Source organism: Nicotiana tomentosiformis, chromosome 11 (assembly GCF_000390325.3).
Source record: "Nicotiana tomentosiformis chromosome 11, ASM39032v3, whole genome shotgun sequence".
In the NCBI taxonomy this organism is placed as follows: Eukaryota; Viridiplantae; Streptophyta; class Magnoliopsida; order Solanales; family Solanaceae; genus Nicotiana; species Nicotiana tomentosiformis.
Window position 1 is genome coordinate 10,278,221 of NC_090822.1, and position 72,089 is coordinate 10,350,309.

General features: G+C 35.1%; 6 protein-coding genes across 13 annotated transcripts in view; 4 read left to right on the forward strand and 2 right to left on the reverse strand.

Annotated features, from left to right (window-relative positions):
* Nucleotides 1–4,402: 4,402 nt before the first annotated feature.
* On the forward strand, nt 4,403–4,855 carry LOC138901036 (uncharacterized mitochondrial protein AtMg00820-like). Its single transcript, XM_070188763.1, has one exon. It carries the CDS (start codon nt 4,403–4,405, stop codon nt 4,853–4,855), a length of 453 nt encoding a protein of 150 aa, XP_070044864.1.
* A 28,596-nt stretch (nt 4,856–33,451) lies between these two features.
* LOC108949205 (uncharacterized mitochondrial protein AtMg00820-like) lies at nt 33,452–33,763 on the forward strand. Its single transcript, XM_018779013.1, has one exon. It carries the CDS (start codon nt 33,452–33,454, stop codon nt 33,761–33,763), a length of 312 nt encoding a protein of 103 aa, XP_018634529.1.
* A 12-nt stretch (nt 33,764–33,775) lies between these two features.
* LOC138901037 (uncharacterized mitochondrial protein AtMg00810-like) lies at nt 33,776–34,921 on the forward strand. Its single transcript, XM_070188764.1, has one exon. The coding sequence runs from the start codon at nt 33,776–33,778 to the stop codon at nt 34,919–34,921; it is 1,146 nt and encodes a 381-aa protein (XP_070044865.1).
* Nucleotides 34,922–39,958: 5,037 nt separating this feature from the next.
* Nucleotides 39,959–40,865, reverse strand: LOC104092235 (uncharacterized). Its single transcript, XM_009597767.2, has 2 exons — nt 40,732–40,865; nt 39,959–40,559 (listed from the first exon to the last, which is right to left on the reverse strand). The coding sequence occupies exons 1-2, from the start codon at nt 40,863–40,865 to the stop codon at nt 39,959–39,961; spliced, it is 735 nt and encodes a 244-aa protein (XP_009596062.2).
* Nucleotides 40,866–44,844: 3,979 nt separating this feature from the next.
* On the forward strand, nt 44,845–46,615 carry LOC104092234 (CBL-interacting serine/threonine-protein kinase 6-like). Its single transcript, XM_009597765.4, has one exon. The coding sequence runs from the start codon at nt 45,190–45,192 to the stop codon at nt 46,486–46,488; it is 1,299 nt and encodes a 432-aa protein (XP_009596060.1). The 5' UTR covers nt 44,845–45,189; the 3' UTR covers nt 46,489–46,615.
* Nucleotides 46,616–58,184: 11,569 nt separating this feature from the next.
* LOC104092230 (uncharacterized) overlaps nt 58,185–72,089 on the reverse strand; it is a 16,038-nt gene continuing 2,133 nt past the window's right edge. For 2 of the 8 annotated variants that reach the window (XR_011412029.1, XR_011412028.1), the window contains 5 exons: nt 69,676–69,790; nt 64,995–67,970; nt 59,153–59,279; nt 58,700–59,085; nt 58,185–58,618 (listed from right to left, as the gene is read on the reverse strand). Coding sequence is in view for 6 of the 8 variants with exons in the window: in XM_070188314.1 (XP_070044415.1) it covers nt 69,737–69,790 (54 nt within the window). In the remaining 2 variants the exon portion in view is untranslated. Of the gene's footprint in view, nt 58,619–58,699; nt 59,086–59,152; nt 59,280–64,195; nt 67,971–69,675; nt 69,791–72,089 lie in introns of those variants that run through there. The other 6 variants (XM_070188316.1, XM_070188315.1, XM_070188314.1 and 3 more) reach the window with 6 other exon arrangements.

Sequence of the window (72,089 nt, forward strand, 5' to 3'; positions counted from 1 at the left end):
CGCGTAGTTCGGTCATTTTGACGCGCAGAAAAATATGATTTGTTATGAAATGATTCTCTCTTTGTTTTTGAAATTTCGACAGAGTAACGAGATTTTTGAATACTGGAATTATCAAAACCAGGTGTTTTTCTGTCTTACCTCACTCTTGGTTTTTCTCTTGTTTTTTTTTTTTTTTTTTTTTTTTTTACTCACGAAGCCGGTCAACATACAAGCCAAACAAATTAATGCACAAGTAGCACGTAAAGAATGCATCAGAATGATCTTTTAATTTTGGGTACACCTGTCCTAGACGGACCCAACCCCTGTGTTGAGTCCCCTAAGTCAAATGCACGTGATGCAGGCAAACGTACCTACTAGGGATCCGGCATGAGGCTGTGTTATTCTAAGTTTAAATCCTGGGTGTATTGTTCTAGACCTGGCTTACCCGAGCGGACAACTCGAGCCGAGGGGGGCAACGTACCGGTAACCAAAAGGCCATCCGGCTTTGTAACTGATCCGATCCTCGTTCTAAATTAGGGTATGACACTAACAGAAAAGAAGTCACGCCAGCGTGCACTTCCTAGAAGATTTAGAAGACTCAGAGAGAAGAAGGATTTTGTGACAGTTTATATACAGTCCACGGCAATATCAAAGCGGTAAAGAGCGACAATTAGCACATTAGACTCAAACAATAAATATCAGACAATCATGAAAGCCAAGCATAACAGTTATCTAAGCTCGAATTCTGATCCCTGAACCAGAGATTCTGGGTTCGATCCCCAGCAGAGTCGCCAGAGCTGTCACACCTCCTTTTTCCGAACGGGGATAGGGGAGTTTTTCCAATTAAAGTGACAATATTCGAAATGGAATTATTTATTAAATCAGAGTCGCCACTTGGGATAATTTATGGTGTCCCAAGTCACCGGTTTATTTTAAATCCCAAATCGAGGAAATTTGACTCTATTAATGGTCCGCGAACACAGAAGATCGGGTAAGAAATTCTGTTAACCCGGGAGAAGGTGTGAGGTACTCCCGAATTCCGTAGTTTTAGCACGGTCGCTCAACTATCAATAATCGGCCTAATTATCTGATTAATACATGTTTATAACCTATTGTGCATTTTAGCTTTTTAACCGCTTTTAATTATTTATGGAATTATTTCTGGAACAAGTCACGATGTCGTACACTTGTCATTCTGGCATACATCGCAAATCGCGCCACATGAAATACACCCGCGATTTACGACATACTTATTTTCATTATTGTTTGAAGTTATGGTCGGGTCACATGAAATGCACACCCGAATTGGGGATTACGTATCATGACTATGCCACGGAAACCGTACCCATAGTCACTACAATTTATTTAATCGCACCTAAAAAAAACTACGATGTTCAAGATTGATTACCTACATTGTGAGATTAATGTATGATAATTGTAAATTAATAACTACTTTATGGACATCGTAATTTGATTTCAGTTCTGGTTCATAAACAAACAAGTGGGCTAAAAAAACATTGGGCCTAGAAGGTCGATTATTTCCTAACTTCCCTTTCAATTCATGATACGAACAATGTAACTCAATCGAAATTACAAACGGCCTTCCTAATTGTGTTCGCCAGATGCTAGTTAGCCGAAATCCAGATTTCCGAGCTAAAGTGGCATTCAATTGGAAATCTCGCATTATACAAACAGCTAACCCAACTTAACATTAGTCAGGTTCATGAATATGTTTTAACATGTAGAAGAACAACATAAGCTATCAACGAAATTTAAAGGAGCATAAATTAAAACAACAGAATCTTCTCTTTTCAACATTCGTGGCCCCAAGCAAAATAGAAATAAATCACCATGAAGTTAAACAAGTTTAAATCTTCTAATAGACAAACTACTCAGAAAAGGATTCAATCATGCAAAGGCGACAATGAGTCAAAGTTTCATGGAGAGAACAGAGGAATTAATTCCTGTTTACCAATACAGAGACAGGTTCTCAAATGAATACCTGATTGCACAAACCAATTCTAAAAAAAACAAATGAAAGCGAGATAAGAGAACGTTAAAGCTCAGTAAAACAGCAATAGCAACGACAGCAGTCCATGGCTCCAAAAAAAATAGCTCAATCGACTTAGAGGTTTCCGGGATTATGAAAAAAAAAACATGGAGTATGGGAAACAGTACAATTTTAAAACAATTTCAACTTCATTCAACTAAACAATGATAAGATAAGAACCTACCTAGACTGGAAAGAAGAATACTCAACAGAAATCCACTAAGTAAAGGTTTGGATTGGAGAAGGCAACATTTCTTCACAATTTGTTCTAAACAATTCAAAGTTCTATTCCACATAACAGTGAATCTATTGTTTTAACCCCAAGATATGCAGCTTAATTCAAAAGATAGAGCTGAGCTGACAAAGAAACAATTTCAAAGAAATTTCAGCACTCATTTCACAATGAAGCTAACAAGAATCGACAAAAAATACTCATGAAGACCATAAGGCGTAAATCACTAATTAGATACTCCCTCAACATCCATACCACTAATCTGGTTTGTTCAAACATACCAAAACTAACAAAAGAAAATCAGTAGGATTCACAAGAAAATTGCATTATAAAATAATCACACCTAAACCAACTTGCAGACATTCTTCATTTTTTGACAAAATCTCAACTAGCAACACATTACGAACAATACCATAACACGATAGGAAAGAGCAAAGAGATGAACCTGGACGCGTGTAAAGATTTCAATCAATGCTGAAAGTGAATACAATGAGGTGCGACAACAAAGATTGAGCAAAACGACAGCTATGACTCGAACAAAAACCCGGACTGAAATTTGCTCGGCGCGAATGGAGCCGCAAATGGACCTCAAATAGCAAGCAATGAACAGCTCGAACAACCTTGACTCAGCTTCCGGCCACAGATAATCTTTATTTTTTTAAAATCAGAAAACCAAAAGAAAAGCTGAAATACTAAGAAAACTAAACTGATGATTTTTTTTTGTTTTCTGGAATTCGAGAAGGAAATTGACAACTAAACTAAATTTTTTAGTATTCTTGTTTAGAAACTCCAAGAACAGAAGTCCTAGCGAAGAAACTTAAGCCGAAGAAAAAGTTTTACTCTCCAAAACCCTAGAACTTTTCTTCTCTCCCATTTTGGACTGAAAGATTGTCCTAGAATATTTACCCGGAAATTTTGTCTCTGATCCTTTTTTTCTCTTCCTCCCTTTCTTCCCTAAGACCTTAGATATATATAGCCCTGCCCTCCTTCCAAATCCAAAACCCCCAAACTCTTTGTGTGGACGATATTTCGGGACAAATGGAGGGCATGGATTGATTGTCAATCGATCCATGGCTCCCATTAATCTAAAAATCGCCCCAAAGAGAATCTAGACGCGAAATATCCGGAAGGAATAATCTTGTTGTCAGAGTTAGTTAGGCTATGTGGCATGAGGAGAGAGGAGGGAGCACGTGAGGTGCGCGGGTTTGATTTTTCCGGTGGGTTTCCGGTATAGCAGCAGCGAGAGAAGGTGGAGGGGGCGTCGTTTGGTTAGGATAGAGATAGGGTTAGGGTTTCTTGATATTAGGCTTATATATTTAGGTGAGGGTAAATAATAACCATCGGATGAGTTAGAAGTGAAGGGCCGAGATTGAATGGGGAAATAAGGGCTGGTCGGCCGGTTTGGGACGGGTCATGGGTTCAGACGTTGAGGCATTGGGCTGGGCGAGCTGGATAATTCGGGGGAATTGTTTGGGCCAGAAATTGTTTTTGGCCCAAATTCAGAACCAAACAGATTTTTTCTTTCTTTTCTTTTCTTTTTTCTTGATTTTAAATCCTAATAAAAATTAATTAATTAAAAACCTAAATTAAGTGCTAAATCAATCTAATTTGTAGAAATAAACCTAGTTATCTATTTTACCATAATTAATAAATTTAGACTAATAAAAGAAGAATTACTAATTTGCAATTTAAAGCTAAAAGTGTAAAAACGACTCATATTTTTTGTGATTTTCGTTTAATAATGCAATTAAATCATGCAATTAAATCCTAAATGCAACTAGACCTAAAATGTTATGCACGAAATACTTTAGATATTTTGGTATTTTTCTTATAATTTTAGCATGTTAAATATGCAACTAAATGCAAGCAACTTTTAACCAAAATTCCTACAAATTCTATAAAACTAAAAACAATTAAGAAAAGTCTATTTGTGAATTTCTATAGGAATATTTTAGTCGGGCAAAAATCACATGCTCACACACTCACCTTTAGAGTCACCTTCAACATCCAGTTTTAATAACCACTCACCACCAGTTTTGAATGATCATTCACCTCAAATTGATAATCAGAACACTCGTGTACTTAGAAGAACACAAAGAGAAATCAAAACACCCGCATACTTAAATGATTGCATTCGTACTATGCCTAAACTACATTCCAATAGTTGTATACCATCTCTTAATGCATTACTTTCAAACCATCAATTTGTCTCTCCGGAAGCTTTAATCTATGGTAGCCAGTCTTTGATGCAAAGTGTCTGTCATGGTAATGAACCTTCTTCATATGAAGAGGCTGCTATTAATCTTGCTTGGCAAGTAGCCATGACAAAAGAATTTGAGGCATTACATGTCAATCACACATGGGACTTGGTCCCATTGCCAGCAGGAAAGAAAGTTATAGGTTGTAGGTGGGTGTATAAAGTAAAGCATAAAGCCGATGGAAGTATTGAGAGGTTTAAAGATCGTTTGGTGGTAAAAGGAAACACACAACAAGAAGGAATAGATTACACAAAAATATTCTCACCAGTGGTAAAGATGACCACTATAGGAGGACTTATAGCAGTAGCTGTGAAAAGAGGGTGGGACATATTTTAACTAGATGTGAATAATGCCTTCCTTCATGGAGATTTGAATGAGAAAGTATTTATGGAGATCCCACCTGGGTTAATGGTGCATGAATCAGGGCTGGTTTGTAAGCTAAACAAATATTTATATGGCCTGAAACAAGCCAACAGGCAATGGTATGCCAAATTAACAGAAGCACTTTGCACCAGAGGTTATGAGCATTCTATGCATGATTACTCATTGTTCTACAGAAAGAATGGAACATCTTTGGTATATGTAGCAGTGTATGTTGATGATGTGATACTCACTAGAACGGATCCAGAAGAAATAGAGCTTTTGAAGAAGTTCTTACATGATAGTTTCAAGATTAAGGATCTGGGAAGACTACACTATTTCCTTGGACTGAAAATTCTCTACAAGAATGATTGAGTCATTATTTCCCAAAGAAAGTTTGTCATTGATCTCCTAAAAGAATATGACTGTCTCAGTTGCATCCCCTTATCATCACCTCTTAATCCAAGTGTGAAACTCAAAGCAAAGGAAGGAGCTCCCCTGTCAGATCCTAGCTGCTACAAAAAATTGGTTGGGAAACTGAATTTCTTAACCAACACAAGATTGAATATAGATTTCAGTGTTCAACATCTAAGCCAGTTCATGCAAGATCCAAGAGAACCACATCTAAAGGCAGCCTATCATCTGTTGAGCTACTTGAAGACTGATCCTAGCCTAGGAATTTTCTTTTCCAAAGATAATGACTACATGTTGAAAGCATACTGTGACTCTGACTGGGCATCCTGCCCAAATTCTAGAAAATCAGTCACTGGTTACATTTTCCTGCTGGGAAATAGCCCTATCAGCTGTAAATCAAAGAAGTAGGAAATCATTTCCTTATCATCAGCAAAAGCAGAATATAGGTCCATCAGGAAAGTAGTTCGTGAGTTAGTGTGGTTGCAAAGGTTACTTGAGGAGCTCACAGTCCCATTCTCCAGTCTCATTGTAGTGTTTTACGATAGTCAGTCAGCACTTCACATAGCAAGGAACCCAGTATTCACGAACGAGCAAAGCACATTGAAATCGACTTTCATTTTGTTCGAAACAAACTCCAAGAGGGCCTCATTTCTCTACATCACATTGGGACTAGCCATCAGCTTGTAGACATTCTCACTAAGGCCCTCACAGGGATTAAACATTCCATCATTCTTAGCAAGTTGGCAGTGATACCCTCACTTCCAACTTAGGGGGGGGAGGGGGGATATTGAGATGTATTACACTATTTATAGCTTTAGCAGTTGTACTATTCAGTTAGCTTTGTTAGTTGAGTCGGTTATATTTCCATTAGTTAGTTAGTCGGTTAGTTCTGATTTTCTTTTGATTGTGTAGCTGTATATATACAACATTACAGAGTCAATACAATTGAGACTTTCACTTCTAAGTTCTCTTCTTCTCTACTCTCGCACATGCCCCTAATTTGGGACTTCTTCTCCAAGTCTCCATTTCCACCATTGGAGCACACCTCGAGCTCAATTGCTTCATTACGTCACTGATTTTAATAAATATTTTATTTATCCTCCTTTTAGCAGCACTGATTTTAATAAATATTTTATTTATCCTCCTTTTAGCAGCGAAATTTATCTTAAATGTAATCTTTTTCTTCGAAAATTTGCTAGTTTTAGATCCTATTAGCAGGGGCAAAGCTAGGTGGGCTGAAGGGGTTTCAGCCGAACTCCATTCGCCTAAAATTATACTGTAATATATAACGTTAATTTATTTTTATATGTATATATATTAGATGTTGAATCTCTTTAGTTTCTTCGCATATTTATTTTTTTTATTTTTTGAATTTCTTTAATGAAAATTTTGCTTCCACCCCTGCTTAGCTACTAGTGATTTATCTTGACCCGCTCCCATTGGTCCGAACCTTCCACGAGAGAGACGTCACACATCATCTAATAAATTAAAATGTTAGAGTCCTAAATTTTGATGATATCTCACAGATAGGCTCTTCATCTCGTCATAATCATGTCTCTCTACTGTGTTGTCGTTCTTGAGGCAATGGTTTGGAAAATGGACCCTAATAATTAACGAGTTAACCATATTCTTTTTTGGTTTTTAGCCTTCGAACTGATAGGTTTAATGAATCTGTTCAATTTGTTTGTATTCTTTTGTGACAAGTGACAACAAGTGCATCCTATATTCCTCTGCTTTGCGGTGTTCACGTGAAATTAGGCTGTGAATGATTGATATGGGGATTTATACATTTTGACATTTGGTAGTATATATTACAAATATTCCCAAACAAAATTAAAAATAGTTAAGAGGTGTACAATATATGTATAATTCATATATATATATATATATATATATATATATATTTGTGTATAATAAATATATGATTTATGTACACCGACTATAATTAATATAAAATTTATGAAATTTTAGTGAAATTTTACATATATATTATGCTCCGCACTTGTCGAAATAGTAAGTTCGGATGAACCCCGTTGCCGAGTTGAACACGAGCTGTGATGAAGTCACATAGCTCCGGTGTCAACTGACATCCTTTTGTCAGGAAATTACATTGTTTAGATATGTAAGAATTATTTTTGTGTATATATTATGTATTGCATCTCCTTAATTTTTTCGTGTATTTACTTCTTTTTATTTTGACACATTTTAATGAATATCTTGGTTCCGCTAAGAATAAGGCATAACAAATGAAGGATCCGCGACGCATAGTTAAGTAATGCATAATTTTTATTTTTAATTTTTTCGCATTTAATTTTCATGCATGGCTTAGCTACTGGGGAAGAATTGAATTTTGGGGGGGGGGGGGGGGGGGGGGTTTGAACTTATCATTAGATCAAGTTGTAGAAATTTCATTGTGCATATTGTCCTGGCAACTCAAGAATTTCCATGCCCATGTGAAGATGTAGTAGTTTCACTGGCTTCTTTTTGTCATCTTTCTTTCAAATAATTGAAACCTTGGAGTTACTTGGCTACGTATCACAATTTAGTGGCAAAGATTCCTCCAATAAGGGTGTACCTATATTGCTCGGATACTTTAAAAATATTGTTAGGTATATGTCGGATTCTCCAAAAATAGTATATCGCTGGGGGATCTAACACGGGTGCAACAACATTTTGAAAAATCCACATAACATAAGGAAGACACACCTTTCTTTAAGTGGTATCACATGACACAATTTCATCGATTTTTTTTAAATATATATATATATATATATATATATATATATATATATATATATATATATAGATAATAAGCAAAATAAATATATCGGGGTATAAATATAAAAAAATGACATCACTTACTATAATATTTTATTTATTTATTTATTTAAATGTAGACATTGCTTATGAAAACTCATGCGGACTGAGTATTCTTCAATTTAACTCTTTTCATTGTGCTTTATATTTGGCTTTAAACAAAATAATGATTCCATTAATGATTAACCTATATACATTAAGAAAAAAAATGTTACTAGGATCTTTTGCCGCGCCAACATATATTACGACACAAGAGTCGGAGTCAGGATTTAAAGTTTATGGGTTCAGAATTATATTCATTTTAAGTTGCTGGGCTGATAAGGTGGGTTGCTCTGATGGTAAGCACCCTCCACTTCCAACCAAGAGGTAAGGTCGGGAGTTCTTGGAGGTAAGGATGCCGAGAGTCATTTGGAAACAGCCTCTCTACCCCAGGGTAGGGGTAAGGTCTGGGTACACACTACCCTCCCCAGACCCCACTAGTAGAATTATACTAGGTTGTTGTTGTTGTTGTTGTTAAGTTGCTGGGTTCTAAATTAATAATTTGTATATATTAAATAAAAATTTTAAGACAAATATAGACTATGGACCAAAATTACTGAGTTCGACCGAATACACACCTTGGTCTCTAGTTCCGCCCTAATACATTAACAATGCATGTCCTTATACGATGTTTCTCCAATGCAAAAATGAAAGAATCAATTTAAGTTTGATTGTTGTGTTTAATCGGTCTCTATATATGTTAAGAAACTTGATGATCGATACTGTTCCTCTAAGTACATAATTAATAAGTAATTATTAAATATTCAAATATTTATACGCAAGGCGGTTCTGGAACTAGTGAGTTTTTTTTCTTAATCCTGTTTTATATGACTATGAATGTTTTATAGTTATTTTAACAAATTGATTACTTGATTCTAATTTCTTAATAAAGGGTTGAAAGAGTTAATATAGAAACATGCAAAACATGATCTTTGAAAGAAAGTTATATAGTCCATTCAAGTGTGCAGTTGAGAAGTGGCGTCTTTAAATTGAATTTAACACGTCTATAATATGAAACAAAATAAAATGCTACCATAATTAAGAATTAACTAGATAAATTACTTTCCCTAAAACAAAATAAGAAACCAGTTTCTTTTCTTAATTTTTCCAGTCATTTTCTTTCGTTGTATTTAGGTATTTTATATTAGGATTTAACTTTTATATATTGATAGTATTAATTATTTTTAGAGTGTTTTAACCCACTATAGAAGGAAAGTTACTTCGTTTGTTAAGTAAGAAAATAGAATTACTATAAGCAGCTTCATATTAGGTTACTTAATTTAATGGTATAACAAAACTAAACACTATCCGTTTATAGAAGTTAAACTCTTACTATTATCACGTTTAAACCTAAAGTCTGCAGACTATATATATATATATATATATATATATATATATATATATATATATATAGATTGATCTTGAAGTGTTCGTTTCGTATTTTGGATGTTGGGTTTTTATTTCATTAACTAAAAATTTAGTTTGAATGCTTACCAAGAAATATGATGGTTATTATAGTGCAGGATCCATTGTATCTAGGTAAATAATTATAATAATTTACTCTAAAATCAACTTTTCCCATAATATAAGGTGATCAATTGAACCACGTTTTATTAACTCTGTTTATCTGAAATTGTTATAAATATCTTAGTTTGGGCTTTGAACGAAATGCATTTGAAAAAGTCTTAATTGTGTGTATATCATTCTTCCCCTCCCTCTTTTGTGATAAAAGTTTATGTAAGAGATAATTTGGAGACAAAGGATATAAGACCTTTTCTTTCAAAATTAAATACAAAATTGAGGTGTTTTTTTTTTTTATTTAAAATCCGAAGGGAAGACCTAGAGCAACGGTCAAGTTATCTCTATATAATTTATAGGTCAATGATTCGAGTCATGGAAGCGGCAACTAACACTTGCATTAGGGTAGATGGTCTACATCGCATTCCTTAACAGTGCGGCCCTTCCTTGGATCCTGCATAAAAGTGAAATATCTTGTGTATCGAGCTGCCCTTCACTTTAAAATCCTTTTTCATCCTTGGAAGTGCTGAATACCACCTTCAGGTGTCGTTTGGCTGTAAAACAATTTATTTCATGATTAATTATCCCGAGATTAGTTATCCCGGAATTAGTTATCATACCCTCCCATGTGGATAAAAAAATACTACAATCCCGGAATAACTAATTTCGAAATTAGTTATACCACGATTTTATCCCAACTAAATATAGAATAAAATCATCTCAAATTTAATTTCGATATTAATTATCTCTTATTTCTCGTACCAATTGAGTCATCGGTTGCCAGATGCGATGGGCACCACTTTGAGACCAAAGGTCACTAGTCACTACTAACACTACTAAATTTATTCCCAAATAGTAATTATAACCAAAGAGCATATGACCCATTAACAATTAGTTCATTTTTGTTTCCTTTTATCATTTTTCTTTCGTTTCTTTCATTTTAAAAAAAATAGAAAATAGACGAAAACCTGAATCAGAAGGAACCCATTAATATGAATTTGGTCATGGTTTTTGTCTAATAATTGCATATGATTATCGACATGAATTTATGAGGCACATTGATACCACCTAATAAAATTGATTTCTCCTTCAAAATTTTATTTCTTTCTGCTAATCGATTGAGTATTGTGTTAAGTAGGGATTAAAGAATCTAACCATTTTTAGCTGTCTAATTGTTTTTTTTTTCTTGCATCATTGGTCAATATCTGCTCTCATAGTTCTAATTTAAGTATCTCATAACAAAGGACGGGGTAGGCTCGACCTAAGTTTTGCTCAAATAATATATGTGTGTTAAGAAATAATTAAATATGTTCACATAGTAAATTTAAAATTCAGTTATTAGTAATATGGAAGAGGTTGTACTAAAATACAGAATTCATAAAAGTTAAATTAAATTTTGGTTTAACCTCTCATGACATGCAAATATATCACTTAAACAGTATGGACCCTTTAATTAGTATATTTAATCATGTATCATTAATTAGTGAAAATATTATTCAAGAAAGGGTTTGACAAAATTAGTGGATGCCTCAATGTCATTTAGGGGTCACTTAGAAAAAAGGTAAAAGAAGAGGAGAATATATGACGATTTTTTTTTTTCGCTTAGATTAATTTCACTTCATATGTTTACGTAAAGAAGATTTTTGTCTCTTATGAATTATTTAGCGAGATTAGGTTAATGTATGTCACACTATTACTTATTTAATATATATATAGATTAAAACAATTAGACCAGTAGGCCATTAGAAAAATTCTTAAGAAAAAAAAAAAGAGAGTTAGAGATGAAGGAATTGATAGTAAGGTTCATTAAAGGAGAAATATTTTTTGTTTATAAAATTTTTTCCATTCCCGTAACTCGTATTCAATATATATAATTCTAGTTACAGGTGAAGGAATTTATCTATTCCACAGCCTTTAGTGGTTAGTTGAAAGTGATTAATTTGTCAGCTTCAACAACTTTGAGCATTCACAAATTTTTTAAGTACTATTACATAAGGGAATGGTCGGTTTTGATGATCAAACCAAATTTAACCTTTTAGATGCGATTTTTAAAGAATTGATTATTAATATTAATGAGTAATGAATTAATTTTAGCTCTAAAATTAATCTTTCCGTATTGATTTGGTCAAAAAATTGAAAGCAGGTAAATAGTGTTGAGGTTTTATTTTAAGATGTAATATTCTTAAAATGAGGGTGAATGGGAAATGGAGGAAAAATGAAATTTTGAGTAAAATTTTAAGTTTCCCTCTTAACAATGAGACATTGTCCCATATTGGAAGTGGAAGACATTTTTGGTGGGTATATATATAATTGCTCTTCTTGTAGCTCTTAAAGAGTTAAGAAGAAAGCAACCTCGCGCCGTCGTCGTCGTCGCTCGCTCGGCTCGGCTTCGGCTTCGGCTTCGGCTTCGGCTTCGGTCAATTGATTGATTAATTTTTTGGACCAAATTTATTTGTTAATAGTAAATATTAACGTAAGATTATCCGTATTTATAAACGGATATTTTCCAATCCGTGTATTGATAATTTGGCAGCCGGATAATGGTCTTCCCACCATGAAGTGCTTGCTCCACAAACATGAAGTGCTTGCTCCACAAACATGTAATGCTTGCTCCACCATGAAGGGTGGACGTTTGGTCTTGCACTCCTTCTTGGCTGCTATATATATGAGCAGCAAATGTTGAAGAAAGATACTCAACTCAACATACAATTCGCTCAACAGATTTGGCTATACATTGCACTCCTTCCTCTCAGCATTTCCATACGATTTTCTAAGTTTCTACTCCTTTGTTCTGAAAACGTGTATTAAACGTTTGTTTGTGTCATTCTTTTACAGAAAAGATGATGACTGAAAACGAAAACCAAGCTGTTCCGATGGCGACTGCCAACGCAACGACAAGCCGAACACCGGCGTTGGCACCGGCAGAAAAACCCGGAAAATTTTCCGGGATTGATTTCAAACGCTGGCAGCAGAAGATGTTCTTCTACTTAACTACGTTATGTCTACAGAAGTTCATCAAGGAAGATGTTCCTGATCTGCCGGATAAAACTCCAGATAATGAACGCTTTCTCGTGATTGAAGCGTGGAAGCATTCTGATTTTTTATGCAAGAATTATATTCTTAGCGGACTGGATGATAATCTGTATAATGTATACAGTAGCATGGAGACATCCAAAGAATTGTGGAATGCGCTTGAAAAGAAATATAAGACTGAAGATGCCGGGATGAAGAAATTCGTTGCCGCAAAATTTTTGGACTACAAAATGATAGATAGCAAGTCTGTTATTACTCAAGTCCAGGAATTGCAAGTGATTATTCATGATCTACTTGCTGAAGGTCTTGTAATCAACGAAGCATTCCAAGTAGCAGCAATGATTGAGAAGTTGCCTCCGTTGTGGAAGGACTTCAAAAATTATTTGAAACACAAACGAAAGGAAATGTCCCTTGAAGATCTCATTGTTCGGTTGAGAATCGAAGAGGACAATAAAGCTGCTGAAAGGAGAGGCCGTGGAAATTCAACAATAATGAGAGCAAATATTGTTGAAGCTAACAAAAAGAGGAAGAAGGCTTCTGGTCCGAAATACAACCCAAGCAAGAAGCGGTTCAGTGGAAACTGCTACAACTGTGGGAAAACCGGACACAAATCTACGGAGTGTCGTGCTCCGAAGAAAGACAAGAAAAGGGGTCAAGCAAACATGGTAGTAAACCATGATGATGTTGATAACTTGTGTGCCATGCTCTCTGAATGTAACTTGGTGGGAAATCCTAAACTGTGGTGGTTTGATTCAGGAGCCACTCGCCATGTTTGTGCAGTTAGAGAGGCTTTTGCTACCTATGCTCTTGCTGAACCCGGAGAGACAGTTTATATGGGAAATGCTTCAACAGCAAAAGTTGAAGGATATGGGAAGGTATTTCTAAAAATGACTTCTGGCAAGGTCATGACTTTGAACAATGTCCTTCATGTTCCCGAAATGAGAAAGAATTTAGTCTCTACTGGACTTCTTGTTAAGCACGGTTTTAAGTACGTTTTTGTATCCAACAAGGTTGTAATTAGTAAGAATGGAATATTTGTGGGAAAAGGTTACCTCACCGAGGGCCTTTTCAATCTAAATGTAATGGTTGTTGAAAATAATAATAATATTTCAGCTTCTTCTTACTTACTTGAGTCAAATGATTTATGGCATGTACGTTTGGGTCATGTCAATTATAAAACCTTGCGAAAAATGATTAACTTGGAAGTACTGCCCAAGTTTGAATGCGAAAAATCAAAATGTCAAATATGTGTGGAATCTAAGTATGTTAAACATCCTTATAAGTCAGTTGAAAGGAATTCAAATCCTTTAGACTTAATTCACACAGATATTTGTGACATGAAGTCAATACCATCTCGCGGTGGAAAGAAGTATTTCATAACTTTTATTGACGATGGTACTCGATATTGCTATGTTTACTTACTGAATAGTAAAGATGAAGCAATAGACGCATTCAGGCAATACAAAAATGAAGTTGAAACGCAACTTAACAAGAAAGTAAAAATGATAAGAAGTGATAGGGGTGGTGAATATGAATCTCCTTTTGAAGAAATATGTTTAGAATATGGAATTATTCATCAAACAACAGCTCCTTACACGCCCCAATCTAATGGGATTGCGGAAAGAAAGAATCGCACATTAAAGGAGATGATGAATGCGTTGTTGATAAGTTCTGGTTTGCCACAGAACTTGTGGGGGGAAGCCGTTCTTACGGCTAATCGAATATTAAATCGAGTGCCCCATAGCAAAACACAATCCATTCCTTATGAACAATGGAAAGGAAGGAAGCCCAACTTGAATTATTTTAAAGTGTGGGGGTGTTTGGCAAAAGTGCAAGTTCCTAAACCCAAAAGGGTAAAGATAGGACCGAAAACCGTTGATTGTGTTTTCATAGGATATGCGACAAATAGTAAAGCATATCGATTTCTGGTTCATAAATCAGAAAATCCCGACATTCATAATAATACGGTTATAGAATCAGATAATGCTGAGTTTTTTGAAAATATATATCCGTATAAAAAGGAATGTGAGTCGTTTGGTGAAGGATCTAAACGACCTCGGGAAGAAACAAAAGAAAGTACATGTAATCAGGAGAATCCAAGACGTAGTAAACGTCAAAGAACGTCTACTTCATTTGGACCAGATTTTGTGACTTTCTTATTGGAGAATGAGCCTCAAACATTTAAAGAAGCTATGACTTCTTCGGAATCATTGTTTTGGAAAGAGGCAGTCAATAGTGAAATAGAATCCATATTGAACAACCATACATGGGAATTGGTTGATCTTCCTCCTGGAAATAAACCTTTGGGTTCTAAATGGATTTTTAAGAGAAAAATCAAAGATGATGGCACTATTGATAAATTTAAGGCAAGGCTCGTAGTCAAAGGGTATAGACAACGAGAAGGTCTAGACTACTTTGATACATACTCTCCAGTTACAAGAATTACGTCCATACGGATGTTAGTAGCATTAGCTGCAGTGTATGGTCTTGAAATTCATCAAATGGATGTTAAGACGGCCTTCTTAAATGGAGAGTTGGAGGAAGAAATTTACATGGAACAACCTGAAGGGTTTGTGGTTCCAGGTAAAGAAAAGAAGGTATGTAGACTTGTTAAGTCTCTTTACGGACTAAAACAAGCACCCAAACAATGGCATGCGAAATTTGACCAAACAATGTTGTCAAATGGTTTTAAGATAAATGAATGTGATAAATGCGTGTACATTAAAAATGTTCCAAATCACATAGTCATTGTTTGCCTATATGTGGATGATATGTTGATAATGAGTAATGACATTGCCAACATAAATGCTACTAAGCGTATGCTCAATAGCAAGTTTGATATGAAAGACTTGGGAGTTGCTGATTTAATTCTGGGAATTAAGATCAATAAGACTCCTCAAGGTCTGGCATTGTCACAATCTCATTATATTAAGACAGTACTTGAAAAATTCAAGCACTTGGGCTTTAAAGTTGCAAAGACTCCAATTGACGTGAATCTTGCATTAGCAAAGAACAAAGGCCAAAGCATATCACAATTGGATTATGCTCGTGTATTGGGATGCTTAATGTATATCATGAATTGTACACGACCAGACATAGCTTGTGCTATAAGTAAACTGAGTCGATATACGAGCAATCCAGGCCAATCTCATTGGATGGCAATGAAACGAGTTTTGGGATATTTAGAACATACCCAGAACTTTGAATTGCACTACAGTAATTTCCTGCGGTGATTGAGGGATACTGTGATGCAAATTGGATCACCGGTTCAACTGATTCTAAGTCCACGAGTGGATATGTATTCACTATTGGTGGAGGAGCGGTATCTTGGAAGTCGTCCAAACAAACATGTATTGCCCGCTCTACAATGGAGGCTGAATTCATAGCCTTAGATAAAGCCGGTGAAGAAGCTGAATGGCTCCGGAATTTCTTGGAAGACATTCCATTTTGGCCCAAACCGTTGGCACCAATATGCATACATTGTGATAGTCAAGCGGCAATTGGAAGGGCTGGGAGCGTCATGTATAACGGTAAATCTCGTCATATACGACGAAGACATAAAACCGTTAGGCAATTACTCTCTAGAGGAATTATCACAATTGACTATGTAAAGTCAAGTGATAATGTGTCGGATCCACTTACAAAAGGCCTAACTAGAGAGGTAGTTGAGAAATCATCAAGGGGAATGGGGCTATGGCCGAGAACAAGTCATTGTGGCGGTAACTCTACCTAGAAGACTGGAGATCCCAAGATCTAGGTTCAAAGAGATCAAACAAAGTCATTAATGACGGTTCAACATTGTCAAATAAAATTTTAGTCCATTCTCGTGATGAGACAATGTTCAGTACCAAGGATAAAGCATTAAGGCTTTTTAATGATTTCTAAATTTGATACGGGGTATATCAAATAGTGTATCTACAGGATGACACGTTTAGGAATCACCTATTTAAGTGTGAAGTGTGAGCCGCTTCAAGGAGAACTCTGTAAGGCCAGTTCTCTACGCACTTATGAAACCAGGCGGTGTTCATGGCTGAAACGAACACAACAATGAGAACCAAAGACGGTTAAGGGTTGATTGTGTGACTTATGGTTGTCTAGGTATACACCAAAGATCGACGGTTCAAAGATATCAAATCTACCGATTGACCGAGTATATCCGACATAAGTTTACTACGGAAAGTTCAAAGGGAAACCTACTTATCCAGATGCAATTAATCCTTGCTTGTAAATCACACAGTTTTTCATGCATACTTCCGTGATATAGCCATTCCCCATTCATGTGGGGGATTGTTGAGGTTTTATTTTAAGATGTAATATTCTTAAAATGAGGGTGAATGGGAAATGGAGGGAAAATGAAATTTTGAGTAAAATTTTAAGTTTCCCCCTCTTAACAATGAGACATTGTCCCATATTGGAAGTGGAAGACATTTTTGGTGGGTATATATATAATTGCTCTTCTTGTAGCTCTTAAAGAGTTAAGAAGAAAGCAACCTCGCGCCGTCGTCGTCGTCGCTCGCTCGGCTCGGCTTCGGCTACGGCTACGGCTTCGGCTTCGGCTTCGGCTTCGGCTTCGGCTTCGGATTCGGATTTGGATTTGGTCAAATGATCGATTGATTGATTAATTTTTTGGACCAAATTTATTTGTTAATAGTAAATATTAACGTAAGATTATCCGTATTTGTAAACGGATATTTTTCAATCCGTGTATTGATAATTTGGCAGCCGGATAATGGTCTTCCCACCATGAAGTGCTTGCTCCACAAACATGAAGTGCTTGCTCCACAAACATGTAATGCTTGCTCCACCATGAAGGGTGGACGTTTGGTCTTGCACTCCTTCTTGGCTGCTATATATATGAGCAGCAAATGTTGAAGAAAGATACTCAACTCAACATACAATTCGCTCAACAAATTGGCTATACATTGCACTCCTTCCTCTCAGAACTTCCATACGTTTTTCTGAGTATATACTCCTTCGTTCTGCATTGTTTTTTAACTTCAAACAAAGCAACTGTAAGTGTGATTTGCTACCGAACTTTGTGTTCGCCGAAACACTGGGGTTTGAAGTACCGCTACACCAGTGTGTTATTCGTTCTATCCTGGGAGGAAATAATCCATTACCTTGGGTACTAGGAGGGGATTAAATTCCTTAAGGAAACACTGTGAATTCAGTGGGCTCGAATTTATTATTATTGTTTCATTACGTTAACTTATATTTTGCAGAATTAATATTTACAAATACAGCAATATTGACCGGGAATAACAAATAGTACAAAATCAAACATGCCCTTAAGTGCTTTATTTTAAATCCTGGAAATTCATAAACATAAGTATTTTTTCTTTTTTGCTATTGTATAAACAACAAGTTTTATGAATTTTCAGGATTTAAAAGCAAACATTCCAAGCAAGTTTGGAGCTATCAATTAATACAACTTGTATACATTAAAACTAAACATACCCAAACAAATTTACATCAGCTATATGAATTCCTAGTATATCATGTTGCTCCATTTAATCTCATTTCAATCTAATAATAGAAAACATTAGTTTCTCTAGCTGGCACTAGAAATTTATTACAATTTTATTAATACATAAATCTCTTACTAAAAAACTCCTACTAAACTTTAAACCTAAAGTAAACATATTAACGTGACTAAAACTCATATGTGAATCTAGGATCTAAATTTTATGAGTTCAAGTTTAAAATTCTATCATAACCCTTTTGATTTACTGTATTAAAATTTATTATTTATACTTATTTAATAAAATATTTAAAATATATACACCGTTTGAACCAAAATTATTAGTTATCGGGTTCGGAAGAACCACAACTGCTGCTTAAACTTAATCCCACCTAATTGATATGAGTTAAAAAAGGTATTTACAGGTTTCTTTATTGTACCTTTTTTTAATTAAAATTATAGCTATCGTATATCATCTCGTGTCATTCAATTAGTAGCCAAAATGGGGAAAAATGAGAAAAATAGCTTGATTTGTGGGATTAATAAATTGAAAATTATTCTAGACAACAATACTACGTACAAAAATGTGTCAAACTTGTCTATTTTTTGGCCGCCAAAGATGAAGCACACTGTCTTTTAATTTGAATGACCTCATTTTTCTTCTAATTCTTGACTTTTTCTTCTAAATAAAATCATGTCCAAAATCATCTACTTGATATGAATCTGCAGAATAATTACAACTTCCAAGCAATTTCTGCTATTTGTCACATGGATTAATATGATTCCTTATGATTTTTTTTTTCAACAATATTAAATGTTGGAAAAAAGAGTTATCTTCTGAAAGTGGCAAAGGTTGTTTCTCTTTTTAATTGATTAGTGGTGCAGTGGATCTATCATGTGCTTTGGATATTCGCTGCGATTTGCTGTACTTATTAAGGGAACAGAGAGGATTAGAGTTTCACTAATTAATTAATTAATTCCAGAAATTAATTAGTTCTCGTCGAGCCTTTTTTATTTTTCTTTTTTTTAAACGTAGTTAATAAAGAAAGAGAAAAACTCAACTGGGTACGTAGTGGTAATGAGGATTTATTCGAACTCAAAATAATACGATGTGAATTGTAACATTTTGACTAGCAGAGGAGAGGAGGACCCAGGATTTTTACGCGAGAGAGGCACCGTTATTTTTATCAGTGCCCCTTAAAGGCTTTCAGTATTCCAAGTGTTAAGTTATTTATATAATTATTTTTAAATATACACACGCATACATATACTAAATTTCTACCAAAATTATGGCATCTGATGAACCCCAATAGTTCCGTCTCTATTAACTAGTGAACTATCTTTGTTGAAATGAATTTTTCTTTTTCTTCAAAATGCTTTACAATAAGGATACGTCTGTTGTTTGGAACGATTTTTAAATATTTTAGTTCGATATTTTTGTTATCAATTTCTTAAAATATTATATCAATACATGTTGAAATATTAGATCAGCTGTGAGTAGTTGTACAGAGTGCTATTTAAGTAAGTACACTTCTAGATATTAGTTAGGAAACAATTAGCCGTCAGTGAGCTGTAAATGAGCTGTTAATTTGTAATAAATAGGTAGTTAGAGAAGTTAGCTGATTAATCCCTTTGTATAAATATAGCATTGTACAGTACATTTGAGACGGTTAATAAGAAATACTGAGAATTACTTTCTTCTCTCTCTCTCTCTCTCTCTCTCTCTCTCTCTCTCTCTCTCTCTCTTGCTCTAATCTTCTTCATCCTCGAGCTTGCTTCTTCTCCATCAATGACAGTCCACAGCTCCATTTTAACATGGTATCATAACACGTTCACTGCGATTTGAAGAGAGAAGTCACTGAGGATCATCAATTTCTCAATTTTTCACCTCTATCTTTCCTAGGTCAAATTTTTTCCCTTTTTTGATTCTACCTCAATTTCTGAGAAATTCGCAGTAATGGCTGGCGATTCTCCTCAAAGTGTGACAGCGAATTCGTCTGGAACACCACATGTAATCAATCCTCAGCTAGATTGCAGCGATCCGCTGTATGTGCATCCTTCAGATATGCCAGGGCTGGCACTTGTTCCACAACTGTTAATCGGAACTCAGAACTACTCGGAATGGAGTCGATCAATGAAGATGTCAATGATAGTGAATAATAAGATAGGATTCATTGATGGAACATGTACAAGAGAGAAATATGAAGGTGATGCATTTCGCACATACCAATGGGAACGGTGCAATGCAATAGTTCAATCATGGATCATAAGTTCAGTCACACAAGAGATCAGAAAAGACATAGTATATTCCTCAAATGCACAAAAAGTTTGGGCAGCCTTTAAGGACAGGTTCGATAAAGTGAATGCGACTAAAGTATATCATATGAACAGGGAAATTAGTCTATTGAGTCAAGGTATTTCTAGTGTCTCAATAATACATATGCTCTGGGTGAATTTGATCTCTGGTGTGAATTTGAGTCAGTAATCCCTTTCCCTGGGTGCGACTGTGTGAAGTCTAGACTCTTTGTTGAATTTCTGCATCAACAAAAATTATTAAGTTTTTAATGGGACTCAATGATACATATGCTCCTCAAAGAAGCCAAATTCTGATGATGAACCCTACACTTACGTTAGACCAGGCCTACTCAATGATCGTACAGGAGGAGAGTCAGAGAATGAATGGTGGAATTTTGGGAAGTGCACCTATGGAAGGTGTAGCTAGTGGCTTGATTTCAGCCAATGCCTCGAATGCGAGACCTAAAAGAAATGCACATCTGCAATGTGATTATTGTCATATGAAGGGCCGCACGAGAGAAACTTGCTACAAATTGGTGGGTTATCCACCCGGGTTCAAGTTCACTAATAAGAAAAAAGGGAGTGTATGAGGGTTCTACAACTGTGGCACAAAATGTGCATGTCAAAGAGGAATTGCAGAAGGCAGGAACCATGAATTCACAGAACACTCAGACCGGGAATGCTGGACCTACTAATGCAGTACCTGTTGCACCTGTTTTTACCCCTGAGCAGTACCAACATATTCTCATGATGTTGAACAAGGGGAAAAAACCTGAAGCAATTGAGATGGCCAATATGACAGGTAAATCTACTAATAAATGTAATTATTGGATTATTGATTCAGGTGCCTCAAATCATATGGCTTCATCCTTAGAATTGTTGTCCAATCCCTTACATGTTTCCTCATGTAGTACTACCTCTGTTCATTTGCCAAATGGAGATAGTACAAATATCACTCATACAGGGTCCTGTCCTATATCCAATACCCAAACTTTGCACAATGTGCTTTATATCCCTCAGTTTAAATACAATCTTTTATCAGTGTCTAAATACACTAAGGAATTACAATGTTCAGTCACTTTTTATCCAAATTTTTGTCTATTTCAGGACCTCTTCAGTGGCATGGTAAAGGGGATTGGTAGACTACAGGGTGGACTGTACATACTCAATCCTTTCACACATGTTGTTATTCCTGCTTCAACATGCTTGTCTTCCTCAATCAAAACTCACTCTACTGCTTTGTGGCATCAGAGATTAGGGCATGTACCCTCTATAGTTTTACAGAAAATTCCTATTGTAAAAAATCATTTGTCAACATCCAATAATTGTGATTGTCATATATGTCCACTAGCTAAACAAATTAGGTTACCATTTCCTATTAGCACAACTAAGTCCACTAATATTTTTGAGCTTATACACATGGATTGTTACACCCTATATTTTCGTACGTAAAAGTGTGTCGTGAGCAAACTAATGTAGGACCAAAAATAAGATCATCTTTGAAAATATATAAAGTAAGTTAATCATGTTACCTCGTAGTTTAAAAATATTTAAGATCATGAACAACAAGTACAAAGAGGGTTGGAAGGTTTAGAAGCTAAAGGAATTGAAGAAAATAATATTTCGTCGAAAGTCGACAAGTTGGAAATATTATAACATGTACTGTTGGGGTGAGACTAGGGTGCTTAACATGATAAGGAGGTTATGTTATGAGTTATGTTAGTCGTTTGATAGCCGTGTGTTATGTTTAGAAGTCAAGCGAGTTGTGGAACAAAAGTCGATGAAAGTCATCACAAGTTGCGTTCATAAGTTTTACTGAAACTTTGGGTCAAATGTAACTGCAATTTTCTCTCAATATACTTAGAGTTATGGAGTGTTCCACCCATAAAATTGAATATCTATGAGTCTATTTTCTAACGCATTAAACCTTTTGGCAATACGATATCGGAGTAGAGAGATATGGGTATTGTTTCGAGACTGCGCAGACTATCACCTACTTGCTTAAATGAGAGTCCAAAAATGGGCCAGTTTGGGTCGTCCAAAAATAGGCCAGTTCGGGTCATCCAAAGAGGACTTTTTAAAGGCCTATATCCTTCATATATTAGGCTGATAATAGGTCATAATAACCAGACATAAGCTCTGCAAAAATCTTCCCAAAAATCGCCCACAAACCCCAATTGATTTTCTCTCCTTTTCAAGTTCTAATTGGAGGTAAAATCTAGAGTTTGAAGAACCAAGATAGGAGCTGAGTTATCCAACAAATAAGGTAAGTTTACTGCTCTCTTTCATCCATTTTTTTCTGCTGTAAAATGGTAAGTCGTTCTATATTTGTAAGAACTGACGGAACGGTGATCGGAAGCCGTGAGTTCGAGTTATTCACTTGTAGCGAACTGTTTTGTGGACTATTTTGTGGACTGTTTTGTATTGCTATTGGGCTGCGTATTTTACTACTATTTTGTGGAGTTTTGGAGGAGAAAGGGTATGGAGAAACACAACATAAATGGAGGGTGGTGGGCTGGTCGTTCGTTGTAACATTTTCGGACTGTTTGACACTATTATGGTGGTCATTTTGTGTATGAAGAGATTGGGGTGTGTTGGGCTATTTTGTAGTATTTTGTGGTGTATATAAGGTTGGAAAATAACGTATATATGTTGTTATTGTTGCTTTATTGTGTTATTGGTGTTATCTTGAATTTGGAGAAAGTAAGGATTATAGGGGAGATGCTGCCCGTTTTAATACAAAATAAGCTTGTCGTTCGTTGTGCAATAGTTGTACCTTTCGTAACTTAATGATAGTATTATTATCGTTGTTGTAGATTAAGGTGCGAAGAGGCGAGTTCAACTTGGTGATTGGAAAGATTGTGATAAGGTATGTTAAGGCTAAACCTTTCCTTCATTTTGGCATGATCCTGTAACTACATATGTTTGATAACGAGACATAAAGAGAAGTTCGTATTCTTGAATTTATTCACATTATTCTAGTCTCAGAAGTTACAGTATTCTCCCTTATCGGGACTTTATATTCAGTTAAGTATTATTTTCTTCCAGTCAGGAGAGCAAAGGGTATATATATATATATATATATATATATATATATATATATATATATATATATATATATTACAGTATTTTCACCACTATCGAGCTATAATCGATGGGCAGGCCCCTATTGGACAACCTCTTATCAGATGGTAAGTTATATACCGAGCCTACTATGGTCGAGCGCCTATGAGCGAGCCCAGGATGGCCGAGATACAGAGCCTAGTATGGCCGAGCGCCTATGAGCAAGCCTACTACGGCCGAGCAGTTACACGTACCGAGCCTTATAGGGCCGGACATTTATTTTACTTACTATATTGAAGAAGTTGAGTCAGTATCAGCAGGTAAGTATATCTCCACATCATCTTTGACTCCCCGTTACTTTCAGTTATTATATTATCAGTTCAGTTTCAGCTTTCAGTTATGTTATTGCCTTACATATTCGGTACATTATTTCGTAGTGACGTTCCTTTTCTGGGGACGCTATATTTCATGCGTGCAGGTTCAAATAGACAGACAGGTAGACCTCCTCAGTAGGTATTTCCCGAGTTCAGCCTGATCGGTAAGTTCCACGTCCTTCTGAGTTATTGGGTCTAGGGTTTTGTGTACATCTTTTGTATGTATGTATATATGTTATGGGTAGGTCGGGACCCTATTCCGATCATAATACATCTATCAGTAGAGGCTTGTATACATATCCTATTAGCTAGTGCAGTATGTTGGGATTGTAGGACTGGTATGTATATTTTGTTGGTTTGTCAGTTGTTGTAGTTATGGCAACCTTGTCGACCCAACTTTATATTGATATTTAGTCAATGCTAGTTTTTGTTCAATTTTATATTTTGTTTCACAAATTGTCTTGTAATGTGGTCCCATGGCCAAATTATGACATTATATGTTCAGAGTCCCTTAGTCGCAAGTTGGTACACTAGGTTAGGTGAGGCACCGGGTGCCGGTCTCGCCCCCAGGTTCGGGGCATGACAAACTTGGTATCAGAGCAGTTCTGTCCTAGGGAGTCTACAAGCCGTGTCTAGTAGGGTCTTGTTTATAGATGTGTTGTGCACCACATTATATAAGCAGGGAGCTACAGGGCATTTAGGAGTTGGTTACCCTTCTTTCAAATCTAAATCGTGATGTAGAACTGAGTTATAGGAAATTTGAGTTAAACTTACGTGTTGGTGTTGCATACACAGATGACGGTGACTAGGAAGACTACGGCTAGCCAGAGGGGAGATGCAGCAACAGGTGAGGGGACCAGCAGGGTACCCCCAGTAGATGGGTCCAAGTCTAAGGCCCAGGGCGAGACCCCCACTCAGCCATTACCGGCTCCTCCACCACCTGAGGAGATTCCTAGGGCTACCGCATATCCAGTTCCCCCCCCCCCACACTTCCATCAGACCAGGACATGAGAAGTGCAGTGCATTTGTTGACACAGTTGGTAGCTACCCGGCAACAAGCTAAGGCATCAGCTAGTGCAAGATCTTCTAAGGGGTCTTAGAGTTCAAGGTTCTGAGAGTTTATTGCTTTGAGTCCCCCAAAGTTCACGGGGACGGATTAGAGGGAGGACCTGCAGGATTTCATAGATCAGTTTCACAGGATCTTTCGGGTTATGCATGCCACAGAGAAAGAGGCAGTTGAGCTAGCAGCTTTTCGACTCCGAGATATAGCCATCCTTTGGTATGAGGGATGGGAGAGGTCCAAGGCACGTGATGCACCTCCAGCTAGTTGGGAGAATTTTTTAGATGCCTTCATTGACCAGTACTTACCGCGGGAGATCCGACAGGCTCGAGTCGATCAGTTTCTAGCCCTCAAGCAAGGCAATATGAGTGTTCGAGAGTATAGTCTCCGTTTTGACTCATTAGCCAGATATGCACCATCCATAGTTGCTACTACGCGGGATAGGATCCACAGGTTTATAGCAGGGTTGGCCCCAGAGTTGACCGAGGCATGTGCCACCGCTGCATTGCAGAATAGTATGGATATCTCCCGAATTCAGGCATTCACTTAGAATATAGAAAGGGGTAGGCGTCGGCAGCAGGGTACAGAGAGGACTGAGCAAGGGCAGTGTAAGAGGATGAGATTTCCCAGGTCTCAAGAGCAGTCTCAAGGTAGTTATAGGCCCCAGTACTTCAGACGGCCACCTAGGCCTCCGCCACCTCAGTTACAGGGTTACAGGTATGACTGATATACTTAGTCAGGACTAGGTGAGAGCTCACGGGCGTCGGATTTGTAGTAACAGCGAGGTTCAAGGAAGACATGGTCATTTCCTCAGCGGTGTGACATCTGTGGTAGAGGATACTTGGGCCAATTCCGAGCAGGTTCTGATGCTCGTTATACATGTGGGCGTCCGGGGCATATGATGTGAGATTGCCCAAATAGAGATTCTGGGGGTATGGCACAACCAACGAGTTCAGCAACAGGATCATCTATGTCTGTGCATCCTTCAGGGCGCGAGTCTCAGTCTTCGGCTGGTAGAGGTCGAGGCATAGGTAGAGGTTCCAGTTCAGGTGGTAATCAAAACCGTATCTATGCTTTAGCGGGTCGACAGGACCAGGAGTCTTCATTAGACGTTGTGATAGGTATATTGACCATTTTCTCTCATGATGCTTATGCCTTGATAGACCTAGGATCTACTTTATCATATATTACCCCATTTGTTGCGGGTAAGTTTGGTATAGTGCCTGAAATACTAAGTGATCCTTTTGCTGTATCTACACCGGCCGGAGAACCGATTATTGCTAGACGGGTTTACCTAGGTTGTATAGTGACAGTTTGTAGTCGTCAGACCTCAGCCGACCTAGTTGAGCTAGAGATGATGGATTTTAATATTATCATTGCATGGACTGGTTGGCAGCTTGCTATGCCACAGTTGATTACCGGGCAAAGGCAGCAAAATTTCATTTTTCGGGTGAGCCAGTCCTTGAATGGGTAAGTAATACAGCGACACCCAGAGGTAGATTTATTTCCTATCTGAAGGCGAGGAAAATGATCGCAAAAGGGTGCATTTATCATATTGTGTGAGTTAGAGATGCAGATGTTGAGATACCTACACTTCAGTCTATTCCCCTAGTCAAAGAGTACGCAGATGTGTTTTCAGATGAGCTTCCAGGTATTCCTCCAGAGCGAGAGATTGATTTTAGCATCGATTTACTTCTAGGAACTCAACCAATATCCTTCCCTCCGTATAGAATGGCACCTGCCGAATTGAAGGAGATGAAGGAGCAATTAAAAGATTTGCTGGAGAAAGGTTTCATCAGGCCCAATACCTCACCTTGGGGTGCACCGGTACTATTTGTGTGGAATAAAGATGGCTCGTTGAAGATGTGTATCGATTATAGGTAGCTGAACAAGGTAACTATTAATAATAACTATTCACTTCCAAGGATCTATGACTTGTTTGATCAGTTGCAGGGGGCTAAATTCTTTTCAAAGATAGATTTGAGGTCGGGATACCACCAGGTCAGAGTTCGGGAGAAAGATATTCCGAAGATAGCCTTCATGACCCGATATGGCCACTCGAGTTCCTTGTCATGTCCTTTGGGTTGATGAATGCACCCGCCGTATTTATGGACTTGATGAATAGCCTATTCCGGCCATTTTTAGATCTGTTCGTGATAGTATTTATTGATGATATTCTGGTTTATTCAAGTTCAAAGGATGAGCATGCGGACCACCTGCGAGTGGTACTCCAAACCCTCCGTGATCGTAAGTTGTATGCTAAGTTTTCTAAATGTGAGTTCTGGTTGAAGTCTGTAGCATTCTTGGGGCATATTGTATCTGATGAAGGTATAAAGGTAAGACACTTAGAAGATTGAGGCCGTGAAATCTTGACCTAGACCTACCACTCCGACAGAGGTTCATAGCTTTCTAGGCTTAGCAGGATACTACCGGAGGTTCGTAGAGGGGTTTTCTTCCCTTTCGGCACCATTGACGAAGTTGAGGCAGAAAGTAACTAAGTTTCAGTAGATGGAGGCTTGCGAGCGGAGTTTCCAAGATCTTAAGAATAGGTTGACCTCAGCACCAGTTCTAACACTTCCAGAGGGTCCAAAGGTTTATGCCGTGTATTGTGATGCCTCAGGTGTCGGTTTAGGATGTGTCCTGATGAAACATGGGAAATTAATTGCGTATGCTTCAAGGCAGTTAAGGAAGCACGAGAGGAATTATCCAACCCGCGACCTCGAGTTAGCTGTGGTTGTTCATGCACTTAAGATATGGCAACATTATTTATATGGTGTTCATGTTGATGTATTTACAGATCATAAAAGCCTGCAATATATCTTCAAGCAAAAAGAGTTGAATTTGCGATAGAGGCGATGGCTTGAGTTATTGAAAGATTACGATGTTAACATTCTCTACCATCCAGGGAAAGCTAATGTTGTAGTAGATACCTTAAGTCACCGATCTATGGGTAGCTTAGCACATGTAGAGGTCGAGAAAAGACAATTAACTAGAGAGATTCATCAATTGGCTTGTTTGGGGGTTCGGTTAGTAGATTCTGACGATGGTGGAGTTGTACTCCAAAACACTGCAAAATCATCTCTCATAGCTGAAGTCAAGGAAAGACAGTATGAGGACCCAGAGTTTGTCGAGTTGAGAGAGCGAGTTCTACAGCAGAAGAAGTCGTTGTTAGAGCTCAAGGGAGATGGGGTTCTCAGATACATGGTTTGTTTGTGTGTTCCAGATGTAGCAGGGCTACGAGACAGGACTATATCAGAGGCATATTATTCGTGGTACTCCATTCATCCTGGGTCGACGAAGATGTATCATGACATTAAGGATGTGTACTGGTGGAACGATATGAAGAAGAACATTGATGAGTTTGTCGTCCAGTGTCCTAGTTGGCAGCAGGTGAAGGTAGAGCATCATTAGCCCGAAGGGCTAATGCAAACTATAGAGATCTCGACATGGAAATGGGAGGCGATAAACATGGTCTTTGTCATTGGTTTACCTCGTTATCATCGTAAGTTCGATTCTATATGGGTGATAGTCGATAGGCTCACGAAATCAGCTCATTTTCTACCTGTCAGATCTACATATATAGCAAAAGATTATGCAAAGTTATATATTAAGGAGATAGTGAGGCTACACGGAGTACCCGTATCTATTATATTTGACCGTGGGGCCCAATTTACAGCACATTTTTGGAGGTCATTTCAGAGAGGTCTAGGGACTCAGGTGAATCTCAGCACAGCTTTTCATCCACAGACTGATGGACAAGCCGAGCGCATAATTCAGACGCTCGAGGATATGTTACGAGCATGTGTGTTGGATTGTAAAAGAAGTTGGGATGAAAATCTACCTCTTGTCGAGTTTGCATATAATAACAGTTACCACTACAGTATCCAGATGGCTCCGTACGAGGCTTTGTATGGGCATAAGTGCAGATCTCCTATAGGTAGTTTGATGTTGGAGAATCTAGGTTACATGGGCTAGACCTGGTTCAACAGGCCGTAGAGAAAGTAAATCTTATTCGGGAGCGCCTGTTAACAGCTCAGAGTCATCAGAAGTCATATAACGAGACTTAGAGTTCGGGATTAATGACTGGGTATTCTTAAAGGTATTACCTATGAAGGGCGTGATGAGGTTTGGAAAGAAAGGCAAGCATAGCCCATGGTATATTGGGCCTTATAGGATCATTCAGAGAGTGGGCTAAGTAGCTTATGAGTTAGAATTGCCCTCAAAATTGGAGTCAGTCCATCCGATTTTTCATGTATCTATGCTACGAAAGTGCATTGGCGATCCTACCAGAGTCGTGCCCACGGATGATGTACATATTACGGAGGACTTTTCATACGAGGAAATTCCAGTTGCCATCCTAGATCGACAAATCCGCAAGCTACGAAATAAGAAGGTTGCCTCCGTGAAGATTTTATAGAGAAGCAAGAATGTGGAAGAGATGATGTGGGAAACGGAGGAAGAAATAAAGTCTAAATACCCCCACCTATTTCAAACTGAAGATATGGCTCGAGATGGGATGCTACAGCACAGCTCTATTCAGGCTAGTAGGTCATCAGGTAAGCTCTTATTTCTTGACTTTCAGTATTTATGATTTACAGCTGTGTGAGGCAAAGGGTTGCTATTTATAGACATTGGCCATGTGTGGCATGCATAGTATATTTTCTGGCTGCGTGCAAGTTGGTTTTAGTCTAGTGTACGGAGGAGACTCTGGCAAAATATTTTCAAAGTCTCTAAGAGTAAACATTCGAGGACGAATGCTCCCAATGGGGAAATGATATTACACCCTATATTTTTGTACGTAAAAGTGCGCCGTGAGAAACTAATGTAGGACCAAAAATGAGATCATATTTGAAAATATATAAAGTAAGTTACCTCAGAGGTTACAAATATTGAAGATCATGAACAACAAGTACAAAGAGGGTTGGAAGGTTCAGAAGCTAAAGGAATTGAAGAAAATAATGTTTCGTCGAAAGTTGACAAGTTGGGAATGTTATAACATGTACTTTTGGGGTGAGACTAGGGTGATTAACATGATAAGGATGTTATGTTATGAGTTATGTTAGTCGTATGATAGTCGTGTGTTATGTTTTGAAGTCAAGCGAGTTGTGGTACAAAAGTCGATGAAAGTCATCATAAGTTACGTTCATAAATTTTACTGAAACTTTGGGTCATATGTAACTGCGATTTTCTCCCAATATACATCGAGTTATGGGGTGTTCCACCCATCAAATTGAATATCTATAAGTCTATTTTCTAACGCATTAAACCGTTTGTCAATATAATATCGGAGTAGAGAGATATGGGCATTTTTGCGAGACTGCTCAGACTGTCACCTACTTGCTTAAATGAGAGTCCAAAAATGGGCCATTTCGGGTAGTCCAAAGAGGAATTTTTAAAGGCTTATCTCCTTCATATATTAGACTGTTAATAGGGCATAATAACCAGACATAAACTCTGCAAAAATCCTCTAAAAAATTGCCCACAAACCCCAATTGATTTTCTCTCCCTTTCAAGTTCTAATTGGAGGTAAAACCTAGAGTTTGAAGAGCCAAGATAGGAGTTGAGTTATGCAAAAAATAAGGTAAGTTTACTGCTCTATTTCATCCATTATTTTCTGCTGTAAATTCATGGTAAGTCGTTCTATATTTGTAAGAATTCACGGGGCGGTGATCGGAAGCCGTGAGTTCGAGTTATTCACTTGTAGCGGACTATTTTTTGGACTTTTTTGTGGACTATTTTGTGTTGATGTTGGGTTGCATGTTTTACTACTATTTTGTGGGGTTTTGGAGGAGGAAGGGTGAGGATAAACACCACATAAATGCAGGGTGGTGGTCTAGTCGTTCGTTGTAATGTTTTCGGGCTATTTGACACTACTACGGTGGTCGTTTTGTGTATGAAGAGATTGGGGTGTGTTGGGCTGTTTTGTAGTATTTTGTGGTGTATATAAGGTTGGAAAATAATGTATATATGTTGTTATTGTTGCGTTCTTGTGTTGTTGGTGTTATCTTGAATTTGGAGGAAGTAAGAAATATAGCGGAGATGCTGCCCATTTTAATACAAAATAAGTTTGTCGTTCGTTGTGCGATAGTTGTACCTTTCGTAACTTAATGATAGTATTATTATTGTTGTTGTAGATTAAGGTGCAAAGAGGCGAGTTCAACTTGGTGATTGGAAAGATTGTGATAAGGTATGTTAAGGCTAAACCTTTCTTTCATTTTGGCATGATCCCGTAACTACATATGTTTGATAACAAGACATAAAGAGAAGTTCGTATTCTTGAATTTATTCACATTATCCTAGTCTCAGAAGTTACAGTATTCTCCCTTATCGGGACTTTATATTCAGTTAAGTACTATTTTCTTCCAGTCAGGAGAGGAGAGGGTCTATATATATATATATATATATATATATATATATATATATATATATATATACAGTATTACAGTATTTTCACCACCATCGAGCTATAATCAATGGGCAGGCCCCTATTGGGCAACCTCTGATCAGATGGTAAGTTATATACCGAGCCTACCATGGCCGAGAGCCTATGAGCGAGCCCAGGATGGTCGGGATACAGAGCCTAGTATGGCCGAGTGCTTATGAGCGAGCCTACTACGGCCGAGCAGTTACACATACCGAGCCTTATAGGTGCCAGACATTTATTTTACTAACTATATTGAAGGAGTTGAGTCAGTATCAGCAGGTAAGTATATCTCCACATCATCTTTGACTCACAGTTACTTTCAGTTATTATATTATCAGTTCAGTTTCAGCTTTCAGTTATGTTATTGCCTTACATACTCGGTATATTATTTTGTACTGACGTCCTTTTTCTGGGGACGCTGCATTTTATGCGTGCAAGTTCAGATAGATAGACAGGTAGACCTCCTCAGTAGGAGTTTCCCGAGTTCAGCCTGATCGGTGAGCTCCACGTCCTTCGGAGTTATCGGGTCTAGGGTTTTGTGTACATCTTCTGTATGTATATATGTTATGGGTAGGTCGGGGTCCTGTTCCGATCACAATATATCTATCAGTAGAGGCTTATAGACATATCATGTCAGCTAGTTCAATATGTTGGGCTTGTAGGACTGGTATCTATATTTTGTTGGTTTGTCAGTTGTAGTAGTTATGACGGCCTTGTCGGCCCAGCTTTAGATTGATGTTTAGTCAGTGCTAGTTTCCGTTCAGTTTTATATTTTGCTTCACAAATTGTCTTGCAATGTGGTCTCATGGTCAAATTATGAGATTATATGTTCAGAATCCCTTAGTCGCAAGTTGGTACGCTAGGTTAGGTGAGGCACCCGGTGCCGGTCTCGCCCCCAGGTTCGGGACGTGACATGGATGTATGGGGACCATATAGGGTCTGCACCTATAATGATTTTAGATATTTTCGCACTCTTGTTGATGATTACTCTAGAATGACATGCACTTTTCTGTTAAGGTTGAAAAGTGATGTATTTGTTGTCTTGAATGATTTTATTCAACTTGTACAAAACCAATTTTCTACCACTATTAAGACCTTTAGATCTGACAATGGTCATGAATTCTTTAATGATCCTTGTTCTACTCTCTTCACATCTAAAGGCATCGTTCACCAAAGTAGTTGTGTCCACACTCCACAGAAAAATGGAGTGGTGGAAAGAAAGCATAGGCATCTTCTTGAAGTTGGGAGGGCCTTAAGATTTCAAGCACACATACCCTTGAAATACTAGGGTGAGTGCATTCTGGCAGCTACATATATTATCAACAGATTGCCTAGTGTTATTTTGAAAGGAAAGTTTCCTTACGAGCTATTCCATGTTTCAGCACCTACCCTTAGCCATATGAGAACTATAGGGTGCCTTTGCTATGCCACAAAGACCAATTACAGTGACAATTTCTCTCCAAAATCTTCTCCTGCCATCTTTATGGGATACTCCTCCACTCATAAAGGTTATAGGCTGCTTGACATTGAATCTGGGAAGTTGTTTTGTCAATAGAGATGTTGTCTTTAAGGAACATATCTTTCCTTTTAAACACCCAAAGTCTCAGTTCCTATCCTCCACAAATTCCACACTCAATTCTCCTTCCATGTCTTTTCCTACTTTGTCTACACCTGACTCTTTCTCTGAGACTTTTATTGATTCTTTATCAGCACCTGAACCACTCATTAATCCTGAACTCCCTTCCCTGATGGATTCAGCATCAACTTCCCTGAATCACTCATCTCCTTCTTCTACACCTTCTCCTTTGCCTCCTCACACTACTACTTCCATTCCTTCCCCTGAACCTATACTTGATCCACCCATAAGATCAGACAGACCTCTTAACCTTTCCATCTGGCTCACATACTATGTACATCCTCCTTTTCCTTCTACTTCCTTTGCTTACCCTATACAACAGCTTGTTTCCTATTCACACCTACCTGCTCATTTTCAATCTTTTATTGCCTCCTTCTCTTCAGATACAGAACCCTCTACCTTATCTCAAGCTGTTAGGATGAGAGATGGGTTGAAGCAATGAATCTTAAGATTGAGGCTCTGGAACAAAATCACACTTGGGCAGTAGTTGATTTACCTGCAGGCAAGGTCCCTATATGGTGTAAGTGGGTGTATAAAATCAAGTATAATGCACATGGTACAGTAGGAAGATTTAAGGCTAGATTAGTTGCCAAAGGCTATACACAACAAGAAAATCTAGATTTTCATGACACTTTTTCTCCTGTTGCTAAACTCACTACTGTCATAGCAGTTGTTGATACTGCAACTCTTAAACACTGGCCAGTTTATCAGATGGATGTCCATAATGCCTTTCTCAATGGGGATCTTTAACAAGAGGTGTACATGACAATGCCACATGGATTTAGTATCCAGGGAGAGCATAAGGTATGTAGGCTACTTAAATCTCTATATGGCCTGAAACAGGCATCACGACAATGGAATCTGAAACTAACTCAAGCTCTTCTGAATTTTAGTTTTTGTCAAAGCAAGCATGACTACTCCTTGTTTACTAAATTCACTAAGTATAAGTTTGTTCTTGTACTTGTGTATGTGGATGATATACTTGTAACAGGAAAAAATATGGAAGAAATTCAGCATGCTAAAAACACACTTCACCGGAGTTTCAAAATGAAGGACCTTGGGGAATTGAGGTACTTCTTGGGGATAGAGTTTGCCAGGTCTGCTGAAGGCATCTTGATGTCACAAAGGAAATATGCTCTTGAGATGATTTCCGAAGTAGGATTGGGAGGATCAAAGCCAAAAGAGACTCCAATGGAGCAAAATTTAAAACTAACAAGTGTGAATTTTGATGCTTGTGTGACTACCAATACTACTGATGAGATACTAGAAGACAGGGGGAGATTTCAAAAGCTAGTTGGGAAGTTATTGTACCTCACTATCACCAGACCAGATATCTCATATGCTGTTCAAAGCTTAAGTCAGTTTATGCATGCTCCAAAGAAGTCTCACTATGAAGCTGCACTACATGTGGTGAGATATATAAAGAAACAATCAGGTCTTGGCATCCTAATGTCTAGCAGAAGCAGCCAGCAAATAAAAGCCTTATGTGACTCAGATTGGGCATCCTGCCCAATGTCAAGAAAATCAATAACAGGATACTGCATCAAACTAGGAGAATCTCTTATTTCTTGGAAGGCAAAGAAACAAAATACTATCTCCAGAAGCTCAGTAGAAGCTGAGTATAGAAGCATGGCACATACAGTTGCAGAACTGGTTTGGCTTAGTGGATTGTTGAGAGAATTGCAGATAGATTTGCAGATGCCTATAGATTTGTATTGTGATAATAAAGCAGCATTGCAAATTATATCTAATCCCATGTATCATGAGAGGACAAAGCACATAGAGATAGATTGTCATTTCTTGAGAGAAAAAAGTCAAAAGGGGCTTATCAGAACTTCACATATATCTAGTCAAGAACAACCAGCTGACATACTAACTAAAGCCTTGGGACATCAGCAACATGCCTAACTGTTATCCAAATTGGGAAGTAAGAACATTTTTTTATTCTCAACTTGAGGGGGAGTGTTGAAATATTAGATCAGATGTGAGTAGTTGTACAGAGTGCTATTTAAGGAAGTACACTTCTAGAAGATTAGTTAGGAAACAGTTAGCTGTCAGTGAGCTATAAATGAGCTGTTAATTTGTAATAAATAGGTAGTTAGAGAAGTTAGTTAGCTGATTAATCCCTTTGTATAAATATAGCATTGTACAGTACATTTGAGTTGGTTAATAAGAAATACTGAGAATTGCTTTCTTTCTCTCTCTCTTGCTCTAATCTTCTTCATCCTCGAGCTTGCTTCTTCTCCATCAATGGCGACAGTCCACATCTCCATTTTAACAATACCATATCTAATTAAATTCGTTATGATTCAATCTTCTTTTTTTTGGTTTCTATTTATTCGATTCGATAATTTCAAATTGTTCCACTAGGATAAAGAATTGCAATTTTCTTTTTTTGTCTTTAAGAGGTAAAAGAAATCTTAGACTAAAGTCGACATTTGTATTTGGTATTAAGAGTAAGTGGCACCTTTTTAGCTACAAGTAAGAAAATGAATTTTCTGCATACATAAAAAAAGATAAGGTGTTATAAAATATAACTCAAAGTAACAATATGAAACAAGAAAAATAAGCTAAGAGATATATGGAGAAAGAGAGAAGAGATTCTTATTTCTTCTTCAATTATGTGTATTTTCCTATTTATTACAAGGCCTTTATATAGGTATGAAAAGTGAAGAAAATATGTCATTGAATATGTTATTAAGCATTTGAGATGAAGATCATGGAGGAAGAGTAGACATCCACCATAATTTGATATTTCTTATAACACTCCCCCTTGGATGTCCATAGATAATGTGTCTCGTTAAAACCTTATTAGAAAAAAAATCCTAGTGAAGGAAAAAGAGTACACATGTTTAGGAATACGCTTTTTGGTTGCCTCATTAAAACCTTGCAAGGAAAACCCAGTGGGACAAAATCTTGTAAGGGAAAAAGAGTACACCGCGTATTAACTCCCCCTGATGAGAGCATCAATTCACATCCTTGAGCCTTCGCATCCCAATCTTGTACACTAGTTTCTTGAAGGTTGACGTTGGTAGAGATTTGGTGAACAAATCAGCCATATTATCACTTGAACGGATCTGTTGCACACCGATATCACCATTCTTTTGAAGATCATGTGTGAAAAATAACTTTGGTGAAATGTGTTTTGTTCTATCTCCTTTTATGAATCCTCCCTTCAATTGAGCTATGCATACTGCATTGTCTTCATACAAAATTGTGGGTAGTTTGTCACACTTCAAACCATATTTGTCTCGAATTAGGTGTATTACATAGCTCAACCATACACATTCTCGACTTGCTTCATGAATAGCAATTATCTCAGCATGATTAGATAAAGTAGCCACGATTGATTGCTTAGTCGATCGCCAAGATATTGCAGTGCCTCCACATGTAAACACATAACTTGTTTGAGATCGAGCCTTGTGTGGGTCAGATAAATACCCAGCATCGGCATAACCAACAAGATCGGGACTGCAATCATTGCCATAAAATAAGCCCATATCGGTAGTCCCTTTTAGATACCGCAATATGTGTTTGATTCCATCCCAATGTCTCCTTGTAGGAGCAGAGCTATATCTTGCTAAGACATTAACTGAAAAAGTTATGTCAGGCCTTGTAGTGTTAGCAAGATACATTAGTGCACCAATTGCACTAAGATATGGTACTTCAGGACCAAGAAACTCTTCATTCTTTTCTTGAGGTCGGAACGGGTCCTTATTCACATCAAGTGATCGAACAACCATCGGAGTACTTAATGGATGTGCTCCATCCATGTAAAACCATTTCAATACCTTTTATATATAGGCAGATTGATGAAAACAAATCCTATTTGCCAAATGTTCAATTTGCAAACCGAGACATAATTTTGTCTTTCCGAGATCTTTCATCTCGAATTCCTTCTTTAAATAATCAATTGCCTTTTGGAGTTCTGTAGGAGTTCCAATAAGGTTTATGTCATCAACATATACGGCAAGTACAACAAACTCTGATGTTGTTTTCTTTATAAAAACACATGGACATATGGCATCATTTATATAACCTTCCTTTAATAAATATTCACTAAGGCGGTTATACCACATTCTTCCTGATTGCTTTAGACCATACAAAAATCTTTGCAATTTGATTGAAAACATTTTCCTTGACTTTGAATTATATGCGTCAGGCATTTTAAATCCATCGGGAATTTTCATGTATATCTCATTATCAAGTGAGCCGTAAAGGTAGGCTGTAACCACATCCATTAAATGCATGCCAAGTTTTTCATAGACAGCAAGACTAATAAGATAACGGAATGTTATAGCATCCATAACAGGAGAATACATCTCTTCATAATCGACACCAGGCCTTTGTGAAAATCCTTTTGCAACAAGGCGTGCCTTATATCTTTGTACCTCATTTTTCTCATTCATTTTACGTACAAAGACCCATTTATAGCCAACAGGTTTAACACCATTAGGTGTTTGGACTACAGACCCAAAAACTTCACGTTTCGCAAGTGAATCCAACTCAGATTGGATTGCTTCTTGCCATTTTGGCCAATCACGTCTTTGTCGACATTCTCCAACGGATTGAGGTTCAAGATCCTCATTATCTTGCATAATGCTAGATGCAACATTATATGCAAATACATAATCCACAACTATATTCAATCGATTCAAATCTGTCTCAATATCAATTGGGTTTATTGATAGTTCCTTATTTTCTTGAGTTTCAGGCTCATTGATTTCCTCATGAATTTCAGGATTGGTTAAATCATGGGTTTCTTTATGAGACTCATTTGTAGTATCATATTGATCATTTATTTTCCTTTTTCTAGGATTTCGATCCTTAGAACCCAACGGCCAGCCACGCTTTAGGCGTGCTTTTGACTCATTAGCTATGACACTAGAAGATTGTCCAACAGGGACATCAATATAGATTGGAATATTCTCTGCAGGGATATGTGATTTCGTCATCCTTTTCAGATCTGTAAATGCATCTGGCATTTGATTTGCTATTTTCTGCAAATGGATAATCTTTTGCACCTCTTTTTCACAAATAGAGGCATGTGGATCAAGATAAGATAATGATGTATTTTTTCACGAAATTTCCCGTTTGATTTCACCAATTTCTCCCCCTAATTTTGGGAAAAATGCCTCATCGAATCGACAATCTGCAAATCGAGCAGTGAATAAATCTCTCGTTAATGTTTCGAGGTAGCGAATAATGGAGGGCGATTCAAACCCAACATATATTCCTAACCTTCTTTGGGGACCCATCTTGGTGCGATATGGCGGTGCTACAGGCACATATACAACGCATCCAAAAATTCTTAGATGGGATATATTAGGTTCATGACCCAAAACTAATTACAACGGGGAATATTTATGATAATTTATCGGTCCGAGACGAATTAGCATTGCCGCATGTAAAATGGCATGACCCCAAACAGAAGTGGGTAATTTTATTTTCATGAGTAACGGTCTTGCTATCAATTGCAGACGTTTAATCAAAGATTTTGCAAGGTCATTTTGAGTGTGAACATGAGCTACAGGATGTTCCATTTTTATCCCAATTGATAAGCAATAATCATTAAATACTTGGGATGAAAACTCAGCAGCATTATCAAGTCGAATAGACTTAATTGGATTATCGGGAAACTGTGCCCATAATCGAATTATTTGTGCCATTAATTTTGCAAACGCCAGGTTGCGAGATGACAATAGGCACACATGAGACCATCTAGAAGATGCATCTATTAAGACCATAAAATATCTAAACGACCTACTAGGTGGGTGAATAGGTCCACAAATATCCCCTTGTATACGTTCCAAAAACGCAGGGGACTCAATCCTAACCTTTGTTGGTGATGGTCTAATAATCAACTTGCCTTGATAACAAGAAGTGCAAGAAAACTCATTATTTAAAAGAATCTTTAAATTCTTTAATGGATGTCCATTTGAGTTCTCTATAATTCGTCTCATCATAATTGATCCAGGATGTCCCAATCGATCATGCCAAAGTACAAAAGTATTGAAATAAGAAACCTTTTGGTTTACGATAGAATGTGCCTCAATTGCACTAATTCTTGTCCAATACAGGGCACAAGATAAAGATGGAAACTTCTCAAAAACCCTTTTCTGGCCAGAGACATTCTTGGTAACGATGAGATATTCGAGATTATTCTCATCTATTGTCTTAATATGAAATCTATTTCGACGGATATCTTTAAAACTCAACAAGTTCCTCTTGAACTTGGAGGAGAACATTGCATTCTCTATGATAAGTATTGTTCCCTTAGGCAGAGTTATATTAGCTCTTCCAGAGCCTTCAATTAGATTACTACTACCAAAAATTGTAGTAACATCTGCCTTACCCATACTTAAATGAGAGAAATATTTCTTTTCTTTAAATATTGTATGTGTAGTACATGAATCAATTAAGCAAATATTTTTATAATTGAACTTTGATCCAAGTTTGCTTTGAAAGATATCCATATTTGTTTCCCATGGTTTGACATACAAAAGAAGTATATGAATAAATATTAGTATTTTTAGAGAAAAGGGAAAAGAAATAAAGTTAAACCAATAATTCAATAGTGACATTTTAATGCATTTTCTAGCAAATTTTAATTATTATACAAATAATTACGCAGCAAAAATAATACAATTATAAGTACATGAAAAAAAATTTAAGGGTGAAGTAACAAAAGTTGTTCCAGGGTGCTTGTAAACCTCTTCTTAAAGAGAATTAAAGTAACGTAAAGGAAAATCAAAAGGAAGTAAAAGATCAGTGAGACTAGGACACTAATTACTTAGATATTACTCCTTGTTTGTGAAATTTATGAAATTTAGAAAATACATATATTTTTAAAAACTACATCAGAAGTATTATTAAGTGCAATAAAAATTATAAGATGTTTATTCATTAGATACTACGAATAGGAAAACATAAAAATCAAAATGCTCAATCATCTTTAACCATAGATCCATCACCGATCGAGTGGTTTATTTTTCCATCAGGGTGCTCAAACAAATCTGCCACATCCAAGTGGGAGACAAAATTAGCTTCAGGAGCTTTATCCTTTAGAGATGCTTGATAAAGCTCAACCAAATATTTTGGTATGCGATAAATATTTGCCCAATGTCCTTTTCCACTACAACGATAACACTCAGTTTCTAAACCATTTGCCCTTGGCCCTTTCCACTTTTGGTGGTTATTTTTCTTCGAGGGGTGATTAACACTAGGAAAATTTCTTTCTTGGCCATGGCCACGACCACGAACAGGGTCACGAACTTTTCCACTCTTATAATTATGGGAATACACCTCATTCATTTCAGGCAATGGTGTAGACCCAGTGGGTTGATTTTTGTGATTTCTCGTGAGCAAGTCATTGTTTCGTTCAGCCACAAGGAGAAGAGAAATCAACTCAGAGTACTTCTTAAAACCTTTCTCTTGGTACTGCTGTTGCAAGACCATATTGGAGGCATGAAATGTTGTGAACATTTTTTCAAGCATATCATAATTAGTGATAGTATCTCCACAGAGTTTCAATTTAGAAATAATTCTGAACATCGCAGAATTATATTCAGAAATATACTTAAAGTGTTGGAGTCTCAGATGAGCCCAATCATATCGTGCTTGTGGAAGAGTGACCAACTTTAAGTTGTCATATCTTTCCTTTAAGCCATTCCACAAAACAAGTGAATCTTTGACTGTGAGATATTCTATCTTCTAACCCTTCATCAAGGTGATGGCGTAAGAAAATCAAGGCCTTAGCACAGTCTTGGGTAGATGCTTTATTTCTATCTTTAATGGCATCTCCAAGACCCATTGCATCTAAATGGATTTCAGCATCCAACATCCATGTCATATAGTTCTTACCTGAAATTTCAAGGAACGAACTTTCTTTTCATAATATTAGTCATAATTAAAAGAGGAGAAAAGTAATACCTTAGTCTTCTCAAAGAGTTTTTTGAGACGGTAGAGTCTCGTGCTGATAAGGTGTTATAAAATATAACTTAAAGTAACAATATGAAACAAGGAAAACAAGCTAAGAGATATATGGAGAAAGAGAGAAGAGATTCTTATTTCTTCTTCAATTGTGTGTATTTTCCTATCTATTACAAGGCTTTTATATAGGCATGAAAAGTGAAGAAAATATGTCATTGAATATGTCATTAAACATAGAAAATATGTCATTAAATATGTCATTAAGCATTTGAGATGAATATCATGGAGGAAGAGTAGGCATCCACCATAATTTGATATTTCTTATAACAGAAGGTAAGAAAATGAATTTTCTTGGATACGAGACATAACTCGTTTACTAAATTTGATATTTTAATTTCTGACTGAAATAAATTGCCATAAATGAAAGGTACAAGTACCACTACAATTAGGACCACCAATAACTTGGGTAAATATTAGATTGTTAGGTGAGAAGGTGCTTTGTTAACATCTAAATGAATGTGTTACTATAAGAATAACTTCATAATTGGACTAGGTTTAATCTTCTTTTTCTAAATATATTAAGAAATTAAATTGTGAATAGATGTATTTGCTATAAATATAAGAACACATTAATTAGTACTAGTTATTATTTTAAAATCTCAATTAGAGACAGATAAATAATCCACCTATCTATTTTTTCTAGTATAATAATTCATCTGTTAAAATTTATATGGCGGTGTTTGACTTAGTATGATATATATATATATATATATATATATATATATATATATATATATATATATATATATATAAAATTAAAACATAAGACATATGAATATTATGACTTTAAATATAGCATGATATTTTTGTGACAAATAATGTGCAATTAAAAATAAAATAAGAACCTTAAATCATATTATATACAAGTTTTTAATGTAAATTTTAGGTCCGGATTGTCCATAAAACTTTTTTTCTTTTTAAATTTTTTTTTTTCAAAAATCTGTTTGTCCATAAAATTTTGACCACTTTTCAAAAAAGTTCGGTTTTTTTTTCTCCACTCACAAAATTACAATATTATTTTAAGTGAAATGCATGTCTAAATATAATTTCAAATTTCAAATATTATTTTTTAGCTTAACTCCACATACTACTTTTTTCAAAAATTATCATTTTTATGTCCAAACCCTACTTAGAGTTAGAGAAAGGGGAAAAAAAGAAAGAGGTGTTCGATTTAAATAAAGAGGTAATTTGGTACGACTTTTAAATATTTTTGTTCAATACATTTATAATCAATTTATTAAAATATTATATCAATATCAAATATAACTAAATTCGGTATGACTCAATTTTTCTTTTTTTTAGGTTCGATTTTTCGATTTGTTCGATTTAAATAAAGAATTGTAGCTTTCTTTTTCGTCTCTAAGAGGTAAAAGAAATCTTAGACAAAATTCGACATTTGTATTTGGTATTTAGAGTAAGTGGCTCTTTTTTCGCTACAAGAAAGAAAATGAATTTTCTGCAGCAAACAAAAAAAAGGTAAAATGAATTTTCTAGGATACAAGACATAATTAGTTTACTAAATTTTATATTTTAATTTCTGACTGAAATAAATTACTATAAATGTAAGGTAATACTAGTATGACTAGAATTAGGACAACAAATAACTTGGGTAAGAATTAAATTGATATTTGTTAGGTGAGAAGGTGCTTCGTTAACATCCAAATGAATGTGTTACTATAAGAATAACTACATAATTGGATTAAGTTTGAGATTCTTTTTCTAAATACATCAGGAAATTAAATTGTGAATAGCTGCTTCTCTATAAATATAGAAACACATTAATTAGTACTAGCTGTTTATTTTAGAATCTCAATTAGACACAGATAAGTAATCCACCTATCGAATTATTCTAATATAATATTCTGTTCGTTTTAATTTATACGACGGTGTTTGACTGAGCATGAAATATAAAAAAAATATATGAAAACTATAATTTTAAATATAACATAATATTTTTGTGATAATTAACGTGCAATTAAAAATAAAATAAGAAGCTTAAATCGAATTTTATATAGCACCTTGTTTTTAATGTAAAATATAGAATTAAAGAAAGGGGAAAAGAGAAAGAGGTATAGCTGTTTCAGCGGGCTATTTGTACATCATGCCTTTTTTAATTTTAAGATTAAGAAATAATCTTTTTAAATTCTTAATGTATAAAAGACAGATTTTGTAAAATTAAAAATCCCTCATGTGCGGAAAAAAAATATGATCATAAAACTAAAAATAATTTTATAAAGCGCCACAAAATCAATTGACTCCACAGGTGAAATTCATGAAATAATTCAATGGTATAATATTATTAAATCATTATTATTAATATTGTAATAATTAATTTTTACTCTGATTCAGATTTATAGGATTAATTTAGTGGGACCCACAGGAGAGCGATAAATTCCAGATTACACGTCAGCAAACCCTCTCGTTGTCAGTCACAATCCTGTCCCTAGTATGATTATTTCAATTATTGCAATCTGCCACCAATAGTATTAAAGTACTTCAACTTTTGGCTCTAAGTTTCGGAAAATTCAAAAAAGAAAAAGGTTGAAAATCAAAAGGTGAAAACCTAGCTAATACAACTAGAACTTCTATATAAATATATAAATAGAGGTATATAGAAATAAAAATAAAAATTTCAATAAGTTATATATTGATTCTAATTCTTGTTGCCCATTTGCAGTTGTGGAGGTAGAATTCCCTATAAATAAAGTTAACACGCAAAAAATTAAGTAAATTTAACCTCTAATATATGTATGTAAAAAATTTTGAGTTTATATATACAGTGCAATTTTCGTGCGAAAAGAGTTCAGCTTAACCTCCTTTCGCCCACCTAACTCCGCCCCTGCCCGCCTGATTTCAAAGAGTAAAGGGAATACATCAAAATGTCATTCTTTAGTAACATTTTTTTTTAAATGCAGCATATTAACAGAAATACAATATTTTAAAACTTTTTTTAATCTACAAATGTGTGATTTTTCATATTTTTAATATAATTTTAAAATATAATTTGAGTAAAAAAATCACGTACTCCAAAACTAGATGGTTGAAATAAGATAGGACAACAAGCATAAATTAGTATAATATGAAATAGATACTAGTATTTGTTAGTATTTGAACTGAATTTTTTAGTAACTTTTTTATTTTCGTAACAAACCTTCTAAAGATCAAGTAAGACCCACTAATTTTAATATCTTGGCTAAAAATGTTCTACTTCTTCCGTTTCAATTCATGTGAACCCATTTGACTGGACACAGAGTTTAAGAAAAAAGAGAAGACTTTTAAACTTGTGGTGTAAAATAAAACACATATATTTTGTGTAAGTATAAATCATTGCATAAACGTAAATTGTTTCTAAATAAGGAAAGAGATAATTCTTTTTGGCACAAATTAAAAAAAAAATAGGTTCACATGAATCGAAACAAATGGAGTATTTTACAACTGCACCCTTGAAATAAAACCTCAATAATTCAGCCTATAAAGTCAAATCATAACCATTTTAGTTACTTTATATTTAGCTATTTAACTTTTTAAAACCCTGAAATTATTGAATAATATGCCAAATGCGGCAATTCGCCACGCAGGGGTAAAATAGTCATAAGATTACCAAACCTCGAAGTGACCAACTTGTTCACGTCACTGATCAAGCCAAGCTACCTGAGTCCTAGTTGTCTGTACACGTGTCACTCTATAATTGCCTAAAATATCATTCAGATTCCCTTTAACATCATCAGATCTCGACACGTGTCAAATCAGCCAAAACCGTAGCCATCGGATCGTAAAAACTATTTTCCGTAAGAAATGACGATTGTACCCTTGACCTGTCTATAAATTTATGTTAAGGGCCTCCATTCAGAAAGATTAGAGAAACAACAAAGAAAAAAATACCATTGATTCTCTGGTTTTTTCTTGTAAACCCTAGCTAAAATTACCCTAATTCTCTTTCGGGAATGCAGAGAGATGAGAGGCTCTCGGTTTTCTGATCCCCTTTTGACTGCCGGAAAAATCCAAAAACCAGTCGCCGGCGGCAGGAATTGCCACCGGAAACACGTCGAAGACGGGTGAACCAATCACCCGTTTCCCCCCTTTTTGTCAACCATTTCCTTTTTTCTTTACAGAAACAGAGACCCTTTTCAATCTTTAGCCTCTTTTTTACAAATTTAATCCAAAATCTTTTTCTGTTCCAAAAAATGGCACCTGAGGAGAAATGCATGGCTTTGTACGGAAAATACGAGCTCGGACGCCTTTTAGGCCATGGAACTTTTGCTAAAGTTTACCATGCACGTAACGTGCAAAATGGCAAAAGTGTGGCTATGAAAGTTGTGGGCAAAGAAAAAGTGATTAAAGTTGGTATGATGGATCAAATCAAACGAGAAATCTCCATTATGAAAATGGTGAAACACCCTAATATCGTTGAGCTTAACGAAGTCATGGCGAGTAAAACGAAGATTTACTTCGCCATGGAGTTCGTTAAAGGGGGTGAATTATTTGCAAAAATAGCCAAAGGGAGATTAAGGGAAGATGTGGCTAGAGGCTATTTCCAGCAATTAATCTCGGCTATTGACTTTTGTCATAGCCGTGGCGTTTATCACAGAGATCTAAAGCCTGAAAATTTGTTGTTAGATGAAGAAGGGAATCTCAAAGTAACAGATTTTGGGCTAAGTGCATTTACTGACCATTTAAGACAAGATGGTCTATTACATACAACATGTGGAACTCCTGCATATGTAGCCCCTGAAGTGATTGGTAAAAAAGGCTATGATGGTGCAAAAGCTGATATTTGGTCATGTGGGGTAATTCTTTATGTGCTTTTAGCTGGTTTTTTACCATTTCAAGATGAAAATATTATGGCTATGTATAAAAAAATTTACAGGGGTGATTTCAAATGTCCACCTTGGTTTTCATCAGAGGCTAGAAGATTAATAACCAAGATGTTGGATCCAAATCCGAATTCAAGAATCACTACTTCTAAGATTATGGAGTCAACTTGGTTTAAAAAATCAATGCCAAAGATTTTAAAAACCAAAGAGGAGGAAGAATTTTCAGTTGGGGATGATATTAATTGTGTCGAAAAGGCAAAAGAAGTAGAGACGTTAAACGCTTTTCATATCATTTCTCTATCAGAAGGTTTCGATTTATCGCCATTATTTGAAGAGAAGAAGAAGATGGAGAAGGAGCAAATGAGATTTGCAACAACAAAGTCAGCAAGTAGTGTGATATCAAAGCTAGAAGAAGTGGCTAAAACTTCAAGATTTAGTATTAAAAAAAGTGATTCTTGTGTTAGGTTACAAGGGCAAGAAAGTGGGAGAAAAGGGAAATTAGGAATTTCTGCTGATATTTTTGCTGTTACATCTTCATTTCTTGTTGTGGAGGTGAAAAAAGCAAGTGGTGATACTTTGGAGTACAATCAATTCTGCAGCAAAGAGCTTAGACCTGCACTTAAGGATATTGTTTGGACATCAGCTACTGGAAATTCTACACTTGCTTGAGGTTATATAAATAAAAAGGGTGTAGAATATTCAGATTCAAATTTCCCTATATTGGGAATTGTTGATTATTTGTTATTTTCATGTTGTTAGAATTATTAGAGGTTGAATCTCAAGAAAGTTTCATGAACTGAATGTGTTGTCTTTTGCATTTACTATTGGTTGTGTCTGTTTTCCATGATTTTGTGTGTTTTAATGGTTTGTGTTTGTTGTGATGTTTGTTTTGTATGATTTCTGAATATTCAATCAATTTTCTGGAACCGCTGCAACTTGCAGAACTATTTGTTTTAGTGAGAACTGTTTTTTTCTTTCTTATAAATTATATGAACGATAAAATTATTTTCGTGTTATCTATAGGTCATGAGTTCGAGTTTCAACTACTGATATTTGCATCAGTGTAGGTTGCCTGCATTACACCCTAGGAATGCGGTCCTTCCCCGGATCTTGCGTGACCAAGATGCTTCATGCACCGAGTTGTTCTTTAACTTCTAAATTTTATGTCTATAGGCCATGAGTTCGAGCCGTAGAATCAGCTACTGATACTTGAATCAAGGTAGGTTGCTTACATCACATCCCTAGGGACGTGGCCCTTTTCGGATCATGCGTCAATGTGATATTTAGTGCACGGTAACTGATAAATTTTATGTCAAATAACACTTCTATGGTAGGCAATGGCCCAGAATATTCAACAGCATATTGTTCCCTTGTGATGATTGTGAAAGGTACAGTGAACTTGTTAGTTTTTTATTTTTGGCTCAATTATTATTATATTTAGGTGATTTGAGCAATTACCACTCTTATCAGCCCTATCTAGCTACAAACTCAAGTACCACGAGTTTATTGTAAGATTTACACAGTAGAGGTAATTTTTTTAACACAATCAGGTCGCTAAAAGGTAATTACAAGTAATTCTGAGGGTCCTACCGGATTGAAATCGTCGAGTCTCTAGTACTCCATCTGTCACCCTAGAGAAGGGCGCAATGTTAAAATTGTTGAATGGAAAAAATAAGTTGGAAAGAAGTGGAACAAAAACACATAAGTGAAAGACCAAAAAAAATAGGCTTATGACTAAACAAGATTATGTGTCAAGAAGGAGGTAGGATATTCTTGAAATTAGAGGCTGATGTATCTAAGAAAGTTTGTTGAACTTAATGTCTTTTGTCTTTTACATCTCCTTTCGGTTGTTTCTCTGTTCAAAATATGTGTGCTTTGATGGTTTTGTGTTTGTTGTGATGCTAAGCTGTTTGTTAGTCCAATGATAACACTCCTCTGGTGGGAAATGGTCCATAGAATTCAGTAGCTTATTATTGTCCTCTTGTTGAACGGGATAACCTTGTTGTAACTGGTAACTGCCATGTTACAGGTTCGAGCCGTAAAAACACTTTTTAGCAGAAATACAGAGTAAGACTGCATACAATAGACCTTTGTGGTCCGATCCTTCTCCAGACCTCGCACGTAACAAGAGCTTAGTGCACAAGGCTACCTTTTTTTTATTATTTTCCCCTTGCGACTTTGAAAGGTGCTATGAACTTGTTAGCTTTCCTTTTTTACTTGGGTGAGTTGAACGATCTCCACTTTCTGCCCACCAAAGCAATAGTATTTTAGTATAATTATGGTGTCCGAACCAATTTATGCGTATCTCAATTAAGTTTATTGAATGTCTATTACCTTAGACCAGTACAAGTATCAAATAATTATATATGTTTTGCCTTTATTAGAATTTGAACATGAAACTTTATTTGTTACCACTAGACCACATTCTTTCTTTTTAATAATGGTTGTTCAAGTTAATGCACACTTTGACGATTTCATCATTTATCTACCATCTTTCACTAACATAAAAAGATTGAAAGTTAAATTACAATTTTAAAAAATTGAAATTTTGAAGGATAAGTTGATGGGTGCCTAATTTAGTATTTTTATGTTTTAATTTAGATAACACTTTTCACTTATCGAGAGTCAAATTATGTGACGTTTGACCAATATTTTAAAATATATTTATTAGTCATATTGACATGGGAAGAATTATAATTTATAGTATTTCTCGTACGATTTTTGAATATTTAAATTTAAATTTTAAAATTTTGAGTTGAATTAATCCAATTTAGATTCAAATTTAATTAAACCGACTCTGAATAAACGAAATATATTATATCTAAATTAAAATAGAGGGAGTACTTCCTTTACAACTCAATGAGTGGATTAGTCAATTTAGAAGCGACAATCAAATTTGGTCAATGAAGAAAATAAGAGAGATGTAGATTTTGATCTATTTGAAGATTAAAATTGCGTTATTGGGCTCAAATTTTATCCTGTCACATGCATAAAAAACTAGTACGTCACTCTTCTTGTAGTTTTTTCTTATTAATTATGAAACAGTAGCCTAAGTTAAGTAGCAAAAGATATGACCAAAAGATTAAAAACAGAAAGAAAGAAAATAAAATTGCCTGAAAATTACCATATTTCTTATCTATATGTGATTATTTCTTCAGCTGCTTAATTACCTTCGTAAATATCAAAACTTTCGCAAACTTATTTTCATTTTCAACTTCAAATAATTTTTTTCTTTCAATTTTATCAAAACGGGCTCCGAAGAGTATTCTCTTTTGTCTTTCTATGAACTGCTTCCTCGGTTTCAATTTATGTGAACTTATTTCCTTTTTGGCCGTTCCAAAAATAATGACCCCTTTCTAAATTTGAAAATAAATTTGCTTAAACTTACCATTCTACACTTAACGAGAAGCTTTTATAACCACACAAATACTCTGAGCCTCTTTTTGACTTGTTTAGGACCACAAATTTCAAAAGTTTTTATTTTTTCTTAAACTCCGTGCCCAGCCAAACAGGTTCACATAAATTGAAACGGAGGGAGTATGAAGTGCCATTTTTTTTTTCTTTCTTCTTTTGTTTTGTTTTTCCACCTGGTATCCAATTTTCGCATTGGGACCCGCCTAAATTCGAATTCGTGTCAGGATGTCACATATTGGAGTAAAATGCTCCCTAACAAAGACGAGTCCGAATTCGAATCCGATATCTTTGTTTAAAAATGAAGGAATACTTATCACTCCACCACAACTCTTGTGTACCAATTTATTTATTTATTTATTTTTCTTGTTATAGTTAGCTGTTTCTGTGAAGTGACTCAGTGCTTTCTCAACTCTCAAAGGTTTTCCTGGAAAAAGATAAAAAGCAATTTTGCTTTTTCTGCTTTCCGTATATAAATTACTAATTACTAATAAAAGATAAAATGGAAAACTATACGAAAAAGCAACTTTCTTAATTATTGTACTCCAAAGATGAAAAAATCTCTAAGTGAAGAAAAGGCCACGTCAGATATACTATGGAGTCAAATTATTAACTTAATTTAACTTTTTCTTTTTTGGGTTTAATTTATCGTTTAGTGTCCTTTTTCATCCGATGAATAATTTTCACGTCGTTTTCGTGAATACAGTTTTTCTTACTTCTTGTATTCTATAAAGGCTTTAATAAAAGCTTCAATAATGCAAAGTATTTGCACAAATTATAACCATTTAAAACAACCATATATTGAACTGAAGGAGAATTTAAAATACAAGATCTATTATGAGATAGAAAAAAAAATATTAGTATTAAAATATAAATTAATCACCAGTCACCAATAATCACATTGATTAAGTAATTCATCTTTTTTTTATATAAGAATCTTATACTTTTACCATGAATATTAAATATTTTCTATAAAAATTATCATAGATTAACCTATTTTTACTATTAATTAAAACAAATGTGGCCTTAGAAACTTAGGGGCCTAAAGCCCTTGCTTCAGTCGCTTGGCCCTTGAGTCGGCACTGCTTTCGGTAAATAACTTCAACCATTTTGGAGCATAAGCCCAATAAATAATAATTAAACCAATACTAAAAAAACGTATATAAAATATCTAATTTGACGGAAAGATTAAAATGCCCTTTAATATGAACTATAAATTCATATGCTAGTAGGATACAAACTTACAATCAATCAGTTAACAATCGATCGCTAAACCACTGAGTATATATATAGCTAAGAAACAAGAGGAGATTCAATAGAGGTCAATTCTAGTCGTCAAGTTTCACCTAGATACTAGTGACTAATTCAAATGCCACTTGTTATCTTAGCAATCGAACAGTCTGATTAGTGAAAATGACACTTCTAGCTTTTGACATCACTAGCTAGATTTTGGCTGGTTGCTTTAGCTCTAGCTAGAAATGTTCCAATATTTGTTGTTTAATTAGTTTTTGGCCAGGAAAAAGGATCAAATATACCTCTACTTTGGTATATTATTCACATTTATTCTCTATTATACTATTAGGCCATATATACATTTACCGTTAGTCAAACTTTTTAAAACTACCCTCCACCTAACGGAAAACCATCAAATTAACAAAAATTATTTTTAAAAAAAAATACATGAACCCACAACCCGTTAAGCCCATCATATAAAAATACGGAACTTAAATTTCTGAGACGTCTTAACACATTTTATTCATTTAGAGAGAGTGAGAATGATGGCGGCTATGGGATTAGTAAAAACTTATATTTTGGTTCTTAGTTGTACATGGTGGCATTAGGATGTCATGTTATCACTTTCAGTTGTATTTTTGTGTGGTTATAATACGGCATCCCTTTGTCTAATGTAATGCACACTTGATAGTTGGTTTTTATGTTAGTAAGAACTGATATATATACTTTAACAATACTTGTGTTTGGTTAATACATGAAGTTAGTGTGCTTATGTTGTTAAGTTACTTTCCAACTTGGTGGTGTACTTTCTTTTATTCTTGATGAATTCCTTAGACTGTAGCTTGATATTAAATTGAATCTCTTCTAATTATTTTATATTTTTTGTTCATTATAAGTTGAGTTGTTACTAAGAATTATGAGTATCACACCCCATAGTTTGGACTCTAACTTTGGTTCTTAAGGCGTGATTTGATGATAATACTCATAGTGCTTAAAGTAGAATAAGAAAATCATAATGCTTAAATACTCATCAACAAAGGCTCACAATTGGAGGAAGAAATACCTTGGTAGGTGCCTTAAGACTTCAGAATTGTCAACCTAATAAGATACTATAAATATTTAAGTCATGGTAGAAAGAAAATCATGGTGAATACTCGGTACAGTTCGATATGACGAAAAAAAACAAAGAGAAAAGCTACAAGAAGAAAAAAGAAATTGGAAAAGGTAGAATATAATAAACATACAATAAGGATATTAAAAGAATTGTAACTAAATATATAAATGAATATATGGTGGTCGGTATTTTTATGTCTTTCACTTCTTCAGTTCAATAAATGTGGCTTTTCGTTATGTGGAGGGAATTTTTAAAAAGTTTGACTAACGATAAGAATAAATGTGGCACAATAGTATAACGAAGGGTAGATGCGAACAATATACGAAATTAGATTGGTATATTGTGTTAGTCCCGCCAATATTGCTGTATTTATAAATAATAATTCTGCAAAATATAAATTAACGTAATGAAACAGTAATTAATTCGAGCCCACTGAATTCACAGTGTTTCCTTAAGGAATTTAATCCCCTCCTAGTACCCAAGGTAATGGATTATTTCCTCCCAGGATAGAACGAATCACACACTGGTGTAGCGGTACTTCAAACCCCAGTGTTTCAGCGAACACAAAGTTCGGTAGCAAATCACACTTACAGTTGCTTTGTTTGAAGTTAAAATAATGCAGAACAAAGGAGTAGAAACTTAGAAAATCGTATGGAAATGCTGAGAGGAAGGAGTGCAATGTATAGCCAAATCTGTTGATTATTGAACTGGTAGTCATCTCCTTCGTATATTGAACTGAAGAAGTGAAAGACATAAAAATACCGACCACCACTAGAATTGACCTCTATTGAATCTCCTCTTGTTTCTTAGCTATATATATACTCAGTGGTTTAGCGATCGATTGTTAACTGATTGATTGTAAGTTTGTATCCTACTAGCATATGAATTTATAGCTCATATTAAAGGGCTCTTTAATCTTTCCGTCAAATTAGATATTTTATATACGTATTTTTAGTATTGATTAATTATTATTTATTGGGCTTATGCTCCAAAATGGTTGAAGTTATTTATCGAAAGCAGTGCCGACTCAAGGGCCAAGCGACTGAAGCAAGGGCTTTAGGCCCCTAAGTTTCTAAGGCCACATTTGTTTTAATTAATAGTAAAAATAGGTTAATCTATGATAATTTTTGTAGAAAATATTTAATATTCATGGTAAAAGTATAAGATTCTTATATAAAAAAAAGATTAATTACTTAATCAACGTGATTATTGGTGACTGGTGATTAATTTATATTTTAATACTAATATTTTTTTTTCTATCTCATAATAGATCTTGTATTTTAAATTCTCCTTCTTCATTAATAAATTGTCTATTTTCTAAAAAAAAATACAAACGAAAGGCATTGAATAAATTAAAATTGTATTTTTTGTTCTTTCTCTGGTTCTTAAGCATTACAACAAACAAACTAAAATTATTAAAATCTCATTCTGATATCAAGTTATCAATATTTAGAATTAGGTTCGATTATTCTAACTTGCTACTATCTTTTTCTTTGAATTTAATTTTTTTTACCTATAGTAGTATATTTTTTATTTTTTTGGTTACTTAATATGATATTTTTAAAAGTTTAAGGCCTCTTAATATTTGTTAAAAAAGGCCTCTTAATAAACTGTAGCTTTAGGCCTCTACTGTTCTTGAGCTCCCCTGATCGAAAGGAACATGAATCGATTTTCACTTAATACTTTTTTCTCTCCTTTTTTAGCAGTGCATCCATTATTCTAAAAATCCTTGATTTGCCTCTACTGCTCCTGAGATATGATAGATTTGAATTCTTTAATTCATAATTTAGGGGATCATTGACCGTATCCGTTTTTTGTCTTTATTTCTATCATTTTCTATCTCATTGTGTCACGTATAATTCTACCGAGATTAGAAAATCACCATTAATACTTCTATCTAAATTTAAGATAATCTTTTGTGGCATAACTTTGGGGCTATTTATAACTAGCCGATTAAAAAGTTTCAAATATACTAATATAGCGAGAGGTTCAAGATTCAGGATTCAGAGGATCGTCCTACTATTTAGGATTGTTGATACCAAAAATTACTTGTAAAACTGAACATTGGATACTTATAAAACTAGGGATTAATTTTTTAATAATGGGAGTGCGTAATGAATCAAGCTTGATAAACCTAAACTTCATGATCCAAATAGCTAAACAACAAGGTATGGAGATCGAGGATTAAGATACTAGAGTAGGTAGTCTAGAGTGTTCATAACAATAGTATTGACACGCAATCTCGTTTTCTGTTGGTAGTATGTTTTTATGACTAATTATTTTTTTTCATTGTTGATCATCTTACTATCTTGTTGTTTTTATTCTACTTTTATATGACTTTTTGGTACTGTCCCTTCTTGTCTATATTTTCATTAATGTGATGTTTATGCTTTCCTGAGCCGAGGGTCTATTGGAAACAACCTCTCTATCCTCACAAGATAGGAGTAAGGTCTGCGTACAGACTACCCTCTCCAGACCCCACGGTGTGAGATAATACTGGGTATGTTGTTATTGTTGTTGTTGTTGTTGTTGTTGTTGTTGTTGTTGTTCATGATCCAAACAGCTAAACAATTGAAAGGAATATAATTTAGTTTGGTCGGAATTCACTACTAGAAATCCGGTAAAAATCGACCAAAAAAACCGACCAACGTTAGTCGGTAATGGGCAAAAACCGACCAAAACGCGACCATTTACGTGTGGACGGTATTTTTGTGGCCGGAAAGGCATACCGACCAAAGTTGGTCGGAAATTACCGACCAACTTTGGTCGGTCAATTAAATTCAAAAAAAAAATATTGCAAAAAAAAACCGACCAAAGTTGGTCGGTTTTTTCCAACCAAAGTTGGTCGGTATTTTAATTATGTAATAAAAAGATTCACCATTTGGGAATCGAATCGGGGTCTGTACTGTGGCAAGATACTATTCTACCACTAGACCATTGGTACATTTTGTTTTAAGACTGTCTTTTATTTGATTTATACTCTTTAATTGTATTTTCGCACGAAAATAACCGACCAAAGTTGGTCGATTTTATTAAAAAGTAAAAATTACCGACCAAAGTTGGTCGGTTTTTTTAAATGACTGGCGAATTAACCGACCAATTTTTGTCGGTTTTTTAATATTAATTTTTATTTATTTTAATTGAAAAACCGACCAAAGTTGGTCGATTTCTTGAAAAATATATTTCGCGGGACTCAAAAATAGTTTCCCGCATTTTTGCGCAAAAGAAAACCAACCAAAGTTGGTCGGTTTCGTAAAAATAAATTAAAAAATAAAATATTTAGAAAAACCGACCAACTTTGGTCGGTTTTTTGACCGATCAAAATTGGTCGGTCGACCTTGATCAGTTTTTGCCGAATTTCTAGTAGTGATTCATTTTATTGTTTGTGAAAAATCTAAATGTGACAACTCTTAAAGAGAGGTATAATTGTCTCAATTGTGCAACTTTAGATCTTTTATATCACAGGTAGATCTAGACATAGATATTACAGCACAAACGAAAAAAATTTAATAACCAAGAAACAATATGTACAGCACAAACGAAAAAATCAGACAATTTGATAAACTGGTCTTGAACACATTGATTTTAAATTCAGAGCAGTTTTAACTTATATTTATATAATTGAGTAAAAGAATATTTATATTATTAATGTAATTTAACTTGTTGTAGTGGGTTACTTAATTATCATATATATTTTCTATATTATTGATTCTACTTATTATGAACAGCTATTTACAATTATTTTTTTAGGTAATGGAATGGTATAAAATAGAGAAGTACTTTACACTATTGGTGTATTAAAAACAAATCTCGTTCTAAAAATATCTCTAATTTTTACTTGTTTGTGCATCAAATAGTACACTAGGCATATCATCTCTATTTTATATGAATGTCCTAAAATAGTATTTTCATTATAAGACAAAGGTATAGAAGCCACAGGGGAATATAAAAATGCAATGGTTTTTATATTTGGTGTTCACTCCCATATAATTTTGAATATTTCAATATGTAAATCATTACTTCTTTTGCTCATATTCCATTTAATCGGGTTTCAATATTTTCCATTTATATTCTGCAATTAACATGTAACCCTTTACCACACCTCACCCCCCCAGAAATTTAAATTATGGACCAATTATATGGCATAATATAAATATAAATTGGATTCATGTATTAGACTCCTGAAAATGACAATCTAATTAAGAGCCCGTTTCGACATAAGAAATTTTTTTCTTTTTTTAAAATTTTTTTCACTTTTTTCCGAATCAGCGTTTGTTCATAAAATTTTCAATTTTCACTTGAAAATGCATTTTAGAAATTTTCGAAAATTTGAAAAACTCTAAAAAATTATTTTTTAAAATTTTCACTCAAATCACTCACAAAACTTTAAAAACAACCCAAAATTATATTCATGTCCAAACACAACTCTAAATTTCAAATACTATTTTTAATTGAAAAATATTTTACCCTATTTTGTAATTTTACAATTCTTATGTCCAAACGCCCGCTAAGGCGACAAAGAATCTTCATTATTATACTTACTCAAAACAACAATGATACCTTGTACTTTTGAAACAAGACATGACGTTTACATTAATCATTTTCTTAAGACTTTAAAAATATCAAATTATTCATAAATTTATTAATTGAATAGAGAAAGTACATAGGTGTAAGGCCAGAATGCTTTTGTGGTCAATAATCTTCAATTTGGGGAGATATTTAGATCTGAGGTGACAATTTTATTAATAATATATTTTGAACTTAAGCTTATCATTAACAGTCAATTATTTAAATTTATGTATTTGGAATATTATAAGGAGTTTTTTAAATGGACGATGCAGGTTTTATTCAAAGCTAAGCAGAATTATAATAATTATTTAGACGGCAATGATTGAAATATTTAATTGAGCTTGACAATCTCCTTAAACTACTGTCAATTATGGACCTCAACAAGTTGGACTGTTCTATTTAATTATAGACTAGGTATGATTATCCGATCGGTCAAAAATAATTATAGTCACTAGCCAAATATATGACTATAATTATTTTTGACCGATCGGATAAATATGTTAAAAGACCTAAATTTAATCCGATAGTTTTAATAAAAATAAGAACTTAGAAGAAAATAAAAAAAGTTTACTACACAAATAATATGCCGGATTCACTATTACTTTTTCAAGTTGGTGTGTGTATATATATATATATATATATATATATACACACACGTCTGATAATTATAGTATTTTATTTAGTCGGTTGGCTATTTAGGTCAAATCATCAAATTATTTTTAGAAAATGTACATCACAGCCCACAAACGATATGCAATTAAAGTAAAAAGGCCCAACTTGCAGTAAAAAGGTCCAAAAATGTCCAAGTAGATACCCATTAAGTTTAAGGCCCAATTCTTCGGCATTCTTTAAAAGAGTGTCCAAAATATGAGGTAAGTACAAGCCTCGCCTGATAAATGTCATTCAATTTGTCGATTCTCTACCCCGAACGAATAAAAGAAGCAAGATTATAAAATACTCACCCTGTCACAAAACTTACTAACCATATTTCCTTTAAACAGTTAGTATCATATTATAAACTCTTTTCATCCCAATTTAACCATCTTTATTTCAGTATTACAGAGATAGCAACAAGAAAATTTGGAAAAGGTTATTACAAAAAATGTATTACTACACATATGTTAGTAGGAACATACTATTGCTTATTAAGTAGAATAGTTCAATGTAACGTTTTTTTGTGTAACAACAATAGTCAATTATATGGAATGGTAAAGCTCTATTCAAGTTGTGGAAGCAGACACTAATACTTGGAGGATAGATTATCTACATCACATTCCTTGAGGTACGGCCCTTCCCCGGGCCCTTGCGTGAATGCGAGATACCTTGTGCACCGGACTGTCATTTTACCATAATACCACCCACAGTCGCACACCCTACAATAATAAACTATCATATTAACATACACAACAAGAAAACGTCAGAATTCTGACCGCCAAAAGGTCGAAAATCATGAATTTCCGACTACTTTCCGACCAAAATTGGTTAGTCAGAAAATAGTTGGTCGGAAAATAATTTTCGACCGAATCTGTCGGTGATTTCCGACCAAAATACTCGGAACGTTCAAAAGGTCAGACGACCAAATTATGTTCAAATATCCGACCAAAGTGGTCGGCATTTTACCGACCGAATCAGTCGTAATAATTTAAATTAAAATAAATATTTATTTAAAATTAAATAATAAAAATAAATATTTACCGGCCAAATTAATTAATTTTTTCCAACTGAATCCATCGAAAACTGTTAAAAATAATTAATTTTTTTATCATTTCCGACCGAATCGGTCGGAAATATGAATATTTTTTGAAAAAACTTGGCAATTGTCCGATTGTTTCCGTCGTAAATCAGTCGGAATTTTCTGTAAAATCGGGCAGAATTCTGCTCAATTTTGAGCTACACCATTTGCCAAACAATTACAATACAAACGCCAACAACCAATCAATAAATATAACATCTAAACCAACAAATTCAACCATTAACACAATCTAAACCAACAAATCCATTAAACATAATGATTTTGGGCATAAAAACATCCTAATAGTAGCCCATATTCAAGTTTAAAAACAAAACATAAACTTGTCTCTCACAATCAAGTTTACCAATCTACCAAAACCATACACCTAAACTACTACAGATCAGAATCAGTTTGTTCATCCTCATCATCAGATAGATCATGCCCATGTTTTCTCATAAATTTCTGCATCTTAATATATGTTCCGATTTGTGAGTCCAATCGTTGCTTCAAATCACGAATTTCTTTTCTCATATCTTCCATTTGTTCTTGATTTTGCGAAAAAGAAGAATTGGCTAAGAATGGGTTTGGATGACATGTAGGTCGGCGTACTCCAAGTCTGTAGATTCTGCCTTTGTTTACTCCACTCGCTGCCTCTGTCCACAATGAAGTCATATCATCGGGGGTTGGTTGAGTTGAAGGAGGCTAAGTTTGTTGTCATTCTTCCACCTTTTTATGATAATCTTCCTTAAATGAAAACATAATTATTATATAAACAAACTAATATTAATAAACAGTAAATAATTATGACGTTAGGATTTTACATATGTGTCTGACGCATGCGTCTCCACTCAGTGTTCTCTTGTACTGTCCTTCTTCTTTTTCTTATGCGTCCCCTCGAAGATCTCAGTGTGACTCATATCTCGCCCTCTTTCCTTTTCCTTCATAACAAAAAATATGGGTGAATCATGTCTCGCCCTCTTTCCTTTTCCTCGGAGGTACGGTTTGCCTTTGCTTGTTCACACTTTTTCTTCCATTCATCGGTATTCCATTTCGCAAGAAGTTTCTTCCAAACAACTTCTCTCAACCACTCCGGCATTTTAACAGCATGTCGAGCAGCGAACGGAGTATCTTTAATCTGCTTAGCAGCCTTCTTCTCGAAAATATCATTTATTTCATTTTGATGCTGAGGATGCCATATACACTTTGTCTGCAATATAAAAGAAGTAACATTAGATGAAGACGATAATTATTAAATAAATGTAATCAATTTTTACCCTAAATTGAATCCACATTTTCTCTCTGATGTTGTACGGTATCTGTCTCCAAGAATTCTGCGACTCATGATAAAATAGCTTCATAGAATCCACAACCAAATGTGTAGACTAAAAGGATAGCGAAAACCTGCATTAAAGTTAACATATATAATTAATAAACATCTTAAAGTTTCAAAAGTTTTAATTATAAATAAATATTCCTTAATGTTAACATATCTAAAAGTACATTCAAAACTTTAAAAATGGTATAAGAACCTTCTTACCCATCCTCATAGGGGACGATTATCAATCGATTATAACTATCATATTGTACATCCCTTTCAAGATTCTGCCTGCGTCTACTAGAAGGTGTAGAAATAGCACTAGATGTAATTGGGCGAGAGCCTCCAATATCAAACCTAGATATGCTAGGAGTGGATGATGATGATGGAGTGGAAGATGATGGAGCAACAAAAGACAAACCATCATGCTGACTACCATGAAAGCTCGGGGGTGCAGCAGCTGGTGAGCCACCATGCTGACTACCATAAAAGCCCGATGAAGAAGATGGTATAGAAGGTGTGGGTATAAAGTTAAAAACAGTATTACTTTGCCTTCCTTTGGCAGGCATAGATAATACTGAACTAAATTATTAGATGGAGGGGGATAGTGAACATGGTAGATGGCAATGAAGTCGACTGAGGAGGACGAAGAAGAGAATGGCGAGGAAGAGGAGGAGTCATATTGGCATACTTGAGGTAGTTGGAACAGATTATTTTTTCTTCTTAGATTTCATCTTTTCCTACCCCTTAGATGCCATATCTTTAATATAATCATAATAAAATACAAAACAAAAATACAACAAGTGATAGTAAATATAAAATAATTATTCTACAAATTAAACGACTAAATAAATAAATAAATCACCTAACAAGTCATAAAAATATAAAATAATTTTGAAACATAATAGATAATTAAAGGAATAACATAAAAACCTCAACATGTCATAAAAAACATACAACAATTCTTCGAATATACTAAATGATTGAAGGAAGAACAACATAAAAAAGAATAACAAGTCAGTCCCCATCGCTATCTATATAGTAATCATCTAAGTCTTCATCATCGCATGTTTCATTGTCATCTAGTAATTCTTCCTCGTCACTTGTTTCATATTCAACACCTCTATCTTCGTCATCATTTGGTCCAAGGACAGAAGGATCAAATTCTTCATATATCCCTTTATTATGCTGCAATTCATCTGCTAATTCATCATCTAATATTGATTCAACACTTGAAATGTCATTCTGGTACGTCACATCTAATGCATCTTCGACTTCCACTCTACCCACGGGATTTATTTTCAAAACTACCCGCCATGCAAACTATTCTTGCTCAAAGGATAAGGAGCATAATACACTTGTTTCACCTTCTGTGCAATGATAAAGAGATCATAAAGTGTATGTTGCTCCATGTGTTTAATTTCAACTATTTTGTACTGAACATGCACCTTTGGACCTCTATTCGGTGTTGGATCATACCACTTACATTGAAAGAGTACCAACTTTTTCTTCAACCAACTTACAGTATACTCCAATTCCAAAATATCTTGAAGCATATCATAATAATCAACATCTCCATCACCTTTCACCCACACTCCACTATTGTTGGTTTTCTTTCCCTTAGACCATTCTTCTGTATGAAACTTGTACCCATTGACCAAGTATTTAGATATCATTCTGACTCTAGGGTCAAGTCCCCAAGATATATCACGTAAAAATAGGTCATTAATGCAATTAGTTGGATCATGAACCTATATATAGAATTAAATATAATTTAGAATTTTAAAATACATATAACTAATTTGCATATAATAAAAATCATGTCAAATAATCGTAAGTAATAATTACAAATTCTGTAAACCTGTAAAAACTTGGGATAAACAATATCTTGCCTATATGTACCCACAAAGTAACTGCATTATTACTTTTATTAGTTAAATCAGTGGTAGATCTAATATAAAAGTCTGTAATATATACATATATATACTTACCTATGATAAAGTTGGACCTTAGGGCAATTCAACAATACATGTGTTGTAGCTGACTTTAGCTCCATCTCAAACAACCTTCGCTTTGGACTATTTTTTGGACCTCATTTGCCTGATTGATTAAAAATAGAAAAGGGTGGTACCAAAGGATCGATTTCGCCTTCATCATCATACCGATTCAGTCTATTTCTCAAACATGGCACATCATGTTCAAAATAATATGAGCAGAAATAAGATGTTTCTTTAGCCACATATGCCTCACATATCGAACCCTCAATTCTTGATCTATTTTTTACGGCCAGTTTACATTTGCCAATAGTCCTGCATAGTGAGATTTTTAGACGAAACAATCTTGAAAGCAAATACAAAAGGTAAATGATTAAATGGCATTACCTCTCTAAGGGATACATCCATCTACATTGAACTGGCCCTCCAAGTCGTGCCTCTTGTGCATGGTGAATTGGAAGATGTTTCATTACATAAAAAAAATCAAGAGGAAATATTTTTGCCAGCTTGTTTAAAGTTAAAATAATGTTACTCTCCATATAAATTAGGTTCTCCGCCCTCAATGTGCTAGAACACAAATCCTTGAAAAAGCAACTTATCTTTGTAATCGGTTTTCATATTCGATCAAGCAATGCATTGAATGTAATAAGAATCAATGCTTCAATGAAAATATGACAATCATGGCTTTTCATTAACGCCAACTTCCCTTCTTTCATGTCAACACACCTGGATAAATTTGATTCGTACCCATCAGGCATCCTCAAATTGTTAACCCAACTACAAATCTCTCTTCTCACATCCAAAATGAACGTGTAACTGGCTTTGGGCTTTTGAATCTTATTGTTAAAGTATGTCATATATAACTCACTTTGCCTACAATATTCATTTAAGTTCATCATGGCCTTAAAGTTATCTTTGGTCTTGTTAGTAACATCCATAACAGTGTTAAATAAGTTGTCAAAAAAATTCTTCTCGATATGCATGAGGTCCAAATTATGCCAAAGAAGATGATGCTTCCAATAAGGTAACTCCCAAAATATGCTCTGTTTAGTTCAGTTATCTGTGACACCATAACCTGGTATCTTAGATGGTGGAGACTCTGTTACTTTAGGCAGATTCCTTACTCTGTTCCAAAATTCTTCTGAATACAAGAAGGTCGGTGGCTCCTCAAAATCAGTTCGGTTCTTTATAAATGCACTTGTATTTCGCCTAAATTCATGATTTATTGGCAAGAATCTACGGTGGCAGTCGAACCATGTATTTTTACCTCCATGTTTCAAAGTAAATGCTTTTATGTCTTCCATACAACAAGGGCAAGCTAATTTTCCAGCAGTCGACTACCTAGACAATATTCCATAAGCAGGAATTATTTATAGTCCACATCAAAGCAGCATGCAATCTGATATTTTGTTTTGTTGATATATCATATGTTTTCACACCTTGATGCCACAATCATTGTATCTCATCAATCAAAGGCTGCAAGTATACATCAAACAAACTTTTCGGATTGCGTGGACTTGGAACAATACAAGTTAGGAACATATATGGACTTGGCATACACAACTCGGGTGGAAGATTATACTGGGTAACAAACACTGGTCAACATGAATATGGTGCAGCAGAGACAACAAATGGAGTGAATCCATCTGCACATAATGTCAACCTAATGTTTCTTGGTTCACTAGAAAACTCGGGGAACACCCTATCAAAATGCTTCCACGCTTCTCCATCTAACAAATGGCATAGAATACCGGGTGGCCTTCATGTTAATAGTGTTATCTCATATGAGGAGCAGAGCTCATTGATGCATACAACTTCTCTAACCTAGGTATAAGAGGTAAGTAATGCATCGTTTTAATTGGAACCTTCTTTTTTATATTGGCATTTGTGACTTCCTTAAAACGACGCTGATTACAAAATTTACAGTTCTCTAGAGATGCGTCATCTTTATAGAATAACATGCAACCTTTCTCACAACAATCAATTTTCTCTAATGAAAAGCCCAACTTAGAAACCAATTTTTTAGCAGTGTAGAAATCTATTTGTAAGTCAACGTTGCTCAAATTAAGTTCATTCATAAGCCCAATAATAGAATTCATGACCGCTTGGGAAATAGAACTATCCGATTTAATATTTAGCAATCTAACCGCAACAGACAACTTGGAATGCATCGAGCCTTCATACAATGGACGACTAGCTTCCTCTAACTATTCATAGAAGCGCTTAGCCTCATCATTTGGTTCGGATTGAACCCAGGAAACATCCCAAAAGCATTCCTCATCATTTCAGTGTATCGAGAATTTTCAACATTACACTCCGCTATGGGGCTACCCTCACCACCAAAAGAAATTCTGAAAGTTAACATCATCTAAACTAGTATGATTTTCCCCGTGAACACTCCATATATAATAATTTTCTACAAATCCTTTCTTGTAGAGATGAACTTTAATTTCGTCTGTTTTCAATAACTTAACACACTTGCATTTCACACAAGGGCACCTAATCCTTCCTCCAATAAGAAAATCATCAAGTGTTTGAGCTTTAGCAATAAACTCAGTAATCCTTTCAATAAATTCATCCCTCAATCCCGCACAATTAGAAATGAGATATTTAAAACAATTTGATTTATTTAAACTGATTACAAAGTTATACTCTTTCAAAATCTCCTTTTAGATATATACGTATCATTGTGTCAAAGCACTTTATTTGATATATTTTAATTTTAAATTAATAATTTTAACACTCAAAATCTCACATTACTCCCTATTCTAAATTATATAAGTCTTTAACTATAATAATTAAATTTGAATATCTTCTTAAATATTCATATAATCTAAATTAACTAATGATTTCTCAAATTTACAAATTAATTTTAATGTTGAAATTGAAAAAATTTAAATTTAATATCATTCTAATAGTAAAACTAACAAGCAACAATGAACCTAGTACAACAAGCTTTACACCAAAGCTTTAAACTATAACTAGTTAATACAATAAAATCAATAAACTAAAAGCTAATATATCATTCCATAGATAAATTCAAGGCAATGGTGTTATGCTTTCATATAGAGAACCCTAAAAACTTATAGCATACAAAGAGAAATATACAATTAAATTTTACATAATGCCAATTCAACCATACCTAAATCAAATAAGCCTACAACAACAACAACAACAACCCAGTATAATCTCACTAGTGGGGTCTGGGAAGGGTAGTGTATACGCAGACCTTACCCCTACCATGGGGTAGAGAGACTGTTTCCGATAGACCCTCGGCTCCCTCCCTCCAAGAACCTCCCACCTTGCTCTTGGGGTGACTCGAACTCACAATCTCTTGGTTGGAAGCGAAGGGTGCTTACCACTAGAGCAACCCACTCTTGTCAAATCAAATAAGCCTACAAAAACTAAAATCCCTAAAATTTCAACCATACCTAATTCAACTAGCTAGGATGTTCATATATCGAAAATCTAATAAGCCTACAACAACTATAAATTACTACAAATTTAACAATGAAAACTAGATATATGTCATAGATAAATTCAAGGCAATGATGTTATGTTTTTCATATAGGGAACCCTAAAAACTTATAGCATACAAAGAGACATATACAATTAAATTTTACACAATGCCAATTCAACCATACCTAAACCAAATAAGCATACAAAAATTAAAATCCCTAAAATTTCAACCATACCTAATTCAACTAGCTAGGATGTTCATATATAGAAAATCTAATAAGCCTATAACAATTAAAATAGCTACAAATTTAACAATGAAAACTAGATATATGTCAATAAAGTACTTACCTCGCCGGAAAAAATGTCGGAGAAGAAAGATGTCGCTGTCTCCGCGGAACCACTTCTGAAAAATAGAAAAATAAGTTAAAAAATTAAGGGGAAAACATAGGAGGGAGAGTGAGGAGGAAACGAGAGCGAGAGACCGAGAGATAGCGAAAATACACTATCTATAAGGAAGAGAATTGTGAAGAAGGACGAGAGGGCGAGAGGAGGAGGATGAGAGGAGGAAGAAAGAAAAAAATGGGTTTTGTTTTTGGGGAACGGGGGCTAGGTAGGGTTTTAGAAAAATTCCAACAAACTCTATCGGAAATATCATTAAATATATCTTTTTTTAACAAAAAACTACCGACCGAATCGGTCGCTATAAAAGTCAAACGAGTCGAACGGTCAGAATTTTAAAAATTCAATACAGACAAATTCGGTCAGAAATAAGTTCCCGGCTTTTGCGCCAAAAATTGCAACCAATTTGGTCGGAAATATGGTCAGAAATATTTTTTAAAAATACAATTGATATTTTAAAAAAAATCCCGACTGATTCCGTCGGAAATTTTCGATAATTTTTTTTTGTCGGAAATTTACGAGTTACTAATAGTGATAGGTTATGTACCAAATACAAGATGTTTAAATTGATTGAAACGGCTTATACGTCTCTTACCCTACAAATTTACAAACAATTTTCAAAGTCAAAGTTTTGTCCAGTTAGATATACGTAGTAAATACGCCTATGCCTCATATGTTCCGGCAAATTTACATTTGTGCTTTAGTATGTTCTACTCCAAAGGTTATGTTCTATTTCACAGTAAAAAGAATCAACAAAATTACAGCAGCAAGATGAAGTAAATTAGTAAAGCAAGTGAGACATTAATAAAACTGGTGGGGGGGGGGGGGGGTCGTTTGCTTGGGATAAAAATTTAGACCGCCTTATTCCTTGTTTGGCACTAATCCAAGTATAAGTTATCCCAAAATAAAAAATAGTATCAGAATAACTATACTTGCCAGATGGTGGAATAAAAATCCCAAGATAAGTTATCCCTGGATAAAGCAGTAAAATTAATAATCGCACGACTTATACAACATACCAAATAGTCAATAAAAAATAATAGCAGGATAACTTATCCTGGTATAACTAATCCCAGCATAACTTGTCTTCGCACAAAACGACCCCTGAAAAGAAAAGTAGCAACTTGAATCTGCTGCATTGAAAATTAACGACCATTGAAGAGCAAACACCGAAGACTCTAACGCCTCAACTTACAACAAATCTGCTGCATTAGGAAACATTGAAAATGGGAATTTCTTCTGCTTAAACACTGCTAGCAGTGATCCTAACCTTATTAAGTGATTGCCACTGAGAATATATGGAGTGTAGGAGAAGAGATAAACAGAAACTAGCTATATATACATTCTCAAATTAATGCATAAGAGATAAACAGAAACTAACTTAAATAGCTTTCTGCGCAAAATAATAGCCAAAAAATGTATATATTGTGTATAAATTGATGTATAATAAATGTATGATGACAAGGAAATGTAAATGATTTTGGTCGAGCGGCCAAACGTGTAACTTCCCGTAAGATTAACAACCTGCTGATCCTTTTTCTTTTTCCCTTCAAAACACCAATCATCATTAAATTTTTCCACTAAGTGAAGGGAATACTCTATATCCTTCCTAACCTGTATATTATCTTCTGCTGTTGTATATTCTACGAAGCAATCATAACTTTAAGTCAATTGAAAGGAAGGCATTACAGTGTTTAAAACCATTCTACACCAGCAAGTGTAGGCATGAACTATGTTCTCTCTAAAAGTGCTGCCGCACCCGTGTCGGATCCTCCAAAAATATACTAAATTTGGAGGATCCGACACATACCCAACAACAATTTTGAAGAGTCCGAGTACCATAGGGCATGAAAACATAGAATCAACTGCTAAAGAGTCAAACATAGTATGGAACTAAATATAGACCTTTGAATATATCCAAGTGAGATGGATTGTTAATTTCATCTTAGCCATAGGAATATATTCTTTTCGCAATACGACATTTTGTAAACCTCACCCCCACAAACTAGACATAATTAAACTAACAATAGGATTATACAGTCAAACTTCTGTATAACAATCTCGTTTGTTCTGGATATTTTTTTATGTTATAGCGAATTGTTGTTATAGAGAACATAGACTATAATACAACATGAAATTTGGTTCTGGAAAAAACTTGACTTTTATAGTGAAGTATTGTTATATAAGGATGACGTTATAGAGATGTTTGACCGTATATATCTTTTGGCAATACGACATCTAGTAGATCCCAACCGCAAAATGCCCAAATGTTGTGTTTCTTCTTCTTTATTTTTTTCCTTTTCATTTGGTAAACCCCACCCCACAAACCCCCTCTCAAGGGGATAATAGTGATTTTCCCGATTTTTTTCTCCTTGATGACTCGAACTCTGAATCGCTTCATTAGAAGTGGGATTCTCTTACCACTTAGCAACATCTCTAGCAGTAGCATGAATTTTTTTCCCTTTTTTGTGTTTCAGGAACTTACATCCAGTTCTGGATTTTAAAAGATTCAACTTCCAAGTTCCAACTTAGCATAAACTAGCAATAGGACTATATTTCTTTTGGCAATACGGTGAGTTTGGGCCATTTGATTTTTTGTGTGTTTGGGGGGGGGGGGGGGGGGGGGCGTGTTTAGTGAGTTTTCCCAATGACTCATTGCAGTTATCTAATTTTGATTTAAGGGGACAATTAGTTTCAGAGTAATTGGATGACCAAAAATAACTTACGCATTTTGAAGGACAAAATATAAATTTACATGCTTATCTTGCAGTTTACTTTTTTTATGCTATTTGCATAACAATTGTAACTTCAGATAGATGTTAAATTACACATACTCCTGTAACAACTTTGTAAATGATGCCAAACAAACTTACAGATTCAAGAACAATCCAAGCTCAGCCAAGGAGATAGGTAGCCAGAAGTATCCTAGCGCAGTAAAAAGTAGCATAATTTAGAAAAAGAACAAAAAAAGAATAGAAACAACTGGAGAAAACAATCTTGGAATCCAACATTTGAAGTTGGTAAATAAAAACACTCTCCCCGCCACTCAGTCCATAATCTCGCTAAAAAGTAACTCCCCCTCCTCGCGCCTCCCGGCCCCCTCCCCCCGAATTGAGAGAAACTCTTTACTAGCCATATGCAAAAGCCATCTCTATTAGTCCTTTTTACTCCTATTATGTTTATTTAGCTTGAAGAGGAGCCTTGAAGCATTGCTAAAGTTGTCTACACGTGACCTATAGGTCACGGGTTCGAACCGTGGAATACTTGCATTAGGGTAGGATGCCTACGTCACACCCCTTAGGGTGCGACCCTTCCCCGAACCTGCATGAAATTTGGGATGCTTCGTGCACCGAGCTGTCTTTTATCTATGTTTATATAGCTCTTTGCGCTACAAATGCGATCATCAATCAATTTTGGTCCAACACCAGTAGCTCAAAGAGACAATTTTTTCGTTAATTAATCAAATATCATTTTATTGATATATGTTAAGGTATCAGACATTGGTTGAAGACTTGTTGTCTCCTCATATAGTTTCGGAAACTTCTCATCTCATTAGTTATCTTTTTGGGGTTGAGATATACTAAAGGTCAATTTTCTTAACATGGTATTAGCACCAGGCTCCTCCCTTGATGTGTTTCCTAATGTTTGTGCCCTATATAACCACGCTCTAATTATCCATGTCTGAGCGTGCAAGGGGATGTTATAGCATCCCACATCGGTTGACGGAGTGGATGTTGTCTCCTTATATGATCTAATCGAGTAAATCACACCTCATGAGCTAACTTTGGGAGTTAAATTAGACCTAACAATATCCAAGATTTGTATAGATACCACCAACTAGTTATTCTAGGGGTGTAGTTTAATTGATTGATGGATTAACAGAACAATTTATACAAAAATTTGCAAGTAACATCAATGTTATACTGGTCTTGACAACAAGTGGTCAGATATTTATCATCTCGTCAGATTCACCTAAGTGAAATTAAGAAACTAAGGGCTCGTTTAATTTGGTACGAGGGATAAGGGATAATTAATTCTCGGATTAAACTTGAAATGAGCTTATCCCGCGTTTGGTTGGGATAAAATTGCGGTATAACTAATACCGAGGTTAGTTATCACGGAATTATAGTGTTATTTGTTTTCCTATGGGAGGGTGAGATAACAATCCCGGGATAATTAATCCTGGGATAACTTGTTTCCCAACTAAACGACCCCTAAATGAATCATCATGCTATCAAGCATTGTACTCTTGTACATCAATGAACTACAAGAGAGACGATGTTGGAAGTATGACTAGCTAGAGTGGAGAGATTTTAGCAATGCATGATGACAAGTTCTAAAATCAAGTAAAATGGTATAAACTTACATTTCAAGCTCCAAAAAAATGTCGGATAGTCAAAAGAGAAGATAATAATTCTAATTCAAGTAAGAGCTAATTAAATTGAAATTGCTTTACTACTACCTAAAGTGTTAGAGGATCAAATCATGAATCTTTGCACAACAAGTCTAAAAAACAAGCCAAGGAGGGAGGAAAGCCTAGCGGTATTCGTATCAACGAGGGAACAAAGCAGAAAAAGGTCACCGTTAAGCTTCTGGGTAAGGGGTTTAAGGGGGAGCGGGTGAGGTTTACCGTATCAAAAAATTCCTCCATAAAGCCAGCATAACCTCGCGCATTTTTCCCTGGCTGCCTTTCATCTTATCATTAATATGAAATGCTTGGCATGCCTATAGTTCATCTTTATATTCTGCAATGTACAAGCAAGAGCTACTTGGTTACCAATAACATTAGGGCCGGGAGAAAGCTACTTACAACAACAACTATGCCTCAGTCCAAAACAAGTTGGGGTGTCCGCTATATAAATCGTCTCTGACCAATAACAATAGGGGGGGGGGGGGGTGTTATATCACTAACCTAGTGAGAATACTTATCCGAGTCCAACGAGCAAAGATCACAATAAAAATTGTGTACTGAAGGACATTATTAGAATTCACGGCATCTAACACTCACACATGAGTATAACAAACATCCCACTTCTACTGGAGTGGAGCTGCTTCCCATATTCGAATGTTTTTAATTCCTTAATTTTGTTGAGAGAATTCATTGCTAGCTCTCCATCTTCAGTAAAAAGTTATAGTTGTTAATTCTCCCTCAAAGAAAATTGAGTTAGGCGTAAAGAACTTCCCAACTAGGAATTTATAGATGTACCATTACACCATGCCAAATATAGTTTTCAAACAATATTTCCTCCACCAAGATGCTATAAAAATTGCACCAAGTCCTTACAAAATGCCTATATATCTAACATATTCTCCAATAGATTGGTGTGAATAAGCAACTTTACTATCACAAGCTACAGTAACACCATTTACCCCTCCCAATAGTCACAGCTAATAGTCAATTACTACTAAAACAAATAAATAAAATATACCAGATTTCTAGAGATGTTGTCCCAATACCAAATTTCAGACATATGGAGACTCATAAATTACTCACTTCAGCAAGTTCATAATCTGCTAAATACTTTTGGAAGTCTACATGCAGTATCTATAGTTGTTCAACATACAAACTAGATGAAGCCAAACAATTACTTGAGAGAAGTGTGGAATTACTTTCATAATACAATTTTTGAAAATTTATGGAACAACATGTACTTAGAGCAAGTGCAAAAGTTATCAGACTCCTTTTGGACCTTTTATATACTTGTAAAATATTCAAGAAAGCGTATAGAGCCCGTTTGGATTAGCTGATTATAAATTGCTGATAAGCTTGAAGTGCTGAAAAATATTTTTAAGTGCTGAAACTGATTCTTAAAATAAGCATTTACGTGTTTGGATAGACGTGCTGAAACTGATAATAAGCAGTTGATATGTTTGGTAGAAAAGTGCTGAAAAGTTGTTCTTTTGTTAAAAAGACTAAAATACTCTTAAAGTTTTTACAAAACATTATGAATTCAAAAGTTTCTTTGTAGAGAAAATAATAAACAACGAATATGGAATGAAGAGAAAATTAAAAAATTTATTTTGGGAAAAATAATTTGTAAATTAAAAAATATTATTAAGGATAAACTAGTAAAAGTCTTGGTCAAACTAAAAGTGATTATAAGCTGAAAAGTCATAAGTTTGGGGTGACCAACTTATGGCTTATGGATGATTTTAACTTATAAGCACTTGGCTTATAAACACTTTCGATATTTACCAAACACGTAGAAAAACCAAAACGTGCTTATAAGCCAGTTTGACCAGCTTATAAGCATAGCCAAACACCCTCTAAGTCCCTTTTGCACTCATGTATAAATATTTCCACAATTAAGTCACTTAAAAGATAATTACAAACAGATTTATACGATAAACATTAATCGGTAATCTGCTAGCATGATATAATAGGCTAAACTTCACTAAGAGTAGTGTAATCTTACACTGTAAAGTGTATATAACTTAATCTATTCAAGAAAGTAATAGCTCAAGTTTACAATCCTAAAATCTGATATAGTGTCAAACATATGCAGTCACTGAATATAAACTAGGACTAAACCGACCCCAAAAAAAGCTCTATGAATACTACATCTCAACAAGAAATAGAAAGAACACAAACATGTAAGTGGTGCAAAGCCAATCCCGTTATCAAACAATTCACCAATTGCAGGAGTGAGAGAAGAATGAAAAACATATACCACAACAACAACGACAACAACAACAATGCTTATTCCAAACAAGGGGTAGACTAGATGAATTCATATCACTTCATTTAAGTTAATTAATCTAAGCCCAATACTATATAAAAATAAAAATAAAAAGTTCTAGAAGTTCTCACATTTTCTCTGACGAGACTAAAAGACTCAAGAAAGCATTGAACCTAAACCAAACATATTACAACAAGAACATACCCAGTATTATCCCACACCGTGAGGTTTGGGGACGGAAGTATGTATGCAGACCTTACCCTACCTTGTAAACTAAACATATTAATCCCAACTAATTGATATTGGTTATATAGATCTTTTAATTTTCATTCATTTGTACCCTATTATTCACTAAATTTGCATG

Bases quoted from the DNA above. Each gene is read 5' to 3' on its own strand.
- LOC138901036 (XM_070188763.1), top strand. From the start codon at position 4,403: ATGCCTAAACTACATTCCAATAGTTGTATACCATCTCTTAATGCATTA.
- LOC108949205 (XM_018779013.1), top strand. From the start codon at position 33,452: ATGAATCTTAAGATTGAGGCTCTGGAACAAAATCACACTTGGGCAGTA.
- LOC138901037 (XM_070188764.1), top strand. From the start codon at position 33,776: ATGACAATGCCACATGGATTTAGTATCCAGGGAGAGCATAAGGTATGT.
- LOC104092235 (XM_009597767.2), bottom strand. From the start codon at position 40,865: ATGACATGGATGTTGGATGCTGAAATCCATTTAGATGCAATGGGTCTT. The intron at 40,560-40,731 runs GTTAGAAGATAG...TGCGATGTTCAG, and splicing joins CGCCATCACCTTGATGAAGG to AATTATTTCTAAATTGAAAC.
- LOC104092234 (XM_009597765.4), top strand. From the start codon at position 45,190: ATGGCACCTGAGGAGAAATGCATGGCTTTGTACGGAAAATACGAGCTC.